Genomic DNA, 72,089 nt, shown 5'->3' on the forward strand with positions numbered 1-72,089 from the left:
TGCACAGTGAAAATATGCATTCAAGCTGGTTCCGTTGGGTACAAGGTGTCACGACAGAGAGTGAAGCATTTGGGTCATCCAGGAAGTTATTTTACATGACAGCGGGATGGGGGCTGCCCCATGGCCCTGGACCCATATAAAGTCACAAGTAGTACATAAATAAACACACGCATCAGGTATGTGTCACGCCCGTGTCATCAGGAAAAAGGTTTACGAGGGAGATTTCGTTTTGAGGCATTTGTGAGATGTGGGTGTGTTGTGTGAAAGCTGTGGCTAACAATATGATGGCTTCTAATATGGTGTGAATCTCATCCTAGTAAATCCTGTATTCAGTTAACTAGTCCTTGGTGATTTGGCATTAAAATAATATTGCAATATTTGAAGGCTTTATCGCAATAGAGTACATTTATAGTCTGGGATCTTGATAACGATAAAACAGTAATATATTGACCTGTTTACACATAATTAGATTCAGCAGAAAGCACTATAGTGCAAGATTCTTAGTGTGTAATAAAACAACTCACGATCAGTTCAGTAGAAGGTAGGTTTGAAAATCAGATTCACACTTGTCTGATCTATTTCCCTTTAACATCTTTACTCAATTAACTCTATGCATGAAGAGGATCTTGCAGTAATGAAACTTATCCTGTTTCGCAGGAATGTGCTTTTGTACCAGCTCATTTATACCAACAAGACTGAGACTGAAATACTAAAATGCCTCTCTGTGTAATGCAACACAGTTCAGAAGCCTACAATGTATTGCATGACTGTTGTATGAGAGTTGTTCTGGTGCCTAGTGTGCCTAAATAACCAGGAACTAAATGAATGTGTGCTGTGTGTTTGACAAAATGAGGCCAGGGCACAATAAGGTATAACTACAGCTGGCTGAAGTTTTAAGATCGGCTGCCATCCAAAAATGTCACTATCCCCAAATGACAGTTAGGAAGTAACCAAATATTAGTGACTTGCCTGAGGATGAATTGTGCAGTCCTTATCACACTTGTAAGCATCTCTGGATGAGGGGCTGCATCCTGCTGAAGTCTAAATATCCACACAGAGTGCTCACAAAAGGCTCCTAAAATGGAGCCTTTTTTTCTTTCACCTTGATAGCCTGGCTCTTGAACGCACATGGATATGTAGTTAAAGGTACACCACGCATAATTTCCACAAAAATCTGTGTATAGACAAAAGTATTCCCTCTCAATCATCACTTAAGACCCACTAGAAGTGTCCGAGCCTCTTCTCGGATTCTGTAAACGTTTATTAATACCATACTGTGATTGCACAATGGCTATTGAATAACGACACCATCCATCACTTTTTACATTGTCTCCCTATAAAATCGCACTTTCACCATACTATTTTGTCTGCCACTGCACATGAAATTTACTGGGAAAGTGAAAGCACCCTGGCATATAAAGTAGCATACAATGGGAATACTCAAGTAAAAGCACAAGTACCTCAACTTTATACTTGAGTACAGTAATTCAAATTTTTTACAGGGAAGAATGTGACTGGGAGATGAATGACAGTGGATCAGTGCTCTGGTATCATTCACTATCCTGTGTTTGATTACTGGAATCAGTATGAGAAGCAGAACATTAGATTGTTGTATCTGTAGTATCAAACAATTTCTGAAATCACGCAATTAGTGTTTTTCACACATTTTAGCATGCAGCAGCATGCAACACACACAACAAAGAAAATGTGACTGTACAATGTGAAATGTATTCCAAGTGTAATCAGGCCGTTGCTTTGGCGGCAGTGGTTAGTCTGTGCCGCAGTAACAATAATGGTGGATAAATGATCCTTTGGAGGAAGTTTCTTTGCGCTTTCTAGAAGTTTAACACCTCACGCACGAAAGCCTTTTAGGAGAGTGTTAGATTACATGATGATAATTTTCATTATCCTCTATTGACCATGTGGCATTGTAAGTGTTTACGGTACAAGGAAGGAAGCTAGGTCCATTAAATACTGACCTATTTGAAACTGATAAAAGAACAGGCTAATGTCACTTTGCCAGCTTTCTGCGTATAAAGCCCTGCAGTCTGAAGGGGATGAGGGAGAAGAACAGCATCAGCAGGTAAATATTTTATTATGTGGACATGGACCTTTATTTTGAATGCACATGCACATTTGCTAATTCATATTTCCATTTAAATCACTTTCTAACATATCATTTAGTGTTTTATTGTAATTTTTAAAAAATGTTATTCATTATGTTTGGTAAGCAGATCTGAATATTATGGGAAAATGGCACATCACATGTGGTCTGTGCTGCTTTTCGGAATGTTAAGTAAGTAGTTTCAATAAAATGTCATTTTAATTACATTCTGTATATGTATTTTATCTCATTGTCATATGTCAATTGATGTTTATGAAAATATACATAACTTCAGTTATTTAGTATTTTGATTTTGTTTTTAGATTTATCCGGTTATATCCACTTTAATTACATATGCATCTTTGCTTCATTTTTGTTTAACCTCCAGGCATGGTGACTTCGCAGAGTTCAGGCAAGTTGAAGATAAATCTTGACTTTTATTTTTATTCATACTCTAGTCTTAGCACTCAATCATATCAATACTTCTGCTGTATGATTATATGAATATGAATGTTTGGGCAAGTTTGCTCTATTGGGTAGAAATTGGTTGATTTATTATAATTGATTACAATATAAAGGACTGCTTCATTACATTTATTTAATCTTTTTGCTGTTATGGATAAAGATGATCTCTGTAATATCTTCATATCAGCAGGATGAAGATGTGCGAGGATATTAGATAATATTATTGCAGCAAAAACTGAAAATCTGTTCAATCTCTAGAATATTCTTTATCTCGGTGGAGCATTTTAAAGTTATGCAGAACGATCAGCAGATTTCTCAGTTATGTGGTTTTGGTTTTGGCTCTATATATCAAATTGACTATGCTAGGACAAAACAATCCAAGACGTGCTCTGAACACTGCAAAAACTAAAAAGTCAAAACTTAAGTTGAAGCAAATAGCTTAACAAAATGAACAAAATCAAATGTAACATGCAAGCCAGCCAAAAATCACATAAAGAACTAGTGATGTTTTGCAGATTAGTCAGGAACGTGGACTTTTTTTTCTGTTACAGAGATCCTTAAAGTCTATTAAACACTGGTATATCTGCAAAGTTTAGTGTTCATTTTTAATGACAGAGGATTGATTTTGATAATTTTGATTTTGTTCTTCCCAGGACCCCTCTACCCTAATAGATGGAACTGCAAACCCTCGATCTGATGATGATAATTCTCCTTTAGTAACCTTGCAACATCCTTTCCTCTACTTTGGACGAACATATGAACAGATTTACGTATGTAAAAATACTCTAATACAACATAAACACAGTCACTGCAAAACTACTGTTGAAATTAAATTAACAAATAGATTGTCGGCGTCTAGTTGTTCATAAGAATTGTTTGAACCCAATATTTGTTTTCAGGTCAACCAGAACGGACATCTTACATTTGACAGGCCATGGGAGTTATTCAGAGCTATAAGGTTCCCATTACATAGAAACAGAGACATCATCGCTCCATTTTGGACCGATCTGGACAACAGACTAAGTGGACATGTTTTCTACAATCAGTACACCAGTGGCAGTGTCCTTCAACAAGCTACACAGGATATTAATAAGTATTTCCCAGGCCTGATGTTTAAAGCTGCCTGGGTCTTTGTTGCAACATGGCATGAAGTGGCGTACTATAAATTTTTAGGAACAGTAAGTCATCTTGTTCTAAATGGTAAAACATCCAAAACATATACACATCTCAAGTATTAAAAAAAATGTTTTCCCCCCCAGCACATAACTGCCCAAGCAGTCCTGATCTCTGGTGAAGACCTCTCATTTGTGCTAATGAACTATGGGAGTATAGACCTCGCACCTTTCAGAGTGCAGGTAAGAACAATGATCAATAAAGTAATAAAGTATGTGCTCTTTTAGGTGGTGTAACCAAAATAAAGTACTGGGATTGCAGTGTATTGTTTGTATGACACAGTTTTTGTTTAAAAAAAACAAAACAAAACATAAAAAATATAATTTAAAATAAAAATATTTGTGTACATGACATGTACTGTATATTCCAGGCTGGATATGACACAATCAACTCCACACACCATTTCTCCATCCCTGGATCATTCTCTGACACTGCAACAGGCCGTAACTCAACGTTCCGCTTGGGCAGCAACGTCAATATTCCCGGTCGATGGGCTTTTCGGATAGACAACGGAGAAAGAGGATGCTATTCCAATGGTAAGATCAGACGCAGAGGGTCACAGCAAGGGGCCATTTTTACTTTTACCTCTATTAATATATCAATGACCAAAATGGTCACGGTATTGCAGATTGCCTCATTAAAGATCAACGTTTTTGTTTTCATGATTAATATGGTTAATATGGTATTGTTTGTGAGTTGGTTTGAATCAAACATGTAGTTGATTTCCTTCATTTCCTCCTGATCCTTTCAAGGTCAACATGTGCAGCTGGGTGATTCATTCTGGAGCGACAGCACCTGTACACAAAAGTGCACCTGCACCTCAGCGGGCCTGCAGTGTCAAAACCAACCCTGCTCATTTTCCCAAATCTGCCAGCAAAGTGACTCTCAGTTCTCCTGTCAGACGGTGCAGAGAGGAACTTGCACCATAAGTGGTGATCCACATTACTATACCTTTGATGGCACAGTGTTTCACTTCCAGGGCACCTGTACTTACGTTCTCTCTGAGAAATGTGGTCTAGGACTGCCTTACTATAGAGTAGAGGGAGAGAACGAGCACCGGGGCAGCACTCATGTTTCCTGGACACGACTGGTCAAAGTGTATGTCTATAATGAAACCATTGAGCTTGTCAAGGGACATCGTGCTAAAGCTAAGGTTAGTATTTATGACTGGGACAAAACATGATCCTGCTTTATATATGAGATCAAATATGTCTTTGCTGCTCTTGACAGACTTGTTGGTGTTCTTGCAGGTAAATGGAAACTTTGCAGCCACTCCGTTTTATCTCAACAACGGCACCGTCCAGGTTTATGAGTCAGGTTTTTCTGTGATCGTCAGCACTGTCTTTGGCTTGGAGGTATCCTACGACACAAATCACTATGTCAGAATCAGTGTGCCCCATACCTATCAGAATGCAACATGTGGCCTCTGTGGAAACTTTAATGGTATTCGTCAGGATGACTTCCGAACCCGTCAGGGCGAGGTTGTGAGTTCTGATGTGGATTTTGCCAACAGCTGGCAAGCGACAGGGAACAATGACACTGTTTGTGAGGCCAAATGTGGAGGTCTGGCCTGTGCTGCCTGCACTGATGATCAGACAGCTTTATACAGCAATACTGACCATTGTGGTATCCTCCAGAACAGTTCTGGACCTTTTGCTTCTTGCCATCAACAACTCTCCCCAAAGCCTTTTGTGGAGAGCTGTGTGTTTGATCTGTGTGTAGGAGAAGGGTACCAGCCCATCCTGTGTCAAGCCCTAAATGTGTATGCAAGTCAGTGTCAACAGAATGGTGTACAGCTACCAAGCTGGAGGAGACAAGGCTTCTGTGGTATGTCAGTCATTCAATTAAAATACTTCTAAGAAAATCCTTTCATTAAAATAAAATGTCTTTGATATCAAAAGCAATGTTATTTTTCCTCTAGAAATCCCCTGTCTAGCCAACAGCCACTTTGAGCCCCAGGGCACAGGATGTCCAGCTACCTGTGTTAACCCCAATTCTACCCAGAACTGCCCTCTCCCGGCCCAGGAGAGCTGCATCTGCAATGCTGGCTACACCCTTAGTGCTGGGGTGTGTGTCCCTCATTCAGAGTGTGGCTGCAGCTTCGAGGGTCGCTACTACCGCTCTGGAGAAACTGTAATACTAGATGAGGACTGTGGAAGACGTTGTAGCTGCAGTCATGGCTCCATGACCTGTCACTCCCATGGTTGTGGTCCGCTTGAATCATGCAAAGTGGAGGAAGGAGAAAGAAGCTGCAGACCCAGCAGCTATGCATCATGCTGGATCAGAGGCCCAGGGTCATATCACACATTTGATGGACTGACATACCAGTATCCTGGGGCATGTCGCATTACTATTGTCAATGTAACAGGTATGTCAAGGCACCCCCACTTTGATGTGACGATAGAAAAAATACCCAGAGGCCAGCAGGGTTTTACCCGTGTGCTGAAGTTTAAGGCAGAGGGGACACACGTGTCCATTGAGATAGGAAACAGCAGCAATGTACAGGTATGTGTTAACAAATGGGAAGCAGTTGTGAATGTTACTTTCACTATTATTCAGTAAACTTGCACTTGAGTTACATGTCTAGAATAATTCATATTTTCATCTTACCAAGGTTGACGGTCAGCGAATCGGACTACCATTCAGCTCACCGTCCAGTCGAATCAAAATCTACCAAAGCAGCGTTCACAGTATCATCCTTCGCACTTCCTTTGGTGTAACTGTGAAGATAATGTGGCCTTACTCTGTGCATGTCACTGCACCTGGTATCTACAATGGATCCCTGGGTGGACTCTGTGGTAACAATAATGGTCATCCAAATGATGATTTTCGTACACCAAATGGCACCCTTGTCATGAGCTCTCAGCTCTTTGGAGACAGCTGGAGAAGTGGCTCCCTCTCTGCACAATGTGTGGAAAATGGAAATGACAACACCACAGTGAAGGATACTCGTGAGTACTATGGCATTCTTTGATCGTCACATAGTCAGAAATTATGCTCTTATCCCCACATTTGGGTCGGGGAGAATTTTTGGAAGGGATCAAGCAAACAATGTGCGAGCTCCCTCCTGTAAGTAGGGATGCATGATATGTACCGGTACTGCTGCAATTATTGGCCTAATATTGGGAAATTTATGTTATGGGCCAGTAAAATGTATAGTGGATAAATGTAGCAGATGATATTTAGGCAAACTGCTTCCACTGACTAACAAGCACATCATCAGCACACTCTGATGCAGTAGATGGCAGTATGCACCTGTAAAGTTGGTTTGTGGTTCACAGACAAGAAGAAGAAAAGGCGATGGAGAAGAAAATTGCAATTTGCGATACATGTTCTACAAGGGTTCCGAGGAGAGGGAGAAAGTCTACAATGTTAACAGAATAAATCTTATGATTAAAGCCATGGAATATTAAATTGTCTTTGCTCACGACATTTTAGCCTTTCCTCCTTGTTGGGTGTGGTCATTGTTTTGGTTGTCCTGCTAGTCTTCTGTTATGCAAGTGCTCTTAAGCACTTTGACTTTTTTAATTTTTTTTTATGAAAGTTGGCTTTTGTGTTGTTTAAAAAGGTATTTAATGTCTTTGTTTTCTTTTTTGTTCCAAGACCCCTGCCCGCCAAACAGCCATTATGAATCCTGTGGAACCGCTTGTCCTCCCACCTGCTTTTATATTCCCGGCATCTGTGTTGCTGTGTGCCAAACGGGTTGCCAGTGTAATGATGGTTTTGTCCTCAATGGCAACCAGTGTGTGCCACAATCAGCCTGTGGATGCTCTTACCAAGGACGCTATCTGCAAAGTGACGAACAGTTCTGGGATGGTGAGGAGTGTCACAGCTTGTGTAGCTGTAATGGCAGCACTGGGGCAGTCCATTGTATTCCTCACTTCTGTGGTCCTCAGGAGTCCTGCCGTGTGGTTAATGGTGAGCTTGGGTGCCACCCCAAGCCACATGGCATGTGCTCTGCCTCTGGAGACCCCCACTATACCACCTTTGATGGCAAGGCCTATGACTTCCAGGGAACCTGCCGCTATGTTCTGGCAAAACTTTGTAGCACCACTGATGGTCTCCACCAATTTTCAGTGGAGGCAAAGAATGAGCCATGGTATGGGTCACCAGTGTCAATCACAGCTGAAGTTTTTGTGAATGTTAGGGGCTATCAAGTTCGAATGTCAAGTGGCAGCATTGGCATGGTGGAGGTGAGTTAAACCATTTGACCAACAGTCTCATTTACAGTTGAAGTTTTTGTATATGTGCTGGGGGTTTGAGTGCATATGTGGAAGGAGAGCTGCGGTATGGTACAGGTTAGTTACACAGATTCAAAATTATTGCCAAGATTCTTTATCAAATAATTCTTCAGAGCTAATCACAGGCTGAAGGATGAATACAACCCTGAAAAGCACCTGATAGATATCAAACAAATACAAAACTATGATTATCCTTCTAATGTTGTTTTTCCAATGCTTAAGGTGAATGGGATAACTAAACACTTACCTATCCACTTGAATGGAAGTCATGTGTATATCCATAATAGAGGATATCAAACAACTGTTGTTGCGGATTTTGGTCTGGAAGTCAAGTATGATGGATGGAGAGCTACTATCTCTGTACCTTCAAGTTACAGGTATCTGCCATGTTTGAATTCTTTAGTTTACATACTAAAAAAAATATTAGCAATTATTTGAGACATTCTAACGTCATCTTTCACCTTATTTATGACTCTCAATTTATCGAATCATTGTCATCAATACAGTGGAAAAACATGCGGTCTCTGTGGAAACTTCAATGGAAATCAAAATGATGACTTCCAGACCCCATCTGGAATGGCGGTCTCCACTCCAGATGAGTTTGGGACATCTTGGAAGGTGGCAGGAAACTACACCTGCAGTGATGGGTGTGGTTCCTCCTGTCCACAATGTACCAATGAGCTTCCAGCTAGAGCTCAGTGTGAGGTGATTCAAGCAGCTGACGGCCCCTTCAGCTTCTGCCACGAGCAGGTGGACCCAGCACCATATTTCAATGACTGTGTGTTTGATGTTTGTGTGTCTGAAAATCGTGGCAAAGATCTTCTGTGCAGGGACATCCAGGCATATGTCAGTGCCTGTCAATCTGCTAATGTTCAAATCTACCCTTGGAGGCAAAACACGACCTGCAGTAAGCCAACCACTCAATGTGTTGTTTATCTATCATGCAAACAGCCTAAGAATCTAACAAATAAGTGTTTTGAAATCAAATTTTCAATCAAAACTACTTCATCTATCATTTGTTTACTTTCTTATTAAGGGCTTGACTGTCCAGCCAACGAGCATTATGAGCTGTGTGGTACTGACTGTGGCCACACCTGTGCAAACAGCAATGATACCATGTGTGAGCAGGTGTGCTCTGAGGGATGTTTCTGTGATGAAGGCTTCGTCAGGAGTGGGACAAGTTGTGTCCCAGTGGAAAGATGTGGCTGCCAACATGATGGCTTCTACTATGATGTAAGTCACATCCCGGTTAATACTTTGAGTTAAGAGTAAACAACAATTACATTAATGCTCGTTTTTTTCATGTTGCAGGCTGGTGAGTCGTTCTGGACAGAGGGATGCTCCCAGCGATGTGAGTGCCACGCTCCCAATGACCTGCGGTGCTCTGCTGCGTCTTGCGCTCCTGAACAGGAGTGCACCATCAGAAATGGCCAGTTGGGCTGTTTCGATGCAATGTCTACATGCACTGTGTGGGGGGACCCACACTACATCACCTTTGATGGGGCAGTGGCTCACTTCCAGGGCACATGCTCTTACATCATTACTGAGAGTGTGAGCCAAGGCTCCAATGAGACACAGTTTCAGATAATTGCCACCAATAATCACCGTGGCAACAACCGTGTGTCGTTTGTATCAGCAGTCGATATATACATCTCAGATCCACCAGAGAGTGCATACATCAGGCTTGGACCCAACAAAAGAGTACAGGTAAACTTTTAATTACTCTCAAGATTACAAACTTTCTACATCTAAATAAAGCAAACTACACTCCTCCTAACTTGTTCTCCATTGCTCTCCAATATCTCATCTCTCCAGGTGAATGGAAGTGAGGTGTCTCTTCCCACCACTGCAGGAAGCTTAGCTCATATAGAAAGGCAGGATGGCTACATAGTGGTCAAAGCCACTGACTTGATAGTCCAATTTGACGGCCGGAGCACTTTACTGGTCAGGCTTCACCAAAACCATCAAAACAGAGTCACAGGGATGTGTGGAAACTTCAACAATGACCCAGCAGATGATAAAGTCTTGCCCAATGGCACATCAGCACAAAATGACAATGACTTTGGACACAGCTGGAAGGCACCCACGAGCCAACCAGGGTAACCACAGCAAATACACCGTATAATTCAATACCAAATGCGTGGCATGTTATATGAAGCTGCAGATGTTGGTGCTCTATAAAAAGAAGATTTCAATTTTTGGATATCTAAAATAAAGCATTTGGCTTAATTTTAAGTCTTCCAGAAATGTATCAAAACCACAAAGCTGAATTCATTTATATCTTTAACATGACCTTGGGCACCTGTAAAAATCAAGTTTTGAGGGTTTCACAATTAAACAAGGATGTAAAGTATTGTGAATCAACAGCAATGACTTTTGAGATACATTTTTATCAAACTGTGAAATGTGTAACACTGAATGTCCTTTCCAGATGTGGATCCACAGATGTTGATGGACCAAACGACTGTCCCTCCATGAGCGAATACTCTGAGCTCTGTAGTGTAATCACCAACACCAGCGGTCCATTCAGTGACTGTCACCTGCACTCTGACCCTCAGCCTTTTTTCACCTCCTGCGTCTATGACCTCTGCCTCTACACTCCAGCAAATGGCATGCTGTGCTCTGCCGTCTCAGCCTATGAGAGAACCTGCTCTGTTTTGGGGCTGAACATCACAGATTGGCGCTCAGCTGCGCAGTGTGGTATGTTTATCCTTGGCTAATTGACAGTGTAGTTTCAGGAACATAATGATTCCTTAGGAAATTATTGGAACAATTTTCTTTTCTCCGTTACCTGTTCTGTCTCATCTGTCCTTGTCTCATTTCTTTTCCCGATGTTTCTGCAGCTGAGTCAGACCCCTGCGAACAGCTGAACTGCACAGAGTACGAGTGGTGTGGTGAGAAAGATGGTGTTTACGGCTGCTTCTGTGAGGAGCACTATTCTCGGTCCAACAACGAGAGCTTCGGTGCGAGCTCTTCTTTAAACATTTTTTTGTTTTGTTAGATAACAGAAATAATAATGGCTGTGTGTGTCTTGATCAAGACCTAACAAAAAATATGTGATAGTCCAGTTAAAACCAGTTGAACCAACTCGATACCACCTTGCTATGACATCCCAAGAGATGCAATGTCCTTCAACATGATTCTGACCCATGACAACTCACTAGTCATTACTAGCTTTTTACATGGGATCACGGCAATCTATGAACTTGGCCTTCATTTTGATTTCACAATTTTGTGCATTCATCTTGCACTGCCAGAAATAGATAAAAAACAATAAAACACAAACACACACACACAAACACACACACACACACACACACACACACACACACACACACACACACACACACACACACACACACACACACACACACAGGGAAAACATAATGGCCTGTATTAATGTGCATTCATGGCAAAAAGCATATTCTATAAGCTTTCCATGGTCCGGTCTGGGGATTTGGTATAACAAAATACATTTTCATTGTTTTATTCTAGACTCATCCATCACTTGTGCCAGTAGTTCAGGCACAGTATCCCTGTCACGCTGCCAGCTGTTTGAAGCTGGCTTCCAGCCTAGTGCCCTTCACCTCAAAGACGACTCCTGTAAAGGCACTCTTCAGGACGGACGGCTGGTGTTCCACTTTAACAATGACGACAAGCTGTGTGGAACAGTTCTCAGGGTACACTCCATGGCCTACAATGTTATCAGCGCAGACCAAGAGTGATCTTAGATGTGAATGTTTTACACAGGATAGAGTGCATCCGTCATATACTAATTGTAGTTTTTAAATATTTAAATCTTATAGAGCAATGGGACCCACTTCCGCTATGAGAACTCCATCCAGAGCGATAAAGGTGCAAATATTCACCTGGTATTCAGCTGTGTTTACCCTCTGAGTCAGGCCCTGTCTATGGATATAGGCATCAACCCTGTGGAGAGGTAGGAGTCACAAGATAATCTCTCGCTCTTTGTCTTTAAAAGAGCACGTCTATTTTCACAGTGAACATCTGCTTACATGGATGTACAGTGTGTGTAATAGTACACACAAATCTGCACCTAAAGTGAGATTCTATCAATTTTTTAAAAATTAGCACCAGTGGTAAAATTTGATTTAACTACAGTTTGAATGCATCAGACTACATATCCCTAAAAGGTTCCCTTTAAGATTTTTTCCATCACTATTAAATTAATAACCAACTATTTTTAAAAAATCGATGAATCAGTATTTTCTTTAGGAAAATGTGTTAATATTTTATGATTTCTTTACTCTTGTGTGACAGTAAACTGAATATCTTTGGGTTGTTGACAAAACAAGACATTTGTGGTTGTCATCTTGGGCTTTTGGAAACACTGATCAAGACTTTTCACCATTTAAAAAACCCAACCACAACAAATTGATAAACTGAGAGAATAATCTTAATATTACTTGGCAGTCAAAATAATAATTAATTGCATCCATATTGTACATATTGTATGAATTACCAAATGTCTACTAAATTCTTCTTTCTGTTGTTCCTTGTTTTTCTGTAGCTTTGTGAGGAGGAGGCTTCCTTCTGGCCAGGGTCACTATCATCTCAGAATGACCCCCTACCACGACGCTGGCTTCCACTCCCCCTCGACCAGTAAGATGAATGTAGAAATGGAAATTGACGAGAGGTTATATGTGGAAGTGCGAGCAGAGGGAGTCGATGAACGACAGCTCTCCACTGTTCTGGACTCTTGTTGGGCTACGCCGGTCAACAATGCCAGCTGGCCTGTCCGCCAGGATCTCATTAGTGCAGAGTAAAGGCGCTACTAGAAATTCACCTTGTGTTTCTTCAACCATCTTCTCTTCTGAGACTTACGCCTGTTACCCTGCTAACTGTCACTTTTCCCTCCTTCCCTGTTTTTTAGGTGTCCTAATCCAACAGATGATACAGTACAGGTGATTCAGAATGGCAATTCCACGGCGGCCAGATTCTCCTTTGAGATTTTCTCCTTTGACAATTTTAAATCTATCTACCTGCACTGCCAGGCCCACCTGTGTCTTTTGAGCAGCAACGACTGCATAGTTGTAAGTACCATTATCATCCTCTCTTTTTCATCCTCCCACTTTCTTTAATTAGGCAGTACAGAGAAATTAGTGAGAAATGAGACAGGCATTGGTGTAACAAAATACACATACATACAGTAAGGGCTACTTTGTTGAACTTTTGTAGAGCAGCCATATTGCCACATCCAACTCTCACACCTATATTAGACATCACCCTTAGCAAAAAGTAGTATACTTGAAGTTCATTTTATTAAGTATGCTTGAGCATAAGTATAAGTATAGCAAGTATACTATGGACCATGTACTTGTAGCATACTAGAAAGTATACTAATTTAATACTTCTTCGGACTAAATTGGAACATTTTAAGTTTCTAAAAGTATACTTTAAGTATACTTTATAAGGTCATTTTTAAGTTTACAGAAATACACTTTCAAGTATACAAGTACACTCTATATACTACTAGTGTACTAAGTATATACTTCTAGTCCACATTTTAGTTTATTAACATGTAAGTTTGTAACAGGGGTAATACCTCAATGCAAATGTGTGTAGTGAAACAGTTTTATTCTTTTAATTTAAATGTAAGCACAACTCAATGACTTGACCTTAATCTGCATTTAGATCAAGATATATTAAGTATTAATGCTTGTTATTTGTCAAGCTCTAGCCAGAAATTTGTCATTTACACTACACACCTAGCTTAACAGACGGGAAGTCTCTCCTAGAAAACACCCCTTCACTCACGGTGCCAACATTTTTATCATCTTTGTTAACTCGACACAATTTAACCACAGAACAAGGATGTGAATTAACCCGCAACCGTCTTAACATCATGTCATTCACAACCACATTCACAAACCATAATTACACCAACAACAATAGAATACCCAAGAGTCTTTGCGCCACAGTCCACAAGGGGCGTTACAGTATACTAAAGTACAAGTATAAGCTTTAGTATTAAAGTATAAGTGTAAGTCTAAGTATTAATGTACCTAGTCTTAGACTTTTCTTTATACCTTTCAGTATAAGCCAAGTCAACTTCACTATACTTTTCTTAAGTATATAAAATATAGTATATAAAAAGTACACTTCAAGTATACTGCCTCAGTTTTAGTATAAAATAAGTATACTTGTTGTACACTTGTTGAATAAACTACTTTTTGCTAAGGGCACCTTTTTTCACTTCTGACATCAGCAACAGCTTTCTTTTTCATGGCGAAACAAATCCGGCAATCATGTTTCTTGCAAAGTCACCATCTTCACAAGAAAGCATAATCAAGGTCTTACGGCCTTTATGACCAAATTCTGGGTGTACCAGGTGTACTAGCTACAGTAAGACAACACATATAACATGCCATGGCAAATGGCAATACACTGCTACTATAACTTAAAATTGACATGAAGATTTCTTCAGGCCAGAACTTCTATCAAGCAAATGCTTGCTATGTATGGGGCTGATTTGAGAATGTATGGGGCTGATTTGAGAATGTACAGTTGAGTTAAAACAGTTTAAAGGAGTTTAACCATATTTAAGGTCTTCAGATTGCGCTAAACATTTCACTGTTCAAGGCTGAATATGAGCACTAAAGTCAAAATGGCCGACTTGTTGGGTATAGGTCATCAGACCAAGAGGCTTTTTTTTTATATAGATACAGATATGAAGCATTGTCCTACCAAATATGATACATCTGGTTTAAACATTAGGAGGCATTAGTAAGCCATTTTGCCATGCCAATCCACTTCTGACATGTGCAAAGTAGTGTACTTTTGAGTGTGCTCTTGGCCTTCACATTCAAAGGGTGCTCCCTCTTCTTTTTAAAAAAAAAAAAAAAAAAAAAGGGAAATCAAATCAATGATGTGGCATGTTTTGTAAAGCACTTTGAGCAGTCAGTTGACTGGGAAAGCATTTACGATGTTTGTAGATTTACCAGAGAAAAGAGAGAAAAAGAGAGGACTTGGTATGAATTCGGGGTTATGATATGTGTACGAAACAGGGAGTTGATAGAAATATTAATGAGTTTCTATCATCCATCATCGTGTGTCAGGGGGAGGGACCCTATCCTAGCATTTGATGGGATGTAGCCTGGGTCGCCAGTCTATCACAGGGCTAGCAAAGAGAGCACAGGACCTATCCAGGTAGATACATTGAGAATTGCTTTTAGAATCACAAACACATCTATGTTCAATTACAGTCGTCAAACCTTAATTTCTCTTGACTGATGACACAGAACATTATGATTTGGTGCTTTGATAAACTAATCCTGTACTTCACATGCAATGACTTTAATTGCTCAGCTGCTTTGTGCCTTGCTATGTGCTGCACAACCCTTGCGTGATCACAGTTACTTAGTCAGAAGCAATGCATCAATAAAAGAATGTTGTTCGTCTGCAGGTTTGCCACCACGGTCACCACAGAGTTCAGAGAGACGTTGTCTACCATGACACTGTCATGCTCTCACTTGGACCTCTGATGGTCATGCCGAGTGGATACACAGTATGTACTTTTCCTCTTATCTTTTCATCACATCTACATTCTTTCAGATCATATACAGATTATAACCTGTTCGTTCTCTTGCAGACAAAATGATGGAACCTTCTTGATGGCCCTGCTTGACTTTTTCTGAGTATTTTTGTGAGATTAATGTGTACCCTATCATAGTATATTCATGACAGGACAGTAGCTTAATCATGTCAATTTGAATCCTTAATTATATTGTCAATATTTAGAAAAGAACAAGGTTTATATAGTCGTATTTCCAGATCCAGCAGAAAGCCCTAACCATAGCTTGTGTTCTCTGCAAAGAGAGCACAGATAGAAAGTAAAATGCCAATCTTGTATTTCTAGGCTGTGATTCACTAAATGCCATGGAGAAGGTTAAGCCTCGGATTTGGGCGTACAATGTACTTTAATAAAAGCAAGTGGAGAAGCAAGCGTATGTGCTTCATGCACCAATTCATTTCACTTTTGGTATCGACTGCATTGTTGGGAGTAACCTTTTAAATAAATGATTGATCACTGTTTTTAAAATGGAAAGTAAAAGTAAAATGAAGAATGTCCTAATCAAAAGACCGTCAGTCATGATTAGAGAATTCTTTAATGTTCATCTAATCTTTACTTGGGTGTTTGTTCTTAAGATGTATGATTTTTCTCTTAAAGTTTTAGAAAAAAAGGTGGTTAATCAATATTTTGCTGTCAATTAGCTAAGTTTGAAAGGCCAGCGAGATAGAGAAGTCTTGCATATTGTCGCATGACTGCACTACTCCTTCATCACTCATCATCTTCATGGAATGTTGTCTTCCAGTAAGCCACACGTTTATCTTTACAACCATCATGACAAACACCTGCTTCAAATATTTTTCAAGATTTACGGGCAGCACAGGTGTTTATACTACTTGACAATATGTGAGAGATGTCTGGATAAGTGAGAGTACATATTCAGAATCATATATACCTATTTTTATGTTTATTTTAGTTTGCTTCACTTTATGAATTGTGTTATATGAAAGAACTTGCTTACCTTGAGTTGTTATGAAAGTGAATAAATTCACTGAATTTGTAGTCAATTAAAGTTAACACATATACTGTGTGATTCTCAATAGCATGCACGTTCAGGAAGAAGTGCTAAGTCCTTTGCACTTACACATGTCAGTACAAATCTGTCACTTATGGATAAATGATCTGATAAATCACATGGTAAATTATAGTAATAACATTTCTTTATAAATCTTTTTGCAAGCCACTGTATTATTTGAAATCAACCAATAAGGCAAACAATTCTTGACCTTTCAAACTGAAACAAAACAGAAACAAAGCAACAGCACTTGGAAGAGAAAGTGCTCACATTGATAAGGAAGTTTTTACGCCCTAATCACACAAACACTCATCTTGACAGGAGCGCCGGCTTCTAAAACGCCTCAGAATAGTTTGCTTTGGACAAGACAGCCTGGTGGACCTGTGTCATTTTTCTACAACTGTGAACAATGTTGCAGGGTTAATGGATGTTAATAAATACACTTTTGGAGTGAAAACTTTGACACTTAAATAGCATTCGAACATCTTAAATTGTAAGTATATCACACCTCCTCTTCGTTCCTGCTGAACCCATTCTGATCTTCATACACAGTGAATTGTTTGGTTCACTTGTTATGAGGAAGCAATTGAACTTTATACATGTAGACCCTATCCAGATCCACACCGCAAGTTAATGGAGTCTATTGTGGGCTGAAGAGTTTTTGAATTTATTTTTCAATGTTGGGAGAATTCCATTGACCCGCATGGTTCCGGGAAGTAGGCAGCAATCTCTGAGATTGATATCTCAAAACGTGTGAAAATGAAAATAAACACTACTCAGATGCCACTTGTGACATAACCAAAACCAGTCCTTTCAGCATTTTTGAGATATCCTGACAACTAACAAACATTTGAGAATGAAAGCAAAACATCTATGGCTGAGATACTTACTTAAAACAAAGATCAAGTTATAAAATCTCAGCAGTTAACACTGAAAAGAGAAATACAGTGTCAAGCTATTATTTTCCTTTTGTTATTCTAATACATTTAATAAGATAAATATTCAACAGGTGTCTTCAAAGGTGATCTGCCCAACTGGCAGCAGAAGTTAGTTCATGCTTTTCTACAACTGTGAACAATGTTGCAGGGTTAATGAATGTTAAAAAATACACTTTTGGAGTGAAAACCTTGACACTTAAATAGCATTCGAACATCTTAAATTGTAAGTATACCACACCTCCTCTTCGTTCCTGCTGAACCCATTCTGATCTTCATACACAGTGAATTGTCTGGTTCACTTGTTATGAGGAAGCAATTGAACTTTATACACATAGACCCTATCCAGATCCACACCGCAAGTTAATGGAGTCTATTGTGGGCTGAAGAGTTTTTGAATTAATGTTTCAATGTTGGGAGAATTCCATTGACCCGCATGGTTCCGGGAAGTAGGCAGCAATCTCTGAGATTGATATCTCAAAACGTGTGAAAATGAAAATAAAAACTATTCGGATGCCATTTGTGACATAACCAAAACCAGTCCTTTCAGCATTTTTGAGATATCCTGATAACTAACAAACATTTGAGAATGAAAGCAAAATATCTATGGTGGAGATACTTACTTAAAACAAAGATCAAGTTATACAATCTCAGCAGTTAACACTGAAAAGAGAAATACAATGTCAAGCTAATATTTTCCTTTTGTTATTCTAATACATTTAATAAGATAAATATTCAACAGGTGTCTTCAAAGGTGATCTGCCCAACTGGCAGCAGAAGTTAGTTCATGCTTTTCTACAATTGTGAACAATGTTGCTGGGTGAAATGTTCATAAATACCCTTTTGGAGTGAAACCTTGGCACTTAAATAGCGTTCGAACTACTTAATTTGTTGGAATATTACACCTCCTCTTTGTTCCTGCTGAACACATTCTGATCTGCATACACAATGGTATGTCAGGTTCACTTGTTACGAGGAAGCAATTTAACTTTATCCATGTGACTGCCGGTAACTGGTCAGACCAGGGATCGCTGGGAATGAGCCAGCCTTTACTGTTTAAAAACCTTGCTGCACCCCTACATCTTCACATTCACAAGAGATAAACGAACAAAAGAAGCACATATGAACAGGTAATTAATTTATCTTTACGCATGAGACATTTTTTTTTCAAAATTCTGTGATGCATAGTGATGGGATTTCCTAGATAAGTGGTTCTTATTTTAAACTGGATTATATTCATATATTGAAAATTGTATTCATCCAGTTACACAATCGTGCTGCACAAAGAACTGCAGCTGAAGTAATTTACCTTTAATACAGCAATTCATATCACGGATAGCATAAAACTTTATGTGACAGTCAACACTTTCTTTTTCATTGTTATTTCAGACACATAGGTGAGGCTTACAGCCCTGTTTGCTCAGTCAGCCGGATGAAAGTGATGCGCTGTATACTGTAACAACCTATTAAACTATTATGACTTATTAAAAGATGAGGCAGAGCAAAAGAACAAGTGATTTGTTGTTGTTGCAGATCTGGATTCAGCTGCAGAGCATTTTTTTTTTTGACAGTGCAAGATATTGCTTAAAACAACCTGTGCCATTTTCTTAGAAATGATTGCACTTCACTGATCAATAATTGTTGCACATGTATGCCAACTACTACTACAACTACTACTACTGCTCTACTATGCATATCTGGATCAACATGCATTTAAAGCTTGATACGTATTTTTAAACCAAACCAATTTATAGGATTATTTAAGTGGGGTGGTGCTTTACTAGTTTAATTGGGTGTTTTTGGTGTTACCTCCCCCAAGGACTTTATGTTTTTTCCACCCATTTCAATTTGTTGGTCGGTTGGCTCGTCAGCAGCATTACACAAAACTACTGATCCGATTCCCTCTAAACTTAAATGGAGGATGGGTCTAAGCCCAGAATAGACACCATTTTAGTTTTGGTGCAGATCCGGGACATATTCAAGAATTTCTTCCCACACTTTCTCATGTCTCACTTCTCACTGTAAGATAGGGTGTCTTTCCACATTTTTGTTAATTTCTCAGGAAATGATATCTGGCTCTTGATAGAAAATAAAAATCAGGCTTGTTTAAGTGGCTAATAACCATGAGTGAGTATAATTTTGATGCGGGTCCTGGATCTGGTGAGCTAATTTAAAGTAAAACAGTTACAGTTTAAAATTGAAAGCGATTAAAGGGGACTGCTGGGTATATTGGCGGAACTATGATGAACTGAATGCCCTTCTGGTTTTATATGTTTTATTTTGTTTTATTTGGGAACTTATTTTGTTATATTTTGTCAGCAGGTTTGAATTGTAAGCCTTTGAGAATGGCTAGTCAATTCTTGTTGCCTGTGCTGCTTTTGGGTGTGATAGGTAAGTATTTAATCAATTAATTCGTTTTTGACTCATTTTCATTAATTCATGAACTGACTTTTGTTCATTTTTGTTAGCAGTGTCAGAATTTTGTACTGAATTGTTCTCAATTATATTTTTTCACGGTTGTTTTCATAGATACGGTGACTTCTCAGACTCAAGGTAAGTTGACTGGTAGATAACTTGTTAGGGCCCGAGCAGGTCTTGACCTGCGAGGCCCCTATTGTTTTTGTAGTGATGACTTTTTTGTCCCAAATGATCGCATTTTTCACTGCCTGAACAAAAACTCACCAAACTTGGGATATAGGTCACACCTGCCGAAAAATTGTATAATCTATTGTCGTTGTGAATTTCCACCACTAGGTGGCACTATAATCAAGGAAGGTGTGTTTTGCCTTATAACTCCCATATACTTTATTGCACATTCAAAAACCCTATATCCACGAGTTCAGTCAATTCTGCTGAATCTCCTGATATAGGCCACGCCCATTTCCGCCTCCGTTTTTTTTTTGCTAATTTGCAAAATTTCGCAAACCTACTATTTCCAACTCCTCCCAGGTGTTCCCACCAATATGCACGAAACTTTGCACACATCATCTGTGGACCCTCCTGACAAATTTTTTTTTAAAGAATTTTGACATTTCAAACAATACTAAAGTTATTAAATAACAACTTCCTGCAGATTTCGTTCCAAACAGGAAGTGTTGCATATCTCCACATTGGTGTGTCCCAATGACATGAAATACAGGTTACTACTTCCCCCTGAGCCCCCGACACTCTGTGCAAAATTTTGGGTGATTACCACTCGGTGGCGCTCTTTAAATTCAAGTATTTTATATCTCCACATCAGTAGGTCGGATTAACATGAAACTTGGTACAATTATTGCCCATGCCCTCCTGACGATAACTGACGAAAGGTGTTACTAGGGGACTCTATAGCGCCCCCTGGAATATTAAAAATCCAAGCCCCGTCTCCTACATGCACATGCATCAATGACATTCGGTATGCATATGTATCATGACCACACATACAAAAAACATTGGGATACCAAACTCTCACTCCAACAGGAAGTAAGACATTTTGATTCAAAGTTCCCATTTCACCCCCATTTTGATCCATGGCCATGCCTCATACTCTAACAAACTCCACCTACAGATTGAACACCACAGACTTCCAATTCACTCAGTATCATCTTCAAACATTGAATATGAAAAGTTCTCAAAAGCTTTTGCCTATGTCAAACATTGTGGGTGTCATGGTGCCATCCGTTTTCATGCTTTGCCATAAAGCATCAAGTCCTTTTAACTTCAACATACAATTTCCCATGTACACTAAATTCATCACACATATATACTATGTCGCCCTGAATACCTCCATGCATCAATACTATGTCATAAATTCGTTTGAGGGATTTTTCATCTGTAGACCATTTCGTTTTTATGTACATTGCAGAGAGTTCTTCTGACTTCAGCGTACATTATTTAATACTGGCAGGAGCAGGCCACCAAATCATAAAGGAACAACTTCCTCATTCCTATCTGGACCAAACTTCACATGTTTGATAAGAGTCCAGCCCTGAACACATAGGCCAATATACAGTCATAGTCACAGCGCCACATGTTGGACACAGGAAATGACATTTAATCCCTTCCTGCACTGTCTGCAACACAGACAGTTAAGAGATGTGTATACAATAATCAGGCAATGGGGCCGGTAATGTGGCACGCCCTGACAGCACCATGCCCTGAGGCGCGTGGACTGTGAGGGCCCATTCATCGCTGCGTGCAGCTTTAAATTTCATTGTTTTATACTCTGAACAGGCTTGTCATACAGTCATTTTACAGTCATAAAATCAAAGCAGTTATTACGAGTTATGGCCAATACCATTGTTGTAGGATTGTTTGTTTGATTGGAGAAATTAGTAGCTTTGAACAGAAGATAGCTTATTAGCTGCAACTTATGTAAAATCAAATTTCATTGAATTTTGAAAAAAAATGTTGAATCATAATGATTTTGCATGCATGAAGGATATGTAAACAAATAACCAAGTGACTATAATCAGAGAGCACATAACTCCGGTACATGAATTCTGTGGTCCACTTTGTATTTGTTGTACCTGTAACCAACAGTTGCTGTGTACTGTGACACTCAGCCAAAATAATATCTTCAGCTACATTGCCGACAATCCTACTGTGCCTTTCCTGGTTGCTCAATATGCTAGAGTAAAACAGTCCCCAAACACAAATAATGCAAAAAGCAGACTTTGGTATATTGGGTCAAAAATGGATATTAATGATTATTTGTGTTGATCTAGAAATGTTAAATGTTAAAAACACATCAGCTGTACAACAGTTGTCCAGTGTGGCCATTCTATAATTTAATAATACATCTATTGTTCTTTCTAGGACACCTCTACCCAATATCTGGAACAGCAAGCTCAAGATCAGACGATGGAAGTTCTCCTCAAATTTCCCTGCAGCGGCCATTTGTTTATTTTGGACAGTCGTATAATCAAATTTACGTATGTAATAATAATTTCAGTCAACTGAAACAATTCCCATAATTCCACAAAAATACTGATATAATACAGTTATAATTTTCTTTTTGCCATAAATATGTTGATATTTGCCAACATACAATTGTCCACGTCTTTCAATGATGCCTTCTTATTCTTTTTTAGTAAGATTTGTTTGATTTATTTCCAGATGAACCACAATGGACACCTGACCTTTGACAGGCCATGGAGAAGTTACATACCTCAAAGATTTCCATTGTATGGCTCCAGAAATGTCATCGCTCCACTGTGGACAGATTTAGACAACAGAGGAAATGGTCAGGTCTTCTACAACCAATACACCAGCGGCAGTGTTCTCCAACAAGCCACACGAGACATTAATGGGTACTTCCCAGGGTTGAACTTCAATGCCAACTGGGTCTTTGTTGCAACATGGTATGAAGTGGCGTACTATCCAACCTCTGGGACAGTAAGTCATCTTGTTCCAAATGTGAAAATACATATGATTATGTATCTGACCTATTATCATATTCACATTATCTATATTTATTTAAAAAACACAAGCTGATTTTTTTCAGCAAACAACGGTCCAAGCAGTCTTGATCTCTGGTGGCCAGTACTCGTTCGTGCTGATGAACTATGGGACAATAGCCTTAACAACTAGACACCAAGTGCAGGTCAGAACCATTAAAATTACATTCAGTGGACCACATAACATGTTTTAAAGTTGACATGCCTTACTTGAATCCACATGTAGTAATGGCTATGTAAAAATACAAAAGCACAAAATTAATGTTATATATGTGACATGTATTTCCAGGCTGGATATGACACAGTCAACTCTACTCACCATTTCTCAATCCCTGGATCGTTCTCAAACACTGCTACAGGCAGTAATTCAAGATTCCGCCTAACCAGCAATGTCAATGTACCCGGTCGCTGGGCTTTCCGAATAGACCATGGACAAAGAGGATGCACCTTTAATGGTAAGGCCAAAACTAGATGGTCAGGAATCATGATGTCCTACAAAGTTAAGATTGACCCTGACCATACAGCGTCCTAGTTTCAAGGCAGCTGGGGACCTTATGTGCATTTCATTGCCCAAACTGTTTAGTATAAAGATAAACAAAGTTCCTCAGAATATGGTTCAATGGTATTAGAATCTGAATTCAATGCCATCTGAGTAATTCTTTTTTTCATTTTCTTCAAAGGTCAAAACTTGCAGCTAGGTGATTCATTCTGGAAAGACAGAAACTGTGTGCAAAAGTGCACCTGCACCTCAGCGGGCCTGCAGTGTCAAAACCAACCCTGCTCATTTTCCCAAATCTGCCGGCCAAGTGCCTTTCAGTTCTCATGCCAGACAGTGCAGAGACGCACCTGCACCATAAGTGGTGATCCACATTACTATACCTTTGATGGCACAGTGTTTCACTTCCAGGGCACCTGCACTTACGTTCTCTCTGAGCAATGTGGTCTAGGACTGCCGTACTACAGAGTAGAGGGCAAGAACGAGCACCGGGGCAGCACTCATGTTTCCTGGACACGACTGGTCAAAGTGTATGTCTATAACGAAACCATTGAGCTTGTCAAGGGACGTCGTGGTGTGGCTAAGGTTAGCATTAAGGAGTGAGCCTAAATAATTTTTATTTAGCTACTGTTTTTTCATTTTATTTATTTTTTAATCTTTGCTTGCTGGTGTGTTTACAGGTTAACGGCAACTTCGCAGCTACTCCAATCTCCCTAAGCAACGGAACTGTCCAGGTGTATGAGTCAGGTTTTTCTGTCATCGTCAGCACTGACTTTGGCTTGGAGGTATCCTATGACACAAATCACTATGTCAGGATCAGTGTGACCACCAACTACCAGAATGCAACATGTGGCCTCTGTGGAAACTTCAATGGTATTCGTCAGGATGACTTCCGAACCCGTCAGGGCGAGGTTGTGAGTTCTGATGTCGATTTTGCCAACAGCTGGCAAGCGACAGGGGATGATGAGCCTGGTTGTGGGGTCAGATGTGGAGGTCTGGCCTGTGCTGCCTGCACTGCAGATCAGACAGCTTTATACAGTAATACTGACCATTGTGGTATCCTCCGGAGCACTGCTGGACCTTTTGCTGCTTGCCATCAACAACTTCCCCCAGAGGCTTTTGTGGAGAACTGTGTGTTTGATCTGTGTTTAGCAAGAGGGTACCAGCCTATCCTGTGTCAAGCCCTAAATGCTTATGCAAGTCAGTGTCAACAGAATGGTGTACAGCTACCAAGCTGGAGGAGACAAGGCTTTTGTGGTATGTCTGTCATTCAATCAACATAATTTCAAAAAATCCTTTGGGTAAAATAAAATATCTTTGATGTCAAGATCAATGTCATTTTTTCTTCTAGAAATCCCCTGTCCAGCCAACAGCCACTTTGAGCCCCAGGGCACAGGATGTCCAGCTACCTGTGTTAACCCCAATTCTACCCAGAACTGCCCTCTCCCTGCCCAGGAGAGCTGCATCTGTAATGCTGGCTACACCCTTAGTGCTGGGGTGTGTGTCCCTCTTTCAGAGTGTGGCTGCAGCTTCGAGGGTCGCTACTACCGCTCTGGAGAAACTGTAATACTAGATGAGGACTGTGGAAGACGTTGTAGCTGCAGTCATGGCTCCATGACCTGTCACTCCCATGGTTGTGGTCCGCTTGAATCATGCAAAGTGGAGGAAGGAGAAAGAGGTTGCAGACCCAACAGCTATGCATCATGCTGGATCAGAGGCCCAGGGTCATATCACACATTTGATGGACTGACATACCAGTATCCTGGGGCATGTCGATTGACCCTCGCCAAAGTGATGGGATTGTCTGGTCACCCACACTTTATGGTCTCCACAGAAAAAGTGCCAAGAGGTCAGCAGGGTTTCACCCGGTTGCTTAAGTTTGAGGCAGAGGGAACACACGTGTCAATTGAGATGACAGGCGGCAGCAACGTTGAGGTAAATGACTAAAACAGAACTGATGTTACAAAAACTGTGCAGACACAAGCTTTTACAAAAAAAAAATTACAATTTCTATCATGCATGTTGCAGTCGTGTTTTACATAACAAAAACAACCCTGCCTCAAAGAAAAAAAAAAAAATTTGCAGTGAAAGATGAAAATGTTACCTTGTAAATCTGACACTACCTGTTTAAATGACCCTTTAGGTTGACAGTCAGCGGATCAGACTACCATTCAGCTCAGCCTCCAATCGAATCCAAATCTACCACAGCAGCATACACGGTATCACCCTTCGCACCTCTTTTGGTGTAACTGTGCAGACTGTTTGGCCTCACTTTGTGCGTGTCACTGCACCTGGTATCTACAATGGCTCTCTAGGTGGTCTCTGTGGTAATTACAATGGTCACCCACATGACGATTTCCGCACACCCAATGGCATCCTGGTCAACAGCTCTCAGGTGTTTGGGGACAGTTGGCGAGATGGCTCCCTGGCTGCACACTGTGTTGAAAGTGTAAATAATAATTCTACCACAAATTACAATTCTAGTGAGTACTGTGGCATTCTTGGCTCTCCGCACGGGCCATTTGTCCCATGTTGGGCCACTGTGGACCCACAGCAGCATGTGGATACATGTGTGGAGATCATAAGGACCTCTAGAGATCCAGCATCAACGCTATGCGAGGTCCTCCGAGATTATGCAATGATGTGTCAACAGAGGGGCGTTTCCCTAGGACAGTGGAGGAATGCAACTGACTGTGGTAAGTACTTTGCACCTGTGGTGTAGGTGATTTTGACATAAATAAATCCAATGATTTTGCTAAATAGATTTCTTTGTTCTCTCCTTTTCTTTCTTTCTCTAGAGCAAACCTGCCCAGTAAACAGCCACTATCAACTCTGTGGAACCACCTGTCCTTCTGCCTGCCCCAGCCTCTCCTTTCCTTTCACTTGTGACAATGTCTGCCAGGAAGGTTGCCAGTGTGATGACGGCTTTGTACTCAATGGAAACCAGTGTGTGCCACCAACAGCCTGCGGATGTTATCACCAAGGGCGTTATCGGCAAGGTGGCGAACAGTTCTGGGATGGTGAGGAATGCCAGAGTCTGTGTAGCTGTAATGGTACCACTGGGGTAGTCCACTGCATCCCCAACTCCTGTGGTCCGCAGGAGTCCTGCCGTGTGGTGGAGGGTGAATATGGCTGTCATCCCAACCGTCATGGCACCTGCTCTGCCTCTGGAGACCCGCACTACCTCACCTTTGATGGCAAGGCCTATGACTTCCAGGGAACCTGCCGCTACGTTCTGTCAAAACTTTGTAACACCACTGATGGTCTCCACCAATTTTCAGTGGAGGCAAAGAATGAACCTTGGAATGGGTTGCCAGTGTCAATCACAGCTGAAGTTTATGTGAATGTGTGGGGCTATCGAGTTAAAATGTCAAGGGGCCGCAGTGGCATGGTGGAGGTGAGTTAAACCATTTTGGAAGTTTTAGTGATACTCCTTATATTAAAAAATACATAATTTTGCAAAGCCCATAGATTACTGATAAAAAACCCAAACTTATTTACTAGTGGGTCTAAGAACACATACGTTTATTTTAAAGAGTGAAATTTCCTATGCTGTACTCAGCTAAATCACTAATATTTGTTTTGATTTAATGGATCCTTCTTAAAAATCTGTCTTTATGATATCAGCTAATATATGGTGATATAATGTGTTGAGCTCTTAAATATAGATCTCGGTCCAATAAAATACTGATGAAATGTATTTGTTTTTTTTCCCCCATTTTTTTTCTTCCAATTTTATAGGTAAATGGAATCACTCAAAATTTACCAGTCCTCTTGAATAGAGGTCGTGTGTCTGTCTATGCAAGTGGATCTCGCACATTTGTCACCACTGATTTTGGACTGAGTGTCACCTACGATGGATCGATGACAGTGTCTATCTCTGTGCCTTCAAATTACAGGTTAATTAACTTAAATTATAGCTTGTTAGTCATGCATGAACCACTTCCAGTAGCACTAACCTGTACAAAGGGTAACACATAAATCAAATCTGATGGACTAACAGATACAATTTTTAATCTGATTAATAACACTGAATCTTCTTCTAATTACTATCTCATCAATAGTGGTCAGACCTGTGGACTTTGTGGAAACTTCAATGGAAATCGGAGTGATGAGTTCCAGACCCCATCTGGAATGACGGTTTCCACTCCAGATGAGTTTGGGACATCTTGGAAGGTGGCAGGAAACTACACCTGCAGTGAAGGGTGTGGTTCCTCCTGTCCACAATGTACCAATGAGCTTCCAGCTAGAACAGAGTGTGCAGTGATTCAAGCAGCTGACGGCCCCTTCAGCTTCTGCCACGAGCAGGTGGACGCAGCACCATATTTCAATGACTGTGTGTTTGATGTTTGTGTGTCTGGAAATCGTGGCCTAGATCTTCTGTGCAGGGACATCCAGGCATATGTCAGTGCCTGTCAATCTGCTAATGTTCGAATCTACCCTTGGAGGCAGAACAGCCCCTGCAGTAAGCCAACCACTCAATGTGTTGTTTATTTATCATGCAAACAGCCTAAGAATCTAACAAATAAGTGTTTTAAAATCAAAACTTATAAGTCTCTTTGATCCACCATTTGTTTTCTCACTTATTAAGGACTCGACTGTCCAGCCAACAGCCATTATGAGCTGTGTGGTACTGACTGTGGCCACACCTGTGCCAGCAGCATTGATGCCACCTGTGAGCAGGTGTGCTCTGAGGGATGTTTCTGTGACGAAGGCTTTGTGAGGAGTGGGACAAACTGTGTCCCTGTTGAAAGATGTGGGTGCCTATATGATGGCTTCTACTACAATGTAAGTCATATACCTGTAAATTATTCAAATAAGATTTATTTAACTATAAACAAAAAGTTTATCTGATCATTTGTATTATAATATTAGTCTTTACACATACAGAAAACCAATTCATTTTAATCAATTTCATTATGCAGTTCTCCTATATCATAGATGTTAGAATCCTGATGTCCCCTTTAATCTGCCACTTTTATAATCTCATAAATTCTTGTTGGCACATGATGTCCTGGCCAAAACAAATTGTGATTTCCAATACTATCCTGATAATAACCCAAATATGCTTTAACTCTTTAAATGACAGAATCCCCATTTGTGTTAAATCAAAATTAATCTGCTTTATCAACCTTTTTAAGTCATACAGTAAGGATATTCACAATTATCGACATTAATAACTATCCCATTAATGGAAATTCAAAACAAAGGACATGTTCTAGTTTAGTTATAAGTTTTAATTAGGATCTGCCATACATTTTTTATCCTGCTCTATTTAGCAACTGGCAGAAAGAGATTACAGTAGGTTGTAATCTTTATTCATAAGCAATGGTGGTAAATTATCATTCCATTTCAGCTACATCTATTTTTAGGGGCAAATGAGAGCGTATAACTACATAGTCGAGTCATAAAGGTGCTGATTGTTCAAGCACCACCAGACTTCCAGTATTTCCAGTGCAGAAAGCTGATTATCTCTGACCAGCCCTATCAATGCCATACTGAGCTTTGGTTTGCCAGTGCCCATTACCAAAGAGTCTCACATTACGTAGTAATAAGGCCGCGCCTGCTACATTTCTTTGCAGCCACTCTTATGTTGCAAAACTGAAGGGTGGATAACCCTTTAGTTGTTTTTTAACACATTCATACCACACCATTGGGCTTCCAATCAGTTCTTACATGCATTTTCTTTTTCCGTTTTATTCATTGTTTTAAATATATTAGTGATGTCTCTTACATCCATTCTTTTCTTTCTAAAACAGGAGTTACAAGACTAAGTGACAGCTTGGCAGGAAAGAATTTGAACCCTGTGAACGGTTCCAAACAATGTCGCTATGTGACTGTTGATTAACATTAAATTTACAGGAGGATTACATGACTGCAAAAATGTGATAGACATTTCATTATCACCTTCCCTTTTTCCCTCTGCAGTTGTTTGGCTCATTTATTGTCGCATATGATCACTTTAATAATTTTTCGTGCATCTCTTCTTCTTACATGTTGCAGGCTGGTGAGTCGTTCTGGACAGAGGGATGCTCCCAGCGATGTGAGTGCCACGCTCCCAATGACCTGCGCTGCTCTGCTGCGTCTTGTGCTCCTGAACAGGAGTGCACCATCAGAAATGGCCAATTGGGCTGTTTCAATGCAATGTCTACATGCACTGTGTGGGGGGACCCACACTACATCACCTTTGATGGGGCAGTGGCTCACTTCCAGGGCACATGCTCTTACATCATTACTGAGAGTGTGAGCCAAGGCTCCAATGAGACACAGTTTCAGGTAATTGCCACCAATAATCACCGTGGCAACAACCGTGTGTCGTTTGTATCAGCAGTCGATATATACATCTCAGATCCACCAGAGAGTGCATACATCAGGCTTGGACCCAACAAAAGAGTACAGGTAAACTTTTAATTACTCTCAAGATTACAAACTTTCTACATCTAAACATAGCAAACTACACTCCTCCTAACTTGTTCTCCATTGCTCTCCAATATCTCATCTCTCCAGGTGAATGGAAGTGATGTGTCTCTTCCAACCACTGCAGGAAGCTCTGCTCAGGTAGAAAGGCAGGGAAGCTACACAGTGGTCAAAGCCACTGACTTGATAGTCCAGTTTGACGGCCGGAGCACTTTAGTGGTCAGACTGCACCAAAACCATCAAAACAGAGTCACAGGGATGTGTGGAAACTTCAACAATGACCCAGCAGATGATAAAGTCTTGCCCAATGGCACATCAGCACAAAATGACAATGACTTCGGACGCAGCTGGAAGGCACCCACGAGCCAACCAGGGTGAGCTAATGTAATATTACCTATAGTTTTATTGAGCTTGTGGAGGCCAAGGAAAAATTGTCTGCCCCAGTGTTAAACTTTTGTCTTTTCCAGATGTGGATCCACAGATGATGACAGGGGCGATGGGCTGAACGACTGTCCCTTCATGAGCGAATACTCTGAGCTCTGTAGCGTAATCACCAACACCAGCGGTCCATTCAGTGACTGTCACCTGCACTCTGACCCTCAGCCTTTTTTCACCTCCTGCGTCTACGACCTCTGCCTCTACACTCCAGCCAATGGCATGCTGTGCTCTGCCGTCGCAGCCTATGAGAGAACCTGCTCTGTTTTGGGGCTGAACATCACAGATTGGCGCTCAGCTTTGCAGTGTGGTATGTTTTCTCTTGACTAATTGACAAAATAATGTACGTGAAAAAAAATTCCTGTGACTTATCTGTCCTTGTCTCATCCTTTCCACACTGTTTCCATAGCTGAGTCAGACCCCTGTGAACAGCTCAACTGCACAGAGTACGAGTGGTGTGGTGAGAAAGATGGTGTTTACGGCTGCTTCTGTGATGAGCACCACCACCGACCTAACAACGAAAGCTATGGTGAGGGCAGATACTCTTAACAGCTTCTTTTTTTTCAGCTGAAGTGACACCAGTTATGTACATGATGAGTTGTAGATATTGCTCAAGCACACAACATTACAGAACAATGTGATCCACTTGCTTGTAACATTATCTCCCTTTTTAAGCTTGTGTCATATATTACAAATGCTTCTGTCCACCTTTACAAACTTATTTCGTTGTCACACATAATTTCTCTTTCATAGACTCGTCCATCACTTGTGTCAGTAGTTCAGGCACCATGTCAGTGTCGCGCTGCCAGCTGTTTGAGGCTGGCTTCCACCTTGGTGCTCTTCATCTCCGGGAGGACTCCTGCAGCGGGACTCTTCAGGACGGACGACTGATCTTCCATTTTAACAATGATGACCAGCTGTGTGGGACAGTTCTCAAGGTACAGCCCATAGACTATCAACACAGACTGAATAAGACTTAAGATCTGAATGTTCCTTTTAAGAAGATTACAATCAACTTACACGATTTGTCACATCAATTTTAAGAGTAACGGAACCCATTTCATGTATGAGAACACCATCCAAGGTGATGTGGACCCCCATCAAGGTCTAATCAGCCGCCAGAGGAATATTCATCTGCGTTTCTGCTGTGAATACCCTCTAACCCAGGCCCTGTCTATGGCTGTGGGCATCAACCCTGTGGAGAGGTGACAATACCTTCTTCTTTGCATTTTTTATTAGATCAGTTTTTGACTTAGGTGTTGATAAACTAAATAAAAACTCCCACAGTCCTTTTTAAAGTGAACATCTACATATTGATAGAAGGGTTTCAATATATAGATTTCACATTGCTACACCTGCACCTCAGGTTTTTTTTTGAGTACTTTTCGATGGCACTGGTGCACCGTGATGATGCCGGTAATGACAATGACAAAGATCATTGTCCTCATTGAAAACAGGTGTTTTCATAATTGCCCACCACCTGCCTACTGCACCAGTAATCATACCATTTAAAACCGACAATACAACAAGAAATTAAGGGCAGCCTGTTTCTGTTCTGTGGGTAAAATGTGAGTGAGTCAAAAATTCTTGGTGAGACTCTGGCCAGCAGTAAATTCTAGTCACTGCAAAACTGGTACATCATAATCCATGCCTATTTCTTGAGCTTGTAAATTTTGAAAAACCTGCCTTTGAATTATTTCCTATCAAGTGCATAAATTTTTTCATGTTTTTTCTTAGCATTGTGAGGAAGAAGCTTCCCTCTGGCCTTGGACAGTATCACATGAGAATGATCCCCTACCAGGATGCCGGCTTCCGCTTCCCACTGACCAGTAATGGGAACATAGACATGGAAATTGACCAGAGGTTGTATGTGGAGGTGCGGACAGAAGGAGTCGATGCACAGCAGATCTCCACCATTCTGGACTGCTGTTGGGCCACGCCAGTCAATGTTGCAGGCTACCCTGTCCGCTGGGATCTCATTACTGAGGAGTAAATGAGCTATAGTACCTTCACCATGGTCTTGACTGCCTGAAAGCAAATCATTGTCCTCCTGATAACATCGTAATTTCTACAACTTTCCATGTATTCCAGGTGTCCTAATCCTGCAGATGGCACAGTAGAGCTGATTCAGAACGGCATCTCCACCGCGGCCCGATTCTCTTTCAGAATGTTCACCTTCACCAACTTCTCAACCATCTACCTGCACTGCCAGGTCCACCTGTGTCTCTTGAGAAACAACAACTGCTCAGCTGTAAGTTGGACGATGTTTGTGTGTGTGTTTTGGCAAGATTGGAGAGATTATCAACAGACGCTTGGAAAGAAGCCTCTAATGTTGTTTTTCTACAGCATTGTTACCCAGGCCACCTCAGGCGAGTTGAGAGGGATGTATCCTCCTACCACGCCACTACGGACATCTCGCTGGGACCACTAGTCCTAAGGCAACATGACAGAGGTAACACTCAGAACTTTTGTACTTTTTCTGATTAAAAAGAGCTTGACCGATACATCTTATGTAATCGGGGCAGATCTATGGGGGTGGCACTAGGTAACCTAAAAATACATTGCTGCCCCAGCTGCCCCACAATCTAATTCAGAAATACGGTATATACACTGTAAATGAAAAATTGTGGGCGGCTGGACAATACAGCAAGAAATTGTGCTCCCTGGATTCTCCTCCAACAGGAGCTGTTCACGACTGTGTGAGTAATCAGAACGTCATCGGTCAAAGATGTTATAACAAATAACAAAAACAAGCAGTTTTGCCACAGTGTGGTGCCAGGGGTCGAAAGAGGACACAGACTTGTAACAGACCGTTTTCCCCTAGTTGCTGTTAGCTGTCCCTACAGCAAGCAGCAGCTCCATTTTATCCTGGCTCTGGCAGCTTTCTGTGCAGCCTCAGCCTATTTTTTCCAGCTCAATTTGTGTGTAGGATTGCAACCCTCACCTAGTGGAAATACTGATTGGCTGCAGGTGGGCAGTGGCGGGCTTGCGTTCGATTGTTTGAGGGACGGATTAAACCATTAATATTCACCACTTAAAGGTGTCCCTGCAGCTACAAACAAGTCTGACTCTGCTCATTTATATGTAAGGTCTCTACCTATGAACATAGTTACTGATCACTTTGAATATCTTTTTTTCAGAAACCATGTGGACAGACATTGGGACAAAATGTAAGTGAAAACAACACACTCAAACGTGCAACAACATTGAGTGTCAAGAGATTTTCAAGTGAAAATATTAGATATTTATTAAAGATATTTCTATTCAGTGTTTTACTTGTGTCACATTATGTGATGTTTTTGAGCAAAAATATCTTTGTTGAAGGGCTTTTGCAAGGAAATATTGATTTATGTGATTTGTAAAGAACATATATACACTGTGCATGGAAGTAATGCACTCACAACTTGGTTGTTCTCTTGCAGATGGAAGGATGAGAGTGAGTGGTGCTTCTGGCCTGTTGACCTCCATGATGACACTGGTGGTCAGTTTACTGACTGCCCAAGCTCTGACCTAGAGGGAGCAAAGATAGGCACGAAAGAGTGAACAGATGAAAATTCACATATTTCATCACAAAAAGCTGGAATGAGACACCTTTTTCCAGTCAGGGTGCAGGACAAAAAAAGTTTATATTTTACAGAATATTTGATGATACATCTTGTGACTGGTTCTTGATTTTGTTTCCTGTGAGAGGTCTTGACTTGTGTTGCGGTGGTTTCTTCTTTAAACATTAGAGGGCAGCATTGGATCAAAATATATTTGGCTATGTTTTCACTGAACTCGCTGCACACACACTTTTTTTGTATCTATGTTCATGATTTGTATCCTCTTGGCTTTTGCAATGATTTTTATCAGCATTAAATCAATATCATTACTGATAATATAAAACACTTAAGATGAAAATGATTAATTCAGTAATTAACTGGTGAAATATGAATCCTCAGCAAATCACTTGGCATTTCTATTTGACATGTACTTGTCCAGTGTTTTCCTGTTTTTTTGTATAAGGGTTGCATTAAATAAAGTTGTGGTGAATCTAATCATTAAATCTCAATCTCTCATATAAGAAGTATTTTTATGCATGCAAGTCTTTCATAATAAGCCTTTTTTAGAGCTTCCCATTCCTGCCTGATCTGCATATTAAAGCGAATAAGGATGAACATTTGACAATCTGACAATTACCGTAATTGATCAGTCTGAGTATTTTTTTTAAGAAACAAACTAAATTCTGTGATTCCTGCTTCCTAAATGTGAATTTTTTCAGTATTGTTTTAGTTACCCCTCTATGACAATAAACTGAATACCTTTGTATTGTGGATGAAGCAAGAAATTTGAGGACGTCATCTCAGGCTTTGGGAAACAATTAACAACATTGCACTGAATGCTGTGTCTTTAACCAGCAGATATATACAGTATAGAAACATGGGGAAGTGGACCACCAAAATAAAAGCAATACCACCACATCTATCAGGTGAAAGTATCACATGTCACTGTTGATGCAAAGGAGAGCCAGAAGTAATCCGTAGTGTGAGACTATACAAAACTGAACGACAGTCAGAGGAGTCTCTGTGCTGTGTCTTAGTGCTATGAATCAATGAAAAAAGAAATCTCATCCTTTGAATATAGCTGATCTTAATCATCCTAAAAACCCTGTTTAACATACTGTCATTGTTCTCTGTGATCAGCGATTATTTCATTGTATTTGTATGTGCAAACATTAAGAATATTGCGTACAGGTGCAGTAAAATATTTCAGACACACTGATAATCATTTCTTTGACTCTTTTCAGGAAGTGTTCTCCTCTGGGACAATAAAACAATAAAAACCTCTGTTATTAAGTCTAGTTGGTTGGCCTTCTCTTCCAGCACGATAAAGAATTGTTTGTACCTGGGAATCCAGGTCAAATCAAGGCAATCTTTACTGCCCTATAACTGCCCACACTGATATCAAACATCTTAGAAAAGACTACAGTAGCTCATTGTAAAAACATAAAACTTGTTTAACAAAGAAGGCCATAAAATCTGGGAGAAAAATGAATCAATAAAAAAAAACTATAAAAACATTCCTTTAAACAATGACCCATTCAAGGTAATGCAACAGACATTGCATAATAAAAATTTGGTTGTTATTACATAAGATGTTGAGTGTATAAGTGATGCAAAGCATGAGAACGCTGCCTGAGATCCGCCGGCACAGCTTTGCTTATGTCCCCAGGTCCCATCTTATCACAAAAGGTGACCGGGCCTTCGCTGTCCGCGCTCCACAGCTGTGGAACTCCCTGCCCGGCGATCTCAGGCAGGCAAGCTCAGTGACTTATTTCAAATCTCTTCTAAAGACTCACTTTTATCAACTGGCCTTCTCTTAATTTTGTTTTATTATCGTTGCATGATAACTTTGTTGAGGATGTGTGATTTTAAATTTCTAATTTTTAAGTCCAATTTTGTTTTCTTGGCGGTTTTATTATGTTGTTGTCAGGCAATTGTATTTGTTATGTTTTTATTTCTGTTGAACAGCACCTTGTAACATGCTTTTGAAAGGTGCTATATAAATAAAGTTACATTACAGCTGCTCAATAATGGCAGAAATCATAATCACGATTATTTTTGACAACATTGAGATCACAATTATTCAATGTGATGATTCATTTTTGAAACGTGCATTTATTTAACTTAAAAATATAGCAGGCTTGAGCAGGTTTCATGAACAGCTTAACCACAGTGAGCTGAACTAAACATGCCGCAACCTGGCTGACAGAGAGTTTGGGCTTTGGGCCAAGATGTTATTTAAAATCTTGCTAGCCAAGACACTGTCAATCATGTTCTTGAAGGCAGGCTTTCATGACAGGCAATCACACATTGCAGGAAGAAAATAGGTTTGTTTCACCAAAACAGAGAGCACATGAATCTGCCTCAAAAAAAACATCTAGGCCTTTTTTCCACCAGAGTGACATCCTCAGTGTTATAACATCATAATATGGATTTATAAATAATTAAAAAGGAATTGGGAAATCAAATTGTTTTACTCATTAGGTATTTGTGTAGCACACAGAGTTCCTGACTTCACATGTACAGTCTCTTAGGTTATAAGACACACTATCATTTCAGGGATCCAATAGAAGATTCAAAGAAACAAGTCTTTAGCTCTTGCAATGGGATCATAATGACGTATACGTACATAATGAAAGCCATTCCCCAATATGAAAGCTAATCTCTCGAGTACTGCAAAAACCACTCTCAAGGACCAACCACATACCAGTACCTTGGTAAGAAGGTGGTTGCCATAGTTTGCTTCAATGTACCTTCCTATAATCCAGTTCATCGTTGCAGGTACAGGGAAGAGTACAGCTACTGTAAGTGCAAAAATTTCCCATGGACATTATTAACGAAGAGAAAAGATCCACTTGTTGTTAATGACTAGAACAGCTTTCTCATCTCAAAAAGAAATGCACAACATGCATTATACTGAATGTTTTCTGACTTGAGGCAAATAATTGACTCATTTCATAGAAGCCGTAAAAGTGAAAGCCCCAGCTTCTCTAAAACAGTGTGTCTCTTGGGCAAGACACATAAAGTAACCAGAACTCAAACAACACAGTCAACAAGCTGACTCGCTGTAGGTGGTGTGGTAAGGGACCGAGGTTGGATACGTTGCATGAAAATTTACAACAAGCAGGGCAAGTATTTAGTTCAAGATCAGGGGTTTTGTAGGTTTTAGGTAATTCGCTAAAAAGTCATGCATACTTGACATTAATACTGAGGATCTTCTGAGGCAAATGGAAAAGCTTCAGAATTACAAATGTATCTAAGACAGCCACATATTCTAAGGATTGTTTTTGTTTACAGAGAACAAAAACTTAAGATAAACCTGCAGACTGAACATGTCTGCTTTAAAATGATGTGACTTTAGCTGGTAACTGACACCATGCTCACTCTGATGGTTGACCTACTGTATCTCGAGCACCTTTGACACGTTTTGCATCTCAGCAGGTTTATTGATCTTGAACCACTGAAAAGCAATACATGTGAATTGGCAAAATGCCGACAAAAAAGAACAATGTTCCCCTTGTCTGACAACTGTACGTAAGCATTAACCATCATGATCATTTTGAGAATGATTGAATGAGGTTCAGCAGTTAATCATTGAACAGAGTGCCCCTTCCCTGGCAGTAAAACTTACTGCATGGATATTAACCACAGTTGAGACTGACGTCATTTGACTACCAATGACATTGCTAAATACCTTTACGACATCAACACGTTACAGGCAAGTATTAGATTACATCTTTATATGTTATTGCTAAACACGCTTTAGTATTTTTCAGTATTATTTAAGCCCAAAAGAAATATTTTGCAATTGCTTGTGAGAGAACAAGGTGATTTTACCAATTTCAACCACAAAAAACAAAACAAACACAAATAATATATTACTGATTACCTCTGTACTGTATCTGTAGTTAATGACGATGATGCCGCCATCTTTTTTCTATATAAACTAGTGTTTCTGCCCAGCAGTCTCAGATGGATAAGAGGCAAGAGGACAGCATATATAAACAGGTGATTAATTCAAAGGAGTCAAAATTGAATGTCAATTTTTTTTTAACGAGAGCATAAGCAACAGTTACTCCAAACTTTAAAAATTTCAACTGACTTTGTAGAAGAATGCAGATCAAATTAATATCTTTGATCAGCAGATTTTATTCGGGTGCCAGACAGAATGGGAAGTCAAAACGTGTTGTTTGTGCTGCTTTTGGGGATGATGAGTAAGTAATTTGACTTATTTCAGCTTATTTTTATATGCCTTAGACCATTTTAATTCTCTCTAACTAATCATCCAAAGTTGTTGGAATGTTTTGGAATTAAAATCTTGTTTTTGCTCTGGAAAATAGTGTACATTTTCTGCTCATCTATTTAACTCATTTGTCTTTTTTGTTTAATTTACAGATGTGCTGACTTCTCAGGTTGTGAGTAAGTGCATATGTATTGAAGCATCTTTTACAGTTAATTTTCATCAGTTCATACTCAATATGCCAGCCATGAAACAAATTCATACATGTCCTGTATAAAGATTAATTCTATAATAACTGCTAAGTTAATTGTACCTGTGTCCTTTGAAACTTGATGCGCTGTTTCTAGTTGATGTTTATCTTGGAGGTGCTCATTTTTAGTATTGAATTTACTGAATTACACAGAGGTGTTTGTCCATCTTATCTATATTGGTGAGTGTAAATTATATATATATTTTCTCCCTGGAAATTAATTACATACAGTAGGGTGATACAAAGTTTGCAGAATAGTGGCTATTGCCCAGCCCTGTCCTAGTCCAATATCTTTAATTTGTGTTTATTTTTTGTGACCTAACCTTGCTTCCTAGATCCCCTCTACCCAATATCTGGAACTGCAAGCTCTCGATCAGATGATGGCAGTTCTCCACGGATTACCTTGCATCGACCTTTTTTCTATTTTGGACAAACATATAATCAGATTTATGTACGTAAAATTTCACCAAATGATGTAGATATTCTATGTAGACAGTAAAAATAATTACAGTCAAATTCAAAATTCCCACCACAGATACATCCATCACAAGATCAACAAAAAAAGACATATATACTGTTTTATCTTCTCATTTCCAGGTCAACCACAATGGACACTTGACATTTCAAAGTCCATGGAGCGCAACTACACCTCAAAGGTTCCCACTGAATGCAACCAAGGACATCATTGCTCCATTCTGGATGGATCTGGACAACAGAGAAATTGGTCAGGTCTACTACAATCAATACACCAGTGGCAGTGTCCTCCAACAAGCTACACGGGACATTAATGACTACTTTCCAAGCATGAACTTCAACGCAAACTGGGTGTTTGTTGCAACATGGTATGAGGTGGCTTACTACCCGAATTCAGGCACAGTAAGTCAAGTTAATCCAGTGTCAGTCAATACGATGAGTTGTTTGTCAGAAATACAATTAAATATAAAAAGGTTAATGCAAAAACAAGTGTCCTGAAAGTGCATGTGAAATGTAGGGATGATACTCCAATTCATATTTATTTTCTTTGAACATTTATTCTGCAGCAAAAAAGTGACCGTTGCTGACCCAGAAAATAACATGAAACTTACATGTTGTGACACAAAATGCTGCATTTTTCACATGATGGTTCAAACTAATTAAATGTAGACAACTTAATTTAATTGTGAATACAATAATTACTCCTGTTCAGTAATTACTGCTGCACGCTCATGTGGTGTCATCATTGTTAATCCATTCAACTTTTCAGTCATTTTTCAAGCAAAAATGTCAAACAATTGCTACTTCTGGCTAATTAATCATTTGTGACATTAGTCTTTGGGTTTTGGGCTGATGGTTGGACATTTTACAAGTAATTGATTAATTGTGAAAATAATATGCAGATGAATTGAGAAAAAAAAGTGTTCCTGAGTTGCATTACAGTAGAGCGAATAAGAAGCAGTACTTATGATAATGAATTAATCTTTTCTAGCGCACAACTGTCCAAGCTGTGTTGATCTCTGGAGGCCAGTTCTCATTTGTGCTGATGAACTATGGGATAATAGCTTCAACTTCTCGGGAAGTGCAGGTCAGATCCACTGCACCAATGATATTTAGTAGTTATGACCAGATATGATACCAAAATTGCGAGAATACATACTACTTTATCCACATGAAAAATTCAAACAAATTCTAATTATCATTATTTGATCAACTTGTGTTTGCAGGCTGGCTACGACACAATAAACTCCATTCACCATTTCATAATCCCTGGATCGTTCTCCAGCTCTGCTACGGGCAGTAACTCAATTTTCCGGCGAAGCAGCAATGTCAATTTACCAGGTCGCTGGGCCTTCAGGACAGACGAGGGATCAAGAGGCTGCCCTTTCAATGGTAAAATAAGATGCAGAGAGTGATTACCATTTTTTGCTTCTCCTGGGACATCATCGTTGCTGTACCTTACAGTAATGTCTATCAGTGGTAGAGCTCTGTAGGCGCTTAAAACCAAGACCTGAACCCAGTCCTTTCTAGCACCTTTCCAGCCTTCTTAACATAACCTGGTACTGCCAAAATTTGAGATCCACGCACAACACCGGAGGCAATATTTCATTTCTCCCTTAAATACAGTGTTGTATGCTAACTTTCTAACAATGACGTACTAACAAAAAACAGGGTACAACAACATAGAATATGGCATCAGCCATACATATGTGTCTGGTTAACACACAGAATGTCAGTCTAAACTTCACAACAATTAAAACGTTCATAATAGAACTTTGTACTTTGCAACAATTGCATGCTCTTTATGTTATGGAGGAAAAGCTCTGCATCCAACTTAGAATATTAATTATCATCCTCATCTTTTCAACCATAAAGTAGGGTTAGGCTTTATGTTATTATATATACTATGGGTGGACATTTTAAATAATTTTCATACATAAGTACTCACATTAAATTACAATCAAGAACTCGAGTAGAAGCAAAGAAAAAAAAAATTTAAGAATAGGGTTAGCAATGAAGGACCAAGTATGAATGTAAATAGGGGTCAGTAGTAATAGCTGCCTTTGTAGCTAAGCCCTAAATTTCACTGTGTTTTCCTCATACTCACTCAAGCATTTTTTGTTCAGAGTACTGTTAGCTTGTATTCCACAAATGCCATAACCTCACAGAAGCCTCCTCCTTCCACAGAGTTTAAAAGCAGCACATTTCCAGTCACCATTTTGTAATGAACTGGCTAATCATATCTTCCTCATTGGCATCACAACAGTGTCTTCTCACACTGCTTGCAAATGAGGTAATGGGACTTGTTTTTCTCTTTGTGCTTAAAGTGCTAGAACTAGATTTGGCAATACCGTTTCCACCACAGGAACTCTCCCTTAGTGGCTCAGTTATATATTCAGGAAAGGCCACTGTTTCCCACACAAAGACTTCACTTGTATTTGCCAGGTATATAAGCGGCCACCCAAGTAGATTTGCCGACCCATTTTAGCATCTTAAACTTTTTTGTTATATTTTTAAATCGGTCGGAGAGAACAACGCCACCCACCATCCACTAACTACTGAACATCTGCCCTCGCTCTTCCTCTCCTGTCTATTGTCAGTCATACATGCTTTGCAGAGAAAGTGAGCATCTCAGGTAATACATCACTCCTGTAAATGCATTGTCTGCAGCCTCTCCAATTTGATGTAAGCCTACTTATGCCATTGTTTGGCGAAAAATATATGTTGGAATATCATCGGTGTACAAAGGTTGTGATCAGCTAGATAATAAACAACAAGCTTCCTCCACACGTGGCTCATCGGCTGTTATGACAATGGAATGGAAAATTCTAGATGCGAAGTCTGTATTTTTTTGGATGACTTTATAAAAAAATTATATTTAACTATTAATGGAGCTCACAATGCAGAGTATTTTGTTCTGGCAAAACATGAACAGGTTTTCCTCTCAAATGACATGGTTTAAGTGTAATGGTCTCAGCATCTTAACGTTTGTACCTTTAAGTGACCTTTTCCTTTGATTACTTTCAAGGTCAACATGTGCAGCTGGGTGATTCATTCTGGAGCACCAGCACCTGTGCACAAAAGTGCACCTGCACCTCAGCGGGCCTGCAGTGTCAAAACCAACCCTGCTCATTTTCCCAAATCTGCCAGCCAAGTGCCTTTCAGTTCTCCTGTCAGACAGTGCAGAGAGGAACCTGCACCATAAGTGGTGATCCACATTACTATACCTTTGATGACACAGTGTTTCACTTCCAGGGCACCTGCACTTACGTTCTCTCTGAGCAATGTGGTTTAGGACTGCCGTACTATAGAGTAGAGGGCAAGAACGAGCACCGGGGCAGTACTCATGTTTCCTGGACACGACTGGTCAAAGTGTATGTCTATAATGAAACCATTGAGCTTGTCAAGGGACATCGTGCTAAAGCTAAGGTTAGTATTTATGACTGGGACAAAACATGATCCTGCTTTATACATGAGATCAAATATGTCTTTGCTGGTTTTGACAGACTTGTTGGTGTTCTTGCAGGTAAATGGACACTTTGCAGCCACACCGTTTTATCTCAACAACGGCACCGTCCAGGTTTATGAGTCAGGTTTTTCTGTGATCGTCAGCACTGTCTTTGGCTTGGAGGTATCCTACGACACAAATCACTATGTCAGGATCAGTGTGCCCCATACCTATCAGAATGCAACATGTGGCCTCTGTGGAAACTTCAATGGTATTCGTCAGGATGACTTCCGAACCCGTCAGGGCGAGGTTGTGAGTTCTGATGTCGATTTTGCCAACAGCTGGCAAGCGACAGGGGATGATGAGCCTGGTTGTGAAGCGCCATGTGGAGGTCTGGCCTGTGCTGCCTGCACTGATGATCAGACAGCTTTATACAGCAATACTGACCATTGTGGTATCCTCCAGAACAGTTCTGGACCTTTTGCTGCTTGCCATCAGCAACTTCCGCCACAGTCTTTTGTGGAGAGCTGTGTGTTTGATCTGTGTGTAGGAGAAGGGTACCAGCCCATCCTGTGTCAAGCCCTAAATGTGTATGCAAGTCAGTGTCAACAGAATGGTGTACAGCTACCAAGCTGGAGGAGACAAGGCTTCTGTGGTATGTCAGTCATTCAATTAAAATAATTCTAATAAAATCCTTTGGGTAAAATAAACGCCCTTGACATCAAAATCAATGTTATTTTCCTCTAGAAATCCCCTGTCCAGCCAACAGCCATTTTGAGCCCCAGGGCGCAGGATGTCCAGCTACCTGTGTTAACCCCAATTCTACCCAGAACTGCCCTCTCCCGGCCCAGGAGAGCTGCATCTGCAATTCCGGCTTCATTCTTAGTGCTGGGGTGTGTGTCCCTCATTCAGAGTGTGGCTGCAGCTTCGAGGGTCGCTACTACCGCTCTGGAGAAACTGTAATACTAGATGAGGACTGTGGAAGACGTTGTAGCTGCAGTCATGGCTCCATGACCTGTCACTCCCATGGTTGTGGTCCCCTTGAATCATGCAAAGTGGAGGAAGGAGAAAGAAGTTGTAGACCTAACAGCTATGCATCATGCTGGATCAGAGGCCCAGGGTCATATCACACATTTGATGGACTGACATATCAGTATCCTGGGGCATGTCGATTGACCCTGGCCAAAGTGATGGGATTGTCTGGTCACCCACACTTTGTCGTGACAGCAGAAAAAGAGCCCAGAGGCCAACAAGGTTTTGCCCGATTGCTTAAGTTTGAGGCAGAGGGAACACACGTATCCATTGAGATGTCAAGTAGCAGTAGAATTCAGGTACGTGAGTGGAATAATTTTGAAAGGACTGATTCTAAAAGTGATATTATTACCATTTTAAAAGTGAGGCATCTGAACATTGATGAAGACAAATGTGACAAAATGATAGCTGATAAGTGAAAAAGTTTAGCAATATAAATGTCATATAACTAACTTTTTTCACAAGATTAGGTCTTATTAGGTCTATAATGATGCAATGCAATCTTTCGGAGTATTTAACACAGCTTTTTTAAATACTGTTGACTATAATATATTAATCTAAATGCCTTTAGGTTGACGGTCGACGGATCAGACTACCATTCAGCTCAGCATCCAACCAAATCCAAGTCTACCACAGCAGCGTTCACAGTATCATCCTTCGCACCTCCTTTGGTGTAACTGTGCAGACAGTTTGGCCTCACTTTGTGCGTGTCACTGCACCTGGTATCTACAATGGCTCTCTAGGTGGTCTCTGTGGTAATTACAATGGTCACCCACATGACGATTTCCGCACACCCAATGGCATCCTGGTCAACAGCTCTCAGGTGTTTGGGGACAGTTGGCGAGATGGCTCCCTGGCTGCACACTGTGTGGAAAGTGTAAATAATAATTCTACCACAAATTACAATTCTAGTGAGTACTGTGGCATTCTTGGCTCTCCACATGGACCATTTGTCCCATGTTGGGCCACTGTGGACCCACAACAGCATGTGGATACATGTTTGGAGATCATAAGGACCTCTAGAGATCCAGCATCAGCACTATGTGAGGTCCTACGAGATTATGCACTGATGTGTCAACAGAACGGTGTTTCCCTAGGACAGTGGAGGAATGCAACTGACTGTGGTAAGTACTTTTTCCTTTTGTGGTTGAAGTTAGGATATGTTGCAAAAGTATGTAATGGCCTTTTGAATCTACCCATTTGTTTGTCTCTAGAGCAAACCTGCCCAGTAAACAGCCACTATCAACTCTGTGGAACCACCTGTCCTTCTGCCTGCCCCAGCCTCTCCTTCCCTTTCACTTGTGACACTGTGTGCCAGGAAGGTTGCCAATGTAATGATGGCTTCGTACTCAATGGCAACCAGTGTGTGCCACCAACAGCCTGCGGATGTTATCACCAAGGACGCTATCTGCAAGGTGGTGAACAGTTCTTGGATGGTGAGGAATGCCAGAGTCTGTGCAACTGTGATGGCACCACTGGGGTAGTCCACTGCATCCCCAACTCTTGTGGTCCCGAGGAGTCCTGCCGTGTGGTGGAGGGTGAGTATGGCTGCCATCCCAACCGTCATGGCACCTGCTCTGCCTCTGGAGACCCGCACTACCTCACCTTTGATGGCAAGGCCTATGACTTCCAAGGAACCTGCCATTATGTTTTGGCGACACTTTGTAATGACACACATGGGCTGAATCAATTTTCAGTGGAGGCTAAGAATGAACCATGGAATGGGTTGCCAGTTTCAGTCACAGCCGAAGTTTATGTGAATGTGTGGGGCTATCAAGTTCAAATTTCAAGGGAAAGACGTCATATGGTTCAAGTAAGTTATTAAAATCAAGTTTAAAAATTAATTTAATTGCTATGCTTAATTTAACCTCAGGTTAAACCTAGCTGGCAAACAACTGACAGTTTTATGTAAATATATATAATATGTGATTTATTCATTGTACATATAATATGTCGAATTGTATATAGTTAGATGGGAGCATATGAAGGTATACAGGTCAGGAACATGCTTTTGATTTTATTCAATCTTTTTTGATGTCCGAAATAAATTTGCATTCATTCATTCATTACACCTATTTCAATGACTAAGTGAATAATATAGGAAGGAAACTACTAGACTACTTCAGGTATGTAATTTTAATAAGAACATAATATTTAGATGTTTTTTGAGTTACAATTTGAGATACAAAATTCTTTTTTAGGTAAACGGTGAAACGAGAAATGTACCAGTTCTCTTGAATGGAGGTCGTGTGTCTATCTATAAAAGTGGATCTCGCACATTTGTCAGTGCTGATTTCGGCCTGACTGTCACCTACGATGGATCAAGTACAGTGTTTATCTCTGTACCTTCAAATTACAGGTATTTGCCATTCACTGAAAATAAAAAAGGAATGCTTTTAACATGCTTAAAACACTGTTTTTAGATGTGTTTAAGTCATTTAATAACAATCTGTCTATTAATTTATGAAACTAAAAATAATTATTATCATCAATAGTGGTCAGACCTGTGGACTTTGTGGAAACTTCAATGGAAATCAAAATGATGACTTCCAGACCCCGTCTGGAATGACGGTCTCCACTCCAGATGAGTTTGGGACATCTTGGAAGGTGGCAGGAAACTACACCTGCAGTGATGGGTGTGGTTCCTCCTGTCCACAATGCTCCAATGAGCTTCTAGCTAGAGCTCAGTGTGAGGTTATTCAAGCAGCTGATGGCCCCTTCAGCTTCTGCTACGAGCAGGTGGACCCAGCACCATATTTCAATGACTGTGTGTTTGATGTTTGTGTGTCTGGAAATGAAGGCCAAGATCTTCTGTGCAGGGCCATTCAGGCATATGTCAGTGCCTGTCAATCTGCTAATGTTCGAATCTACCCTTGGAGGCAAAACACGACCTGCAGTAAGCCAACCGCTCAAATCATTACAAAATAAAATGTACAAATGTATTCTCAACTGTAAGGTGTGCTTTCTGAGATACAGACCTATGGATAAAAACTCATTAGTTATCCTGTTCTTTCCTCACTTATGAAGGACTAGACTGTCCAGCCAACAGCCATTATGAGCTGTGTGGTACTGACTGTGGCCACACCTGTGCCAGCAGCATTGATGCCACCTGTGAGCAGGTGTGCTCTGAGGGATGTTTCTGTGACGAAGGCTTTGTGAGGAGTGGGACAAGCTGTGTCCCTGTTGAAAGGTGTGGCTGCCAATACGATGGATACTACTATAATGTAAGTCATATACGGTACCTGTAAATGCTTAATAATCTTTTAACAGCTGCTATATGACAGAAAACGATTTACTCTGATCTGGCTCTGATTTAAAGTACAACCACTACACCTTTGCTATAAGAAAACATAGGGAACGAGGGATGTTAATAATTTATTGTTCATTGATAAATTATTGTTTATTCAGAGTTTAGTAGAGGCCTAATTTTTAAGCATGTGGGGCAGTGGACACCAGGCTGCCTTACTGGCCACTTTATGTTTCATCTATCATTTGGGCATCCAAGCTGCCACTTTTGCTGCATTTTGTTTATATGGAGACAAATGGGCTGTGCTGAACTACAGAGTAGCCTGAGGCATATTGGTGAGGTCTTTTATGAATTATAGGAAAAGTAGATCAGTATTGAGGCACGTTTGGCACTGCAGTTCTGGTAAAGCTAATCCAGGCATATCATATCAGAATCATATAAACTTCTAATGATTCGCTGTTATGAATTTAGCTTAATAGAATGTATTAATTGACAATCAGAGGTATGAGAAATGAGTATTGGGGAAAGGTGGGAGCCCAGCAGTTAAAATGAAGTCATTATTTTGTGTTTTTTCCTTTGTTCTTTTAACTGTTAATGTGGCTTACTCTGATGTTGCAGATTGACGGAAGAAATGGTTAAAAATTGCATCCCTCCATATAATCATTTTAACTAGACTCTAAAAATCTAAATAAACTTTCCATGAAGCATAAATCACACCAGCAATGGCCAACTATATTAACTCTAACAATTCTAAGAAACCTGAAGTAGTAGAATGGTCACCACAGCAGGTGAGCGAAGAGGATACATTAAAATACAAAACAACTCAGGCACACTCAACAACAACATCAACAACAATAACAAAAAGAAGAAGAAAAGTATTGTAAATGAACACAACTGACCTCCTTGCTTGCCGCACTTCTCAGGGACAATTAATCCTGTTTGTACTGCGGATGTGGGCGCTCCTCTGCCTCTGTCTGTGTGGAAAAGTAGTCCCAGACTTAATGATGACTTTGAGCGCCGTCACAGAAAGTGTTTGTCAAACTAACCTCCGACAGGCTTGGTCGGCTTTCTGAGCTTTCTGGTGATGCTCGATGGTGATGCTTGTAGATCAACGTTAGCGTTGCTGCATCAGACAGGCTATCTAATACCTGTTTAGTTAACGTTAGCACATATTCCTTATGGAGATGATTGCGTAACGTAACGTAAAGCAAGCCTGGTAAAAGTGCATTGATAAATGTCCACAACTGAGGTTTTACCGGCCGCTACAGCAAAGTTTTCAGCCATTGTTTTTAGCCTGCAGCCTAGCCTTGAAGTTGAGTGTCCACCAAGTGGCCTGGGAGGTAAAAAAATAAATAAAAAATGTGCGCATTCGACGCCATGTTTCCTACTCCGTCCTTTTTGCGTGTTGATGGTTAGCTTCGTTACTGTTAAGTTACTACACGTTGGCTGTGTGCCAAGCTTATCTCCACTTAAACATTAAGTTAGCTACACTCATAAAGTAAACTACTTAACTATATTTATGGGAACTGCGTAGTTAATATTTACGTCCACTGTTATGCTAGCTAGATTAGCACAAAAAATGGTAACCTTGACAACGGTTTGACATGCGCAGTGATGCTTTTCTGGTAGCATGCATCTCAGGAACATGAAAGAGCAGACCAGCATGTCTTTGGCTCCAACAACCATGCAGTGTGTATGTTTTAACTCCAGCAATTTTATTGCCACATCATGTTAATCTTATATTGACGTTCATAGCTGGAAAATCACAAGTGGAACAACTGGTATTAAAGGAGAACTTCAGCCGTTTTTAACTCATATCCCTGTTGATCGAGGTTACCGAGTGCTGTCAGTAGGAAAAATAACGTGAATTTTTTGCACAATATTGACCAGATATCAGGACGGCAGCTAAAGCGAACCTATGGGGGCAGACATCCTTAAGTTTCACTTTCGGTTATGTCTGCCCCCATAGGTTCGCTTTAGCTGCCGTTCTGATACTTGGTAAATATTGTGCCAAATGTTCTCGTTATTTATCCTAATGACAGCACTCGGTAACCTCGATCAACAGGGATATGGGTTAAAAACGGCTGAAGTTCTCCTATAATAATGGCTCTGTTTAATTTTAAAGTCTTCTCCCAGAAAGTCTCTGCAGTGAGCCCTTGACCTGCTGTCTCACCAACAGTAAATGGAACTAAGCCTTCTTCAATGCTTTCAGTTATTACTTGTGAATTTACTGTGACTATGTCTGCAGTGAAGAAACCCTATTAATTGGTTTGGCCTGTGTGGTGTGTGTCTCTTCTTCTCACATGTTGCAGGCTGGCGAGTCGTTCTGGACAGAGGGATGCTCCCAGCGATGTGAGTGCCACGCTCCCAATGACCTGCGCTGCTCTGCTGCGTCTTGCACTCCTGAACAGGAGTGCACCATCAGAAATGGCCAGTTGGGCTGTTTCGATGCAATGTCTACATGCACTGTGTGGGGGGACCCACACTACATCACCTTTGATGGGGCAGTGGCTCACTTCCAGGGCACATGCTCTTACATCATTACTGAAAGTGTGAGCCAAGGCACCAATGAGACACAGTTTCAGGTAATAGCCACTAATAATCACCGTGGCAACAACCGTGTGTCGTTTGTATCAGCAGTGGATATATACCTCTCAGATCCACCAGAGAGTGCATACATCAGGCTTGGACCCAACAAAAGAGTACAGGTAAACTTTTAATTACTATATTTTGTTTAACGTCCTTCTCCTGGATGTAAACAAAGGTAACAACGTGCCTCCTCACCTCCTCTCCATTGCTCTCTAATCTCATCCCTACAGGTAAATGGAAATGAGGTGTCTCTTCCCACCACTGCAGGAAGCTTAGCTCATGTAGAAAGGCAGGATGGCTACATAGTGGTCAAAGCCACTGACTTGATAGTCCAGTTTGACAGCCAGAGTACTTTAGTGGTCAGACTGGACAGAAATCATCAAAACAGAGTCACAGGGATGTGTGGAAACTTCAACAACAACCCAGCAGATGATAAAGTCTTGCCTAATGGCACATCAGCACAAAATGACAATGACTTTGGACACAGCTGGAAGGCACCCACGAGCCAACCAGGGTGAGTTGTTATGAAAAGAGCTTTAGATCATCTTATGCACATTGCAGCAGGTAATAATGAAAGCATATGTCATTTCCAGATGTGGATCCACAGATGATGACAGTGGTGATGGACTGAACGACTGTCACTTTATGAGCGAATACTCTGAGCTCTGTAGTGTCATCACCAACACCAGCGGTCCATTCAGTGACTGTCACCTGCACTCTGACCCTCAGCCTTTTTTCACCTCCTGCATCTACGACCTCTGCCTCTACACTCCAGCCAATGGCATGCTGTGCTCTGCCGTCTCAGCCTATGAGAGAACCTGCTCTGTTTTAGGGCTGAACATCCCGGAGTGGCGCTCAGCTTTGCAGTGTGGTATGTTTTCATTTGGCTATTAGACAGCCAAGATAATGAATGAGAAAAAAAATCTTGTGTTTTGTTTGTTATATCTGGCCATGTCTCTTTTTTTCCACATTGTTTCCATAGCTGAATCAGACCCCTGTGAAGATCTGGATTGCACAGAGTATGAGTGGTGTGGTGAGAAAGACGATGTTTACGGCTGCTTCTGTGATGAGCACCACCACCGACCCAACAATGAGAGCTACGGTGAGGGCGGATACTCCTGAAAAACTGTCCATTGCACATTATCTTGGTTTAATTGTTGAAATGAGATTTTATCTTGATGAATAAAAATATCAAATATTTATGAGATCACAAAAGACAACAGGTCAAACTTGCAACAATAGATCAGTGTCAAACGAGATAAATAACTTAACCATTTGTCTTTCATAGACTCGTCCATCACTTGTGTCAGTAGTTCAGGCACCATGTCAGTGTCGCGCTGCCAGCTGTTTGAGGCTGGCTTCCACCTTGGTGCCCTTCATCTCCGGGAGGACTCCTGCAGCGGGACTCTTCAGGACGGACGACTGATCTTCCACTTTAACAATGATGACCAGCTGTGTGGGACAGTTCTCAGGGTACAGTCCATTTTCTCCAATGTGCAACTTCATGTGCATAAATGAAAAGCGTGATCAAATCCAAACACCTAAAGTCTTTTGTCATCTTACTCTCAAAGAGCAACGGGACCCATTTCAGCTATGAAAACACCATCCTGGGTGACGTGGACACTCATGATGGCCTCATCAGCCGTGAGAAGAGCATACGCCTGCACTTCAGCTGTGTATACCCTCTAACCCAGGCCCTGTCTATGGATGTGGGCATCAACCCTATAGAGAGGTGATAACCACAACACCATCTGGCTTGCATGATCATAACTATGATGTTTGGTTACTGATAATGGTGTTACGTCTTTAATACCTATTCTTACTTAAAAACTACCCACGTTCGAAAGAGCTTCAGTTTGTGATGTTTCTTCTGCAGCATTGTGAACAAGAAGCTTCCATCAGGCCTGGGTCAGTATCATTTGAGGATGATCCCCTACGAGGACGCCGGCTTCCACTTCCCCCTGACCAGTAACAGCAGCATAGAAATGGAAATAGACCAGAGGCTGTACATCGAGGTCCAGACAGAAGGGGTTGATGAACAGCAGATCGCCACGATTCTGGACTCGTGTTGGGCAACACCTTTAAATGACGCAAACTACCCTGTCCGCTGGGATCTCATCACTACAGAGTAAAGGAGATTCCGACCCTAACAGGGCTTCTTTTATCTCACTTCAGCCATCTGCCCTATTGCATCTAACTTTACTCGTAGTGATAACATTGTAATTTTTACAACTTTCCATGTACCCCAGGTGTCCTAATCCTGCAGATGGTACAGTAGAGCTGATACAGAATGGCATCGCCACTGTGGCCCAATTCTCTTTCAGAATGTTCACCTTCACCAACTTCTCATCCATCTACCTGCACTGCCAGGTCCACCTGTGTCTTTTGAGAAACAACAGCTGCTCAGCTGTACGTACCAATCTACTTGTGTGTATCTGTAGAGAGATGTGAATGACTATTCAATAGTAAATTGTGTACAATTATTATGTATAAAATTGCAAGAAGCAAGATAGTTGATTGTTAAGTCTCATTGCCAGGATGTCCAATATTGAGGCTTTGGGTGGATCTAGTCAGCAATATTTGGTCGGACAGGCCCTGTTTCTTTCATTTTCTGGAAGCTATTCTTCATCAGAAGTTAGATATGTGGAGTTTCAGTGTGTTTCTCCATGCATATCCCATTGATAATATTACAGCTGTCACCACAGTCTGGCACCAAAGTGTGATTTGGTGACGTAACAACCCTTCTTTTTTAGATTCCTTGATTTGTGCTCCTCTATGAGAAGACTTGGTAGTTATTTCTTTAAGTGTCGGTATAGGACAACCTAAAAACAATTAAATATATTTCTACAGAATCGCTTTATGCACTTTTACTTGCTGATTTACTGCAGTTCTGTCAGGCTGAAGACTTTTAATTTTGTTTCCTGCAGCATTGCTACCCGGGTTACCACACAAGGGTCGCAAGGGATATTTCCCTTCATGACACTGCAGCCATCTCACTAGGACCACTAATCCCGAAATCAGGTAACTCATTATATTTTCATAACCTGTGTACTCATGTAGATGTCACACTGCTCAATGAGTAGATGATGAAAAACTATTCATTTTTGAAAAAAAATAAAACTTTTTGAATTGAACAAATGGAGACTTAAGAGGCTCAGGTGTGTGCTCATGTTTGTTCTGCTTGTTTTTCTTTGACTGCTAATGTTAGATTTTGTTTTTTCTCTCGCAGACAAATGGATGAGAACGAGCGATGCTTCAAGCTATTTGAGCTCAGTGGTGACCTTGGCAGTCGGTTTGCTTACTGCCAAAATTCTGACCTAGAGGGATCAAAGATAGGCACAAAAACAGTAGACAGATGAATGTGTACATTGTCGCAATATATTAATCGATCAGTAGCTCACTGTGCATATATTCCAGAATGATCTGAAAAAAGTGAAATGATGTGGGTTTTGTGATGTGCCTGATTCAAGCCTGAAAAAGATGTTTGTTACTGAATATTTGGAAATGAATCCTGTCAGATGTTTCTGATTTGTGTCAAGGAACCTAAACAAAGAAAGAAGGGTCATAACGTCACTGTCAGCTGTATTGATGTCACTGGGAGATGCTAGGAGAAGCACACGAAAACTCAACATATCGACGTTTCATTTGATTTTTGATGAAGAAATGCCATTTGAAATGATTTTGTTTGGAAAAGGCTACTGTTTGCTTTGCAAATGCAGTCTAGTCAGCAATATTTGGTCGGACAGGCCCTGTTTCTTTCATTTTCTGGAAGATTTTCTTCATCAGAAGTTAAATATGTGGAGTTTCAGTGTGTTTCTCCATGCATATCCCATTGATATCATTACAGCTCTCACCACAGTCTGGCACCAAAGCGTGATTTGGTGACGTAACAACCCTTCTGTTTTTAGGTTCCTTGATTTGTGCTACTCTATGAGAAGACTTGGTAGTTATTCCTTTAAACCACTAGAGGGCAGCAGAAGATCAAATACATATTTGGCTCTGATTTCAGGAAACCTATTTCTGCAGCTCACCCTTTTGTGTTTAGAATGGTTATCTGTTTTATCCTACAGGCTTTTTGCAATCATTTTTATTAACATTAAATTAATATTTAATTAGTTAATGAAGATAACAATTTTAAATGAAGGAGTTTTTATGTGAAATATTAATCTGATTGGAGTTTTTTTAATCAACTAAATGAGTAGATTACCCAAGGACATTTTTTGTGTGAATTTTCTACATTTTTTTTCTTTTTAATAAAAATGATACTGTTGTAATAGTTGTTTCTTTAAATTGCTTCAGAGCATCCAGGGATATGGTAACTATACTTTTATGTTCCATCTTGTTCCATACAGGATGTATAAGTGCAACAATAACCACATTTCAAAGCACTGATACAGGATGGTTCTCATTTGACATGAAAGAAGCTGTCAGGGATACGAGAGGTCGGGTTTCTCTCTTTTGTGCTGAGCCTCCTTTGAGTGTGGAGACTGACAGAGACGATATCTCCTGTGTCTTCTCTTTGGGGGGGAAGTTTATCATGGTCAGTCAACGTGTCCTGAGATGAGATGTACAGTAGACATAATAACACTTACCACACACCCCAAACATGTGATTTGTCATTGGTGTCATGGTACAGTAGGAAGACTTCAAAGAAGGGCAATATGTCCAATACCACATGACCCAAAACACAGGCTTTGCAGTCTGCTGCTGTCAATTCAGGTAAAGTATGTGCAGATTACCTTACAGATCATATTTCACTGCTGTTGGATTGATAAAAACAATGTGTGGATGTGTGTGTAATCTTTCTAGCAGTTTTCTTGGTTAGCAAGTCTACTTATGACACTTACTTTGTGTCCAAATATGTGTTCATGATGGTGCTAGTGGGCTAACACCCACTTTATATCCAAGTCATTGTTTGATCACTGTGAGTCTCTCATGTAATAGCTTAGCTCCTCTGACAATGTACCATTGGGAGGTTAATCCTGTGGCTTAAGTGGCATTTGCAGGCTTTAAAAGTCAATGTGTGAACATGAATGAGAGACCGAAGGGAGGAGAGAGGAGACTCACTCACTCAGAAGTAATGTCTTGCTCACAATGGAACTGATATCTGCAAGTCATTATGCAGAAGACATCCTTTGTTAAGAGAAAACCTCACAGCAAATCTAATGTCCAGGCTTTGCAGGAAACCACGTGCCTGAGCTCCACTTTCGGATGACAAGGCAGATTTAATGTAAAAGTTTACAGGAATACACAGATTACTGAAAGAAACAAGCCTCTGTTCAGCTAACTTGTTATACATGAATAATGTTTACAACGTCAGTATTACGTGTAAGCTTTCTAACGTTTTGCACGATACACAAAATACAGCTAAGGATGATGACAACATCACCAGTTATGCACGTATTTATTCATAAAGCCAAGTTCTCGACAAACCAAAAATCTGCCCTGATGGTGGCCCTCAATGAAAAGTTAGAGCATCACTAAAGTTACTGGCTAAACAAGAATTTGTTACTAAGCACATGGCAGTCCATCTGACAAAAATGTCAACATCATGGTAGCACTAACAGAAAAACCCAGGGCATCATCAGGTATCTAATATCCATCCTCATGAATGTCTGAAGAAATACATACAATACATGAAGCAGATGTTGAGATATATTTTTTTGGGGACTTAAGTCTTTTTGTCCAAGTCCCAAGTCATTTTTCTTGGCCAAGTTATGCCCCCAAAACCTTACCTGTTCAAAAAGTATAACAATGAATTCGATTATTTCAATAACCATCCATGGAAACTAATCAAAAACTCAATGATAAAATGAACCCAGACAAGTCATTTGAGTCATGGTGTCTCAAGTGAAGTCGAGTCATGAGTCTGCAACTTTCAAGTCCAAGTCGAGTCCAACTTACAATGACTTAATGGCACATCTCCGGATAATTCACTGGGCAATTGAAAAGTTAGTCTGCATATAGAAAGTCCTTAGTATCTCAACTGTTGTTGAGATTTTCCAGTCTAGATCAAAGTAGTGGATCAAATAATAGACAAACTTTGCCATCCCAGAAACTGGTAAGCAGTGGCTTACTCTGATATAGCATTACTCTACCCTCAAAATCAAAGGTATAATGTATCCTACTGAAATGCATGTTGCCCTTTAAGCCCTCCCTAATCGCTCTCTAGTCATCTGTTCAGCCACATTTATTCTGTCCTGTATCTAATTGAATTAACTAAATGCAGTTCCCCTATTCAGCTTCACCTTTTTGAACCCGCCCACACACTGTCAAACTTAACAACATCCATATGTGGTGACCCTATACCTTATCTTCCATTTGTAAACTGCTGTCATACAATCACTTTATCATGGTCAGCTTGATGTAGGAAGCTCCTGTAGCTGCCTTAGAAAAACACAAAACACAACTTAGCAAGTTGCAGTCTTGAATGCTGGCTGTTGAAAAAGCGGATGCTAAACTGTATTGCTGGCTTTAAAAGGTTAATGATACTTATAATGTATGGAAGATGTGGCATATTTCAACATCGAAAAGCTGATGCCAAACTGAATTGATGGCTTTTATTTGTTCGATGTAGCATCTGAAGAAGTAGGAAAAGTTAAGCAAGGGAGCTAAAGTGCTTTGATTGTGGTGGAGGTTAAACTACATTGCCAGTTTAGATGTGTATGCCGAAATGTGCTAACTGAAAATTAAAGGTTAATCAAATTAAAGTGGATGTTCTTCTTCAGGTTTTCTGTGTCTTATTCCTCTTCATTATCTGTTTCCAGCTCTGAGCCATCTTGAATCCTCATCCCTCCACTTCTGATCTGAAATGTTTTTAGAGGCAGTCCTGTGCCGCGACAAGGGAGGTTGTAGCCTCAGTGGGAGGTGGACAGGCGGGCATTGTAAAGGGGAAGATAGCTAGAGTGAAGCAAATGGTAGTGGATAGGGAAGAGGGGGAAATATGAGTGACAGCTTGTTGACTTTTACAAGATGCTGAGGGCTTATGGGCTAAATTGGATTCTCTCGTGAGGTCCCCAGTGTGGTGTGTTGGAGGGGTCAGGAAAGGTCCCATCTGACATTTGACCTCTCTTATTCCCGTGCCTACTGCCCCTCATGTCAGCACCACTGACCACAATGCACTGCAGCATAATTATGTCTGAACTTGAGTCCAGATATGCCAAAGTTTTTATAAAGTGATTTATCGGCCAAAATGTCTATGCTCTAGCAGGGCTATAAAATTGATAAGTATTAAAAATTAAGTATCCTCATTAGAATACTGTTGAGCAAGAGGTCTAGACTTGACTAGACGTCTAATAAACTGTCACTTTACAAGGCTTTTTAGCAGTTGTCCATAACACCAGATGAGTTTTTACTGACATTTAATAATGTCAGGCTAATTAAAAGTTCTTGAAGCTAGGTAAACTCCAACTAGACTCATAGGTACAGAGGGCATACCACAACTACTGCCACCGAAACTTGAACACTACATACTGCCAACAAGGCCCACCAGTGCCCTTTCATTCAATTCAGCCTGTTCATCCAATATCAAACTCAGTTTCAGCCTGTATCACTCTACATTTTAAATCACAAATAACATCCATCCATCCATCCATTTTCATCCGCTTATCCGGGGCCGGGTCGCGGGGGCAGCTGCCTGAGCAGGGACACCCAGACTTCCCTCTCCCCGGACACTGCCTCCAGCTCTTCCGGGAGGACCCCAAGGCGTTCCCAGGCCAGCTGGGCGACATAGTCACACCAGCGTGTCCTGGGTCTTCCTCGGGGTCTCCTCCCGGAGGGACATGCCAGGAACACCTCCCGAGGGAGGCGTCCCGGGGGCATCCGAAACAGATGCCCGAGCCACCCCAGCTGGCTCCTCTCGATGTGGAGGAGCAGCGGCTCTACTCTGAGCTCCTCCCGGGTGACAGAGCTCTTCACCCTATCTCTAAGGGAGCGCCCTGCCACCCTGCGGAGGAAACTCATTTCGGCCGCTTGTATCCGGGATCTTATTCTTTCGGTCATGACCCAAAGTTCATGGCCATAGGTGAGGGTCGGAACGTAGATTGACTGGTAAATCGAGAGCTGAGCCGAAAGGCGAAGCTCTCGCTTCACCACGACGGACCGATACAAAGACCGCATTACTGCGGCCGCTGCACCGATCCGTCTGTCAATCTCACGCTCCATCCTTCCCTCACTCGTGAACCAGACCCCAAGATACTTAAACTCCTCCACTTGAGGCAGGAACTCTCCTCCCACCTGGAGGGAGCAGGCCACCTTTTTCCGGTCGAGAACCATGGCCTCGGATTTGGAGGTGCTGATTCTCATCCCACTCGCTTCGCACTCGGCTGCAAACCGCCCCAGGACATGCTGGAGGTCCTGGCTCGAAGGAGCCAACAAGACCACATCATCCGCGAAAAGCAGAGATGAGATCCATTGGCTCCCGAACCAGATCCCCTCCGGCCCGTGGCTGCGCCTAGAAATTCTGTCCATAAAAGTAATGAACAGAACCGGTGACAAAGGGCAGCCCTGCCGGAGTCCAACATGTACTGGGAACAGGTCTGACTTACTGCCGGCAATGCGAACCAAGCTCCTGCTCCGGCAGTACAGGGACCGTACGGCCCTTAACAGAGGGCCCCCGACCCCGTACTCCCGGAGCACCCCCCACAGTATGCCACGAGGGACACGGTCGAATGCCTTCTCCAGGTCCACAAAACACATGTGGACTGGTTGGGCAAACTCCCATGAACCCTCGAGCACCCTGCGGAGGGTATAGAGCTGGTCCAGTGTTCCACGGCCAGGACGAAAACCGCATTGTTCCTCCTGGATCCGAGGTTCGACTATCGGCCGAATTCTCCTCTCCAGTACCCTGGAATAGACTTTCCCGGGGAGGCTGAGGAGTGTGATCCCCCGATAGTTGGAACACACCCTCCGGTCCCCCTTTTTAAATAGGGGGACCACCACCCCGGTCTGCCAGTCCAGAGGCACTGTCCCCGACTGCCACGCGATGCTGCAGAGACGTGTCAGCCAAGACAGCCCCACAACATCCAGAGACTTGAGGTACTCAGGACGGATCTCATCCACCCCCGGTGCTTTGCCACTGAGGAGCTTACGGACTACCTCAGTGACTTCGGCTTGGGTGATGGATGGGTCAACCTCTGAGTCCCCAGCCTCTGCTTCCTCTATGGAAGGCGTGTCAGCGGGATTGAGGAGATCCTCGAAGTATTCCTTCCACCGCCCGACGATGTCCCCAGTCGAGGTCAACAGCTCCCCACCTCCACTGTAAACAGTGTTGGTGGAGGACTGCTTCCCCCTCCTGAGGCACCGGATGGTTTGCCAGAATTTCTTCGAGGCCGACCGGTAGTCCTCCTCCATGGCCTCCCCGAACTCTTCCCAGACCCGAGTTTTTGCTTCCGAGACTGCCCGTGCTGCCGCACGCTTGGCCTGCCGGTACTCGTCAGCTGCCTCAGGAGTCCCCCGGGCCAGCCAGGCCCGGTAGGACTCCTTCTTCAACCCTTACTTCCGGGGTCCACCACCGGGTTCGGGGATTGCCGCCGCGACAGGCACCGGAGACCTTACGGCCACAGCTCCGGACAGCCGCGTCAACAATGGAGGTGGAGAACATGGTCCATTCGGACTCAATGTCCCCAGCCTCCCTCGGGATCTGGTCAAAGCTCTCCCGGAGATTGGAGTTAAAGATCTCCCTGGCAGAGGGTTCTGCCAGACGTTCCCAGCAGACCCTCACGATACGTTTGGGTCTGCCAGGTCTGTCCAGCTTCCTCCCCCGCCAGCGGATCCAACTCACCACCAGGTGGTGATCAGTTGACAGCTCAGCCCCTCTCTTCACCCGAGTGTCCAAGACATACGGCCGGAGGTCAGATGACACGACCACAAAGTCGATCATTGATCTCCGGCCTAGGGTGTCCTGGTGCCACGTGCACATATGGACACCCTTATGCTTGAACATGGTGTTTGTTATGGACAAACTGTGACTAGCACAGAAGTCCAGTAACAAAACACCACTCGGGTTCAGATCGGGGAGGCCGTTCCTCCCAATCACACCCCTCCAGGTAACACTGTCATCGCCCACGTGGGCGTTGAAGTCCCCCAGGAGAACGACGGAGTCCCCGGTTGGAGCACTCTCCAGTACCCCTCCCAGGGACTCCAACAAGGCCGGGTACTCTGCACCGCTGTTCGGCCCATAAGCCGAGACAACGGTGAGAGTCCTATCCCCGACCTGAAGGCGCAGGGAAACGACCCTCTCGCTCACCGGGGAGAACTCCAACACATGGCGGCTGAGCTGGGGGGCTATAAGCAAGCCCACACCAGCTCGCCGCCTCTCGCCGTGGGCAACTCCAGAGTAGAAGAGAGTCCAGCCTCTCTCAAGGAGTTGGGTTCCAGAGCCCAGGCTGTGCGTGGAGGTGAGCCCGACTATTTCTAGCCGGTACCGCTCAACCTCCCGCACCAGCTCAGGCTCTTTCCCCCCCAGTGAGGTGACATTCCATGTCCCCATGGCTAGAGTCACCATCCGGGGATTGGGCCGCCGGGGCCCCCGCCCACGACCGCCACCCATATCCCTCTGCACCGGCCCCTTCTGAACCCTCCCGCGAGTGGTGAGCCCACGGGAGGGCTTTGTTATCACAAATAACAGTTTAACCATAATTTAAGAGCACCAAATCACATCAAATTGTACTCAGTCATAGATACCAGCCACCGACAGGCACTGAGACCCTGAAAAATGTTGAAAAAAGCCTTGCAATGTTAAGACATTAAGAAAAAATGTACTCCTGGATAAGGGATAAGGGCCAGTGTCTTGATATCGGGAGGTCGCTGCTTCGCTTGGTCTGTATGTCAAAGTATCCTTGAGCAAGATACTGAAGCTCAAACTGCTCCTGATGTGCTGGTCGGCACATTGCATGGCAGCCACCATGTATGAATTGCTTTTGGACAAAAGTGTCTGCTAAATGTAAATAAGTCGTAAGTGGATGCGTCTCTCTATCTGAAAATGAATGGGGTCTAATCTGAACCAAGACACATCCTCCATCCAAGTTTCGAGGAAATCTGTTAAGTATTTTTGGTGTAATCCTGCTGACAAACCAACAAAAGAAAAAACGGAAGCGGGTGAAACATTACCTCTCTGGCGGGGGAAAATACGACTTACGGACACATGTTATGGCTGATATTCTTTAAATTAAAAGGACTTCTTTGATTGGGCTTGAATGTGAGGATTAAAGTTGGACTAATTTACGAGTATAATGGTATTTATTAGTAACAGTTACGATTACTGGTTACTGTTCTTAGTTTGCTTCATTTTGAGTACTTTTTCTAAGTATTGCTTTGTTTTCCCTGATGATTAAATGTAAATCTTATAGTATTTTGATAATATAAAAAAGTTCTGAAACTGACTAATGCATTAGGTTCCTGTAAGCATCTGTCCAAATGTGTTAATGTTAATGTTAATGAAGAGAAATCCGCGAGGTAAGAGTTCTCTTTTTTGTAGTTGGGGTTTCTTGTTGTTCGTTTTGATTGGATCTTCCTTGATATAGACATATCCGGCCCATCTACTGTTTCCGTCGAGAGTAATTAGATTTCCCTGGTGAACTCTATACTCCTGAGAAGGCCGAGCAGCCAGGGCACTGTGGCTGCAATCCTAGAAGTCATGAAATTGACTCAGCAAATCATGTGTGAAAAATCAACACTTTGTAAAGTGAAATATACGTACCGTGACTTTCCTCCATGCTGTGTTCCGTATGGATTTACAGTGACATCTTTATTGTCTGGAAAATTACATCTCACCAGAGTGAAATACATATTTTGTTCACACTGTATATCAGTGGTCTTTACTTCACACTATTATGCTCCAATAAAATGGAAATAAACCAAAATATTATCAGATCACGTCAGTCCCTCTTCCCTGATACGGGTACAGCAGCTATTACGCTGTATGTGGTCATGCTTATTCATCAATTAATTCCATAAAAACCATTATGATAAAGATGCCATAATGTCATAATGTTTCCATCAGCCTTCCATTTGAAATATTAGATCAGAGGTTTACCAGAGGGCTTCCTCTTGCCATCTGGTTCTGCTGTCACCCCACGACTGCTTCCTTTAGTTCCTGGACCTACAGTACAGTCGACAGTAGCTCAAGATTTGTAACATCTAAAAAGTGTTTGGGCGCTTTTGTGTGTGCTTTTATGTGTCTCTCCTCGTCATATCTAATTCCACCAAATAGCAGAAAGGTTGTAAAATGTACGTCTCTTCCTCCGAGTAGCCCCCTGGATGCTGTCCACATGTTTTAGTTTTTCCAGTTCGTTCTTCATTGTGCAACTTCAGGTTGAGCCTTCTGATCACATTAAAGATTCAGGCCTCACCTTTTTTCTTTTTTTTTCTTTTTAGATGAGAAGATACATTACACTAAAAATGACTGTAAATATGAATCTAGTGCTGTGCAGCTAATTAGCATAGCTTAGCACAAAGACCAGAAACAAGAGGAAACAGTTCTGTCCAATGTACAGGCACTTCATAAGCTCATCAATTATCATTTTAAATCGTGTTATTTAATCCATGCAAAAACAAGTAAAGAATGATATTCAGAAACAAGTCAGGCTAACTGTTCCCGCATGTTTCCAACTTTTGTGCCAAACAAAGCTAAGAGTCTGCTTGCAGATGCTCCATATTTGCCATAAGCTGGGTTTTTGGTTTTGTCATTTCCTTTTTTATTTTGTAGGTTATGTCATTGTCTGTCATGTTTAGCTTTCCACTTCCTGTCTTTCTCTTTTACCTGTGTTTTTTTTTTTTGCCTTCACTCTTCATTGGTTCATCTGCGTTTCATGTCTTGCCCAGTCCTGTGTTCTCCTCTTGTCCTACCTACCTCTCCTGAATTTTTCTACGTCTGTTCCTCTGTCCTCTTTTGTCCCATGTGTTACTTTTTTTATTGTCCCCTGCCCTTTTGCTGCCAATCTTTGTGTCTTTTGTTGCCTCTGTTATGATTTTTTGGGATTCCAGCTTTGTCAATTATTCTCGCCTTATGTTTTCCCACCTGCCTGCCTCTGTGTCGTAAGGTATTATTGATAAAATTCCGCTGAGCACATACAGTAACCTAGATTCAGCCTTTTTCCACAAACTTGCAAATGCCAAGACTGTTGATGCTGATGTAACACAGATACCACGAAACACAAACAGTGTTGTACTACTGGCTGACAAATCTTGTTAAAAGCCGGAACCAGCTGTCAGAATTCTTGAACGGACATGAACAGGACAATCATTTTGGACCCAACAAACATTTTAAGGTTTTAATAATGTTTTAAAGGAAAATAAATACTATTATCTGTCTTTCTACAAGATTTGTTGATATATTCTTTTTTTTTTAAATATCTAACATGTATGTGGAACTATTCCTCTCAATGTCCAAAGACTATACATTCTAATATTCATGCATGGACATGAACAAACAAGATTACGTGCTGGTCACACCAGACTTCATGCAGTTTTCAGAGTATTTTCAATTGACCTGAAATGCTTTCAGCTAATTTGCCTACACACTCTAATCAAGTTTAACCCAGGAGGTTGATGGACTGAGTGATGGACTGGACAAAAGATAAGAACAGCCCTCCTGCTTTCCATTTCCACTGTGTCACCATATTCTCTCTCCTCCGCCCTGCCCTGCCCAACCCCGCCCTGCCATCACGACTTCACTCATTCAAAAGTGACCATGGGCTGTTTATCGACTGGCTTCTTCTTCCTGTTTGCGGTACTAAGAGGCCGAAATTAGATCTGCATCGCCGAGGATTTGAGATAAATTGGGCAGCGGATCTGTCCTAACTCAATTTTCTCTTGTTTTCTGAGGGGGCGGGTAGGAGGAGGAGGAGGGTTCGTCGTGGTGCAGCAGACAGGATAACACCAGACTGACACGCACAAGGATTGCATGAATTGTGTTGAGGTGTGGGATGTGCTGCGATGAATGAGTTTTGCAAATAACGGGATATGTATTTTAATGAGCCAGTTGTGCAGGCAAAAATTCCGAAGGCATCTGACGGTCATATATGTAAGCTGAACCGCTCTCTGACAAAAGAATATTCCCACTTTTGCCAGTGTTTGGGATTGTCTTCCTTTGGTCCATGCTATGGAGGGCCTCATCTCTGGCTGCATGCTATCCCCCTGCTGTTGCTCCATCAGGTTGGCCCAAATGGCTGTGATACACAGGGGTAATCGGCTGCTCCCATTACAACTCCCGGGGGAGAGGGGGGGTTCGCTCCTTAGCTTCTTTGTATGGTTAGGAGTCTGGGTGTGGATCTCAGTCTTTTCACTATCCCACTTTGATCTGACTCCAATCCCTGACAGCTGATACTGTAGCTGAACCTGACACTCAGCGCTGCCTCCGTGGAAATCTGGACTGGGAAGAGGAGAATGGGATTGAGAGAATGTCAGACTATCTGTTGTTTTGTGTGCCAGACAGACATGATGACCCTCTTGGTTAAACTCAGCCCAAGAGGTCACGGCCCGAGCTGAACAGGAAGAAAGCCCTGGGGGTAAACAAGTGCCTCTTGATGTTTTTGTCACTTCCATCTCCTCACAATGATGCACAAAATATAACGTGGACATGATGTCGATGCGGGATTATGTATCAAAATTATCTTCTTCGAGATTTGTAGATGCTGTAGCTATTTCATTTGGACAATCAGGTCAATTTTGATAGAATCAGAAAATGAAAATAAAAAGCATGGACATTTTTCAGAATCCAGTGTAGGACTTCAGAGTGGAGTGTACTCATTAGATGTTATAAGATGCACTTTGAATCAAATTATGCAAAAACCTGATGTAATACAGTCTTTATCAGATAGTTAAAGAACACCGTCTTACCCTAGGGATGTTATAACTTTACTAGTTGAACTCTCTGTCAAATTAAGCAAAAATTAGACATAAACAAACAGTTTACCCGAAAAACATCAATAAGACGTAACATGTTGTTAGTCAAAAAATTGAAATAATGTTCTTTATTAGACAATAATTAATCATAGTTTTACCCCATTCTGAACCATATAATTAAATCATGCTGTCTGTACCAAAATATAGATATACTTAGACAATATTATGTCCACTAATACTCTAATTAGAAAACCAAATAGAAGATCCTAAGTCACTATCAGACATCTTATAAGATCTGTAAGGTTTTATATTAATGTCCTTGTGTAATAGCTCAAGTGTTAAATTCTCATTATTAACACTGATTAACACATAAAGCATTGTTCTCCTTTAGAGCCAGTAGCTGGAAAAAGCATAGTCAGCTGCTAATAAATACATACAAAATGTTCTGTACACATGCTATCATCTACACAGCGTTCATTTCTTATAAGTGCTTATAAATGTCTTACAATTAACACGTTTCTAATGCTTTTAAAATGCACTTAAAAAAGGAAAATCTGGCAGGCCTACGTACCAGACCTTTGTGGTGTGCATTTTGTTTGGTTACTTTGACACAAGCAAATGGGTTACCATAACTTGATTTATGAAAACCCACTAAAATCAACTGGAGTTACATTATCTATGACTTAAAATAACTCACCGTTTAATTTCATTTGACCTAGTCGTCCATCCCCAGCATCCTCTATATATATATAGACTTCCTCGCTACTTCCTCTTTTACCGCCATAATTATGATGGCCAATAGAGGTCGCCTAACAGGAAACATCAATATATATATTAATATGCTTTCACAGTTGATATGTTATTGTTTTACAATGAAAAACAGCCAAAAGTTCACAATGGGTAAAGTCTACCATATGTTAAACCAAATTGTACCAAAAATTCAGATGATGTCAGAAGACATCTTAAACAACAACGAGAGAGCTTAACTTTCTCATAACTTTGACCCTGATCTCAACTCTACAGTTCTGACAGCTGTATTTTTCCTGAAGGGACGTTTGAGAACAAGTATGAAGGCTGTGTCCAGCCCTTCACAGGTGCGACACATGGGCTTCACCAGTATTTGCTGCAAAGCTCTGCTAATGGCTGAATGAATGGTACAGAGCCATTAGCAATCTGAGCCTTTCCTGAATTAAATTGAGAGAGAAGCTGGTGGTTATCCAAAGATCCCCGGGGAAACAAGGGTTGCGTTCAGAGACATTTGTTCCCTGAAGTTTTGTGTTGTCCATCAACCGCTGACACAACAAGGTGTGTGCTTGTCTTCTTGTGTATGCTTAACCAAGCTTATCAAGTGTCACTGAAGTGTTTTGAATTGGACTTATGTTTTCCTGGAAATACTTTAAAGCAGGCCTCCCACTCCATTCACATGATCTCAATGCAGTCACATAAACAGACAAGCTGCAACATATTCTGCCTCAGGTGAGCACTGAAACTGATGTTGATCAATTGTACCTCTGTCTGTCACCACAGACCGTGAACATACCTGAACAAAACAGGGGAACGGACCTAGAAATGTATGTTTGTGTGATATTGTGTGATGTCGTATTTAAGTCCTTCGAACTATCAGATTGTCATGTTTCATTGGAAATTTCATTTGAAGGATAACATGGTGCCTCAATCAAGGGTTTGAGCCCCATTTTAAACCAATTGGGCCAAAAAAAACCTTATAATTTCTGCAGCATTAGCATGAGACAAACTTCAGAAAGACAGTGTTTGATATCTCTAGCACAATACTTTCTTTATTCCCAGGATGTTACTGGATCAAAACTCTTAACACGGTATCAGTATCTTTATAACATAACAAATGACAGGGATGAGGAACCAAAACCCACAGGCTTTTTCTCCTTCTGGAATGTCTAGATAGATGTCGGATACGTCTGTGTCACACTACAGAGCTGTATTATTTTCTGGAGTACAATAATCTGCTGCCATGTCCTCTTCCCCGTCCACAGTGCAACATTACATCACTCCTTTATATAGAGGCCATATCAATGTGACATCATGATCATCACTCTATACCTGCATTCACCGAGGAGACGGGTGGCTGGGATGAAACTCAAGCCTGTATATTATATTAGATGCAGAACATCAATGCTTGTCCTTGGCTATTCTAAAGGCTAATCAGATTTCATGGGGCTGAATATGGGGACAGAGTTCCAGTTTCCTGTAGGCCCTGTGCAGAATACAAATGTCCAGATATCAGATATAGTGGACATCGCTCAAATAACACATGTTTTAAAGAAATCTTGCTGTTGGTTAGCATGTTTTGGCCGAGACTGAATTACCACCAAGGTTTGAAAGACAACACTATTATACGACCACATTATCCCAAATGTTTCCAACAATGTTAAAACTCAGAGATATCCTCAACTTTACTCAAAGTGCTTTTCATCTGGTTGCCTGACCCTTTATCTTCTGGGTAAAAAAGTCAGAAAGGAAGTCGGCAAATTAGATTAAATGTAACATGAATGAAACCAAAAGATGAGCTTGGCCGTGAACATTTGAGTCATCAAGCACCAGTGGTTGTTTAATTGTGTGTTCTTCACCAGGAGCAAAGCCAGTTTGACAGCAGGATCATTTGCATTTATATAGCCAGGTACTGTGACCCTGAGTGTTTATTCCTCCAGAGGGTCTGACTGCGGATCACTGCTGCATTCAGTTTGATAAACAGGAGTGAAGATTAATCTACTGTTTAATCCAAAATGTTGAAAAAGTAGTTTCTGAGCTCCCCCCCCCCCCCCCCCCCCGTCTTTGCCACAAATCAAAGCAAAATATAATGTGAATGTAGGTGTTTATTCCTCCAGAAGGTCTGGCTTTGCACCCAACTCTCTTCATCGGAGCTGTCTAGCTCTGATCAACTGAGCAGTGGATACGAATGTCCACGTATGTCCATCCATTCCGCCTGGCCCTCCCCACATAAGACTTGACATTCTCTTTGTTGTGTTTTTATATAGAGCCCCCTTGAAGTATAAATCATATAGTGTGTTTAAAGTAATAGTTAGTTTTTCTGTTTTGTTGCTAAGATATGAACCTACAGCCAGCTGATTACCTTAGCTTAGCTTAGCTTAACACAAAGGCTGAAAAGAAGGGGAAACAGCTAGCCTGGCTGTAAAAGTAATAAACTCTGCCTTTCAGCACCTCTAAAAGTTCACTTATTAACACGTTATCGTGTTTGTTTAATTCAAACAAAAATTGAAGCGTTACAACTGCACATTATGGTTTTGTGGGGAGCTTTGTGTACGAGTTGGTATGACTGATTTCCTACTTGCAGACAGCAGTTCTTTTCCATACGCTTCACTCTGTATCAACAATAATGTGAGATAAATATAACTTTTATGGAACAGCAGCCACTGCTGCTACAAGTGGCAATAGCATGATAATGGCACATGGAATTCCCCTTAATCCCTCAAGATTTACTTGAGTCAGTTGATTTAAAGACATCGTCATTAGGCAGCCTCATTAGGACCGCGTAGAATAAGACCACAAGCAGTAAAACACATTTGCTGGTGGCCATGTTTAATTTTCCTAGGATGGCGAAGGAATGACCCACTCTTCTACCTCTACCTACCTTCTAGTACTCTTTACCACTGTTTGTTGGGTTGGTTGGGTTTTGGCATGTGGAGGTAACGTTTGTGCATAGGAGTGATGATTGGTAAGTGTTAGATTAAGGATCTCAGGGTAAGCCAATCAGAGGCAGAGTTGGGTGGGCAAAATAGTTCCATTAAATTACTTTTACAAGACAGATTTTGATACTGCTTTTACACTCTTTTGTTGCGACCGTGTGGATCTGATTTATGTCTGCAGTACTTGTGTTACCCCTCCATGATATAATCTGATTTTCTGATGACATCCCTGGTACATAAACAATGTTGGAAACACACAGCATTTCATGTTAAGTGGTTACAAGGTTTCAAAGCCAGTCTCCTCTGACAGGCGTTTGAAATGTACAGCTGGCTCAGAGTATCAGTGTCAGTCAAGCAGCGTGTTTATACCTCTAGGTGCAGATCAGGCTTTAGGTATCTTGGTTGTCTCGGTACAATTGTTACTGTGCTGCAGATCTTTGTTCTGTTATGACATGGAGGCTCTGTTGGTTCAGTGACTCACTTGTCAGGACGGGCTAACAAAAGAATGAAAGGGAGGCAAAATATTTACATGAATTCGTGATGAAGGCCACATTTTCAATGGCATGTTTTGCCTAATTGGAGTGATGGATTGATGGATTTTCTCTTTCAAAACAGGATGAGATTCTTATGAATTCTTTCTACAAACACACCATTAAGGGCCCATGAGTAGTCTATTCTGGATATTGGCTGAATATTTTATAATGGAACAGCTGATGTGTATCTGCTAGATACCTGGTACACAGACAGGATATATAAATAGAAACAGGGAACATTTGAGGTTTTTGAATCAAGCGCAATTGAAACAGTACTTAATGGAATTTCCCACTGAACCCTGATCCTTCTGACAAACGAATAAACGCTGTGCTGTTTACCACAAAGCCACAGACTGGAATGCTTCACAAATTACGAGCTCCTGAAAGACGGCGTGTGAATCGCGTCAATGTCCCTTATTTTGTCACTTCCAGCTGAACACATTAAAGCATCCTCATCACTCAAAATGGAACGATTGTGGACAATAAAAGCCTCGACTTGGCGAACCGCATTCCTGTCGTTAAGCTTTAATCATCTGATTTAAGGCCGCAGAATTTTTATAACCGTTAAGTTAGCAAAGATGTTGCTTCTAAGGAATGCCTTAACTGTTGGATCAATTCGATTCTTTAGATTGTTAACTGGATTGGAATGTTAAAGACATGTAGCTACTGACTTTGACTTTACTCCATTTCTAAACAGAATAAGGCCACAGTTAGGCATGTGTTGTCTCATTCATTACATCACATAGCTGCGTAATGATTAAGGACCATAAATGTAATTGAGGAGACAGATAAGGTGGCTTACAACACAGAAAACCAAGGTACTGACAGAAAAATGTGCTAACAGCTTGTCCATTGTTAAGTTTCAAAGAAAGTTTGAGTGTTTTTTTCAGCTTCAACATAAGCGGCATTAATTGAGCCAGTGGAGAAGAGGATAGGCCATATACTCCTAATACAACAGTGTTAGATTCTCAACATCGGGTTAGCACCACAAGGCTAACATCGATGTTGACTTCTCCAACAGGCTAACATCAAAGATTCTCCAACAGGCTGACGCTGATGTTAGCTTTTCCGTGAGGCTAAAATCAGTGTCATCTCCATCATGTTAACTTGATGTTCTTCTCCAACAGGCTAACATTAGCGTGAGCTTCTTAAATGGACTGGCTCGATGAACTCCACTAACAGGCAAACATCATCAGCTTCTTTAACAAACTAACATCAGTCTTAGCTTCTCAAACAGGCTAACATCAGTGTTAGCTTCTCTAATGGGCTAACATCAGTGTTAGCTTCCTCAACAGTTACTGTTTTAGTAGCCTTTCAACATTGTTCATGTCACTTCCCATCATTCTCATTGTCAAGCAGACCTAACAATAGTAAGCAGCAGTTATTTCTGTAATGAGGAGTTCAGAGAAAAGTGAAGTTTTCCTGTGAGGAATATGAAAGAAACTCTCATCATACTGCACCCTCTTTAAAGAGCAGAGAGAAAGGGACAGGAGGAGGAATTGTATAACAGGCTGATGTGGAGGGAGGTGAAAAATGGCTCTATTATTGGCCTAATAGAATTTCCCTTGGCCCCAGAGGAGAGCCGAATGGACTCTCCCTCCTTCCCACTTTGCCTCTCCAACAGCCTCATCCCGCCATTTGCCCTGGCCAGAGATATAATTTCATCACCCTTCACTTAATTGTGTGCGCTGCTGGCAGAGCCTCAGTCTCTGTTCCAGCAAACAGAGGCAGGTGGGCGAGGAGGACGGAGAGCGGAATAATAGAACAGAGTGGGAAACCACATCACTTCATTTTTATAGATGGACAGCTTGTAAAAGCAACGGGTTACGTGGTCCCCTCTGAGTAGCCAAGTGTAAACACAGCAGAAAACACTGAGTGGGAGCTCAGTGGGTCGCACAGGATATCGTACAGGAAGGGTTTACAGTAAATTTAAATAATTGTATCTGACTCAAGTAGACATCAAATGAATTTGAATATATCTACAAGACAATAACACAGCTCATATTCATGTCATCTCTGTTTATGATTGAGTAAAGTGGTAAAGTGAGGTCAAAAAGATTATTTGAACAAACAATTCTGCGTCATTACGCTTCAGAATTAAATGCACAAAGAAATGTAAAAAGATACACAGATACATAATTAGATACATTTATGTTAATAAAGAAGCGGAGAAAACAGGACAAATATGTATAAATACAGAAATAAAATACATTTAAAAGGAATAAATTAATATATGAAATAAAAATAAATGAACATATGGGCAAATTAAAAAAATTATTTCTGAACTGGAATATCCATTTCTATCACATTTTATAAATTAAATTGCCTAAATTGATGTATGTATTAATTAACTTATGTTGGAAGTTTTGGTCCGCACTGCATGCATTTCTTTTAATAAAGAATTCAATGGCATGTCTGTCTGTACATCTCTAAAGTACATGTATCATGGCAGAAGGTGACAGAGACGCTCATCTATTGGTAAGTATTTTACCTGTCTGAATGAGTGAGTGAGTGAGTGGGTATTATAATATATTTGTTCAATAACTGTTGAGATTAAATAATATTTATTTCAAAGTTTAGCGTAGACAGTTCAGTATGACCATCTTAAGTATACAATACATGGTTTCGCTTGACCAGGCAAGAGGCTGAACAAATGGTGGGGGGCTAGTTTCCACACCGCCTTGTTTTGAAACATTTTTAAAGCTCCAGTGATTTAGTATTTGTTGACTGTGTATCTGCGGGAGGAAAACGCAATGGTCAAAAGTCAAAATACCAAAGTCATTCATTGTCCACAGGCTTGACAGGAGACAGAATATTACTAACCATGACTACTAATTGATCCTGACATGTAAATTGAGTGGACGGTGCACCGTTAAAGAAGAGGGATGTCCAACCAAACCCCAAAAGACAAGTTAATGGTTTCTCAGAAGAGCTGTATTTAACTGAGTCAACAGTCTTAACTCAGACGGTGATCATCACAATCCTGACTTTGGTGTAGCTGAATTATAAGTGTGTGACAGTTGAGATTTAAAATGTTTCTTAGTTAATTTACAGCGTGAGGAAGTCTTTTCAAACCCAACCGGTGCGACCTTTTATGAATTTAAACTAAACAACATACAAATGGAAGAGAAAAATAAACCTGCTCCACCACTGTTACCTCGTCAGCCTCTGACCTTAAACGTCAGTCACTTCTTCTCTACTGTCCCGACCCTGAACATTTTGCTACTTTCAAAGGTCGCTCCTCGTGTTTGATCTCCTGTTAAAGTCCTCTGTGACCAAAGAGAACACGTGTGCCTTCATCTGGAGTGATCTGCAGACTCGCTACAGTCCGCCATACATCATCATGAGCGTCAGCCGGGATCGTCGGAGAGACGCTCCTGTCCTGGTCGTAAAGATGAAGATGCTTCTGACCTTTGACCTCATCTCAATAATTGCCTTTTCTAAAGAAACACTGCGCTAACTTGTATGGTATGAAACAGAAAAGGAATTCCGAGTATTCTGACTGCAGTAGTGTCAGCATCAACAAAGTTTAACAAAACATATTGGTCAGCTTTAAATATGTATTGGGAGTGTCATTGATGTTTCCATGACTTCCAGCATGAAACTATTTAGATTTTCCTACGTTGTGGCAAAAAGAAACACTTACTTTCTTAAATTTAAATGATCGTTTTTACGATTAAACAAAATTTACATTGCTAAAGTTTTGTGCATTTAATTTAAAGTTAAAAATACCATAATGCCCAAAATGCTCAAAAACATGTTGAATTCTTTTATACTATTTATTCATCTGTCACTGCAGAGTATACATAATAACTTCTGTATTACTTGCGAGCAGTGGCGGTTCTAGACCAGTTTTAATAGGGGGGCCAGGTCGGGGCCAGCTTTTTTGTTAGGGGGCAC

At 41.1% G+C, this 72,089-nt stretch overlaps 2 protein-coding genes and 1 pseudogene across 2 annotated transcripts; all 3 read left to right on the forward strand.

The window, feature by feature from the left end:
• Positions 1 to 2,289: 2,289 nt before the first annotated feature.
• Positions 2,290 to 15,810, forward strand: LOC115571526 (alpha-tectorin-like; annotated as a pseudogene).
• Positions 15,811 to 19,843: 4,033 nt separating this feature from the next.
• LOC115571309 (alpha-tectorin-like) lies at positions 19,844 to 35,074 on the forward strand. The gene is made up of 25 exons (XM_030400659.1): positions 19,844 to 19,915; positions 20,054 to 20,077; positions 22,322 to 22,437; positions 22,622 to 22,900; positions 23,010 to 23,108; positions 23,252 to 23,417; positions 23,643 to 24,043; positions 24,139 to 24,715; positions 24,810 to 25,393; positions 25,602 to 26,154; positions 26,257 to 26,855; positions 27,200 to 27,357; positions 27,523 to 27,923; positions 28,050 to 28,246; positions 29,462 to 29,857; positions 29,966 to 30,249; positions 30,343 to 30,620; positions 30,720 to 30,839; positions 31,064 to 31,248; positions 31,355 to 31,515; positions 32,048 to 32,299; positions 32,402 to 32,561; positions 32,657 to 32,762; positions 33,451 to 33,480; positions 33,733 to 35,074. Exons 1-25 carry the CDS (start codon positions 19,870 to 19,872, stop codon positions 33,822 to 33,824), a joined length of 6,264 nt encoding a protein of 2,087 aa, XP_030256519.1. The 5' UTR covers positions 19,844 to 19,869; the 3' UTR covers positions 33,825 to 35,074.
• Positions 35,075 to 38,005: 2,931 nt separating this feature from the next.
• Positions 38,006 to 53,406, forward strand: LOC115571310 (alpha-tectorin-like). Its single transcript, XM_030400660.1, has 24 exons — positions 38,006 to 38,066; positions 38,248 to 38,271; positions 38,678 to 38,793; positions 38,940 to 39,218; positions 39,808 to 39,903; positions 40,043 to 40,208; positions 41,845 to 42,245; positions 42,343 to 42,919; positions 43,012 to 43,595; positions 43,868 to 44,420; positions 44,511 to 45,109; positions 45,498 to 45,655; positions 45,792 to 46,192; positions 46,324 to 46,520; positions 48,856 to 49,251; positions 49,363 to 49,646; positions 49,726 to 50,003; positions 50,115 to 50,234; positions 50,421 to 50,605; positions 50,704 to 50,864; positions 51,009 to 51,260; positions 51,382 to 51,541; positions 52,060 to 52,153; positions 52,362 to 53,406. Exons 1-24 carry the CDS (start codon positions 38,021 to 38,023, stop codon positions 52,451 to 52,453), a joined length of 6,219 nt encoding a protein of 2,072 aa, XP_030256520.1. The 5' UTR covers positions 38,006 to 38,020; the 3' UTR covers positions 52,454 to 53,406.
• Positions 53,407 to 72,089: the final 18,683 nt, after the last annotated feature.

Source organism: Sparus aurata, chromosome 20, assembly GCF_900880675.1.
Source record: "Sparus aurata chromosome 20, fSpaAur1.1, whole genome shotgun sequence".
Lineage (NCBI taxonomy): Eukaryota > Metazoa > Chordata > Actinopteri > Spariformes > Sparidae > Sparus > Sparus aurata.

Excerpts from the sequence above, each read along its gene's own strand:
- LOC115571309 (XM_030400659.1), top strand. The coding sequence starts at position 19,870 with ATGGCTAGTCAATTCTTGTTGCCTGTGCTGCTTTTGGGTGTGATAG. Across the intron at positions 25,394-25,601 it reads CAGGCGGCAGCAACGTTGAG|GTTGACAGTCAGCGGATCAG; the intron begins GTAAATGACTAA and ends ATGACCCTTTAG. Across the intron at positions 30,621-30,719 it reads GCGCTCAGCTTTGCAGTGTG|CTGAGTCAGACCCCTGTGAA; the intron begins GTATGTTTTCTC and ends CTGTTTCCATAG.
- LOC115571310 (XM_030400660.1), top strand. The coding sequence starts at position 38,021 with ATGGGAAGTCAAAACGTGTTGTTTGTGCTGCTTTTGGGGATGATGA. Across the intron at positions 50,004-50,114 it reads GCGCTCAGCTTTGCAGTGTG|CTGAATCAGACCCCTGTGAA; the intron begins GTATGTTTTCAT and ends TTGTTTCCATAG. Across the intron at positions 51,542-52,059 it reads GAAACAACAGCTGCTCAGCT|CATTGCTACCCGGGTTACCA; the intron begins GTACGTACCAAT and ends TGTTTCCTGCAG.